Below are 72089 nucleotides of genomic sequence, written 5' to 3'. Positions count from 1 at the left end.
GAAATTCAGCATCATGCTTTATGGGCTATCAAACAGATTAACCTTTCACTTGATGGTGCCACAGGTTTAAGAAAATTGTAGGTATGCGAGCATAAAGAATCTCGAAGGGATGCTTACGATAATGCTCGTTTGGCTAAGGAGCGGATGAAGTTGCTACATGATAGGAACATCAAAGACAAACAACTTTTCCCTTCTCAACAAGTGCTACTCTATGACTCCTGACTGCATGTGTTTCCTTAGAAACTGAAATCCCGGTGGGGTGGTTCATACATCTCTAAAAAAAGTTCATTCTCACGGTGTGTTAGAGATTGTAGATCCAAAGAATGGCAACTGCTTCACAGTCAATGGACAGCGCCTAAAGCCTTTCATGAGCCTATTTGATGTCAACAAAGAGGTCTTGCTTTTGCAAGACCCTAGGGGAGTCCTCTGACCTTTCTATGCTACTGTGTTCTTTTTATTTTTCTTCTTTTCGTCTATTTGTTTTAGTTGCGTTTTTCCTTTTTCTTTCATGTTACATTAGTTAGTAGTACTTTTCCATTAGTTGTTTATCGTGCACAATTTTATTTCCCCTACGCTTTCACATTGAGGACAATGTTCGACTTTAGTTTGGGGGGGGGGGAGGGGTAAGCATTCGCATGTGACACTATGCACATACACATACCGGGTTTATATAAAAAAAATAAAAAATAAATAAAAAATAAAAAATAAAGAGAGAAAGAAAGAGGAGCATTAAGGTATTACACTGCATTATGCGCATTATGCTATATGCTTAACACTGACTCATACCGTTCACATACTTGCGTATAACTTAAGAATGACACACTTGAGTCAATCATAAGTAGTTTCTCTTTATATGATTTTCTGACTCCACGAAGAATTGATTGGTAGTATACTCGTGTTAATTTGGCTATATAATTTCTTGTATCTACATGTATCTCACGAGGCTAAATAAACACATTCACGTGATTCATTGCACTTAGGGTTTCCTGGGAGCACTGAAAAAAACACCCGTGGCGACTATGACACCTTATGAGATATCCTTGAGCTATGTATCGTTCTTTTGAGCGCTAATATCAAATTAAAGTTCATCGAACTCAATTCTCTTTTCTCTGGATGATTCCTTGTACACTAGGCTCTGTCTTTGATTTGCTAGGCTAGAGGTGACACCTAGTGGGGAGATAGAAACCTAGGTCTTGTAGCTTACTCAAAATGTGAAGGCTGAGCCACCCTTGGAGATAGACTTAATTTATGGACCCCTATTCGAGCTCAATTCCCATTGATGGTATGAAGATTACAAAAGAAGTGTTATAATTGTCCTAATTGATCAAGAAAATACAAAGAATGAAGAATGAGCAAAAAAACAGAACAAAAAAAAGGCATGCGCATGAAATGAATGTCAATGCCGGTCCAAATACATATCACAAAAATTCAAGGAAACGACACATATTTTTCACGTATGAAGATTCTTCAACCGATTAATGTCTCAGACGTATTCATGACAAGTTTGTGAATAAGTTGATTTAGGGTGGTCTCGGTTGGATATGGTGAGTAGGTGAGAAGATGCTAGGGTGAAGGACCCGACACCTCATAGATAGGTTAGATCCTTTCTAGACTAGTCCACTCCATATACTTAGCGTTTGTTCCTTTTAATATGTGGGATGTTTGATCATAACACTCCTCCTCACATATGATGAGTGAACCCATTTATTTGAGTGTTCTTAAGGGTATACCAGTTAGGCCAAGTTAAAGAGACCGTTCTGTAGGTGTCCACTGGTATCGTAGATGTACTGAGTCACACACATCACACGGATCTCGAGAGTTTACTTGTTTATACTCATACTTATATGACTGCTTAACTCTGAATTGTGCCGCCGGTTAACTTCATGGGAGTATATTGTTCTTAAACGACATATAAACTATGAAACTTACATGAGTGACGTGCTTCGGAGTATGTGCATTGAATATGAACAAGCTTGTGTGAAATTCGGTTATATTCTTGTATGTGAAACTGTATGGTAGTATCGCATGTGCACTAATTTCATGTTCACTAGAGTTTGTAGTTGTAGGCACCACCCTAAAATAAAATGTTAGTTGGGGGTGCGATTACGTGCCAAAACTGCGTAATTGGGCATCTTAACCCAGTTTTTACGGCTTATATTTTTAATTAAATGTCCAATTACATCCAATATTTTGATAAAGTGCCGAATTTATCATTCTGGAGTTTTATTGTGGAATTTATGAATTTTGGGTAATTTTTTATCGCAGGAAAATTCTCGAAAACCAAAACCGGCACCTGTTCGTATTTCATGGATAACTTTTCCGTATGAGCTCCGATCAAAACGATTCAAATTTTTAGAGAAAGAGGAAAGGATTATCTATAACTTTTATGTTTCGAGTTTCATGAGAAACGATTTTCAAGAAGGTCAAACTTAACCGTGATCGCGGAGAGCAAAAATGAAGAAAAAATAATAATAAAATTATATTGATGTGACCCGGCCATGCATGGCCGGGTCGGGTTGGACAATCTGGGTAGGGTAGCTACCAATTCCCTTTAAAATCCCATTAACCGAGCATAGAACAGAGCCCCCCTTTCTTTCCTTCTTCCCTTTTCTTTTCTCTTTTCTATTTTCTTTTCCTGTTTTCTCTTGGCTCTCTTCTTCTCCTCTCTTTGTTTTTTTTTCCTCTCTCTATTTATTTTCTCTCCTTCCGGAAACTCCCTCTCTTACTCTCTCAACTTCTTAGTTCTTCTCCTATTCTCCCTTTTCCTCTACACACAACCACCCTCCTCTGTCCCAAGAACACTCACAGCCTTCAACCTCCACCTTCTCTGCCTCTCGACCACAGTTTCAGCAGCCTAGCATTCAAGACCCGAGGACCATACCAGCACCAAACCGAGTACCAGCCTACAGCAACTTCTTGTTCCAGCCCTACTTTCTGCACCCTGCTCCAGTCTCCATAGCTCCATACCAGCCTCCCAAGCTACACACAGCAGCAGAGGCCATCCTCTTCCCAGGCTTTTCAAGAACAAATCGGGCCACCCTCTATTTTTCTCTCTCTCTAAATTTTTTTATGTAGTTGACTGTTATTTAATTTTTAAGTTATCAAGTTATTTAGTTCTGCTTCTCTATATTTTGTTTTTTTTATTAGTATTTGAATGAATAATAATATGATGTTATTGTGTTTTGCTTTAGTATTTAGTTTTTATTGTTTAAGTTGTTTTTTGAAGATGATTGAGTTTTTTTTTTTTTTTTTTTGCGTGTTTTTAATTCCCTATTCTAGGTTACCAATTTTGATTAACGTGTGTTTCAGTGTTTCCTTGAGTAGATTAGGGTTTCCATCTTTGTTCGTTAATTCAGTGCTTGTTAGGTTTAGGGTTTTTAATTGCATGTCATTTAATTTTCCAAAAGTGAAATCAAACAACCTTGAAATCCCGAATCTAAACCGAGTTCAATATCTTTTGTTTTCGATTGGAAGGGCGTAAAATTTGAGATTAAAACACATTCCCTGAGAAGATGATCTAGCCCTTGGGCTTAATATTACACGACGTAACTCCTATACTTGGGATAGCTTCCGAACTACTCATTTTTTGAGTAAGTGAGTGGCATGAAGAGAAAGATTGCTGAATTTGTACAACAATGCTTGACGTGCTACCAGGTTAAGGCTAAGCACCAGAGGCCAACAAGGTAGTTGCAGCCACTTTACATCCCTGAGTAGAAGTGGGACCACATATCCATTAATTTCGTCATTGGGCTACCGTCAACGCCACATGGTCAGAATGCCATCTAGGTAATTGCTGATAGGTTGACGAAAACAACTCACTTTTTACCTATAAAAGTTCGCTACCCTATGAACATATTGGCAAAGATCTACATTCAGAAGATTGTTCGACCCCATGGAGTGTCAGTATCTATAATCTCGGATCGTGACCCATGCTTTACATCACGGTTTTGGAAGAGCTTGTAGAAGGCTTTGGGGTCTCAGTTAGCATTCAACACTGCTTTTCATTCTTAGACAAATGGTCAGATAGATAGGACAATTCAGGCACTTAAGGATATGCTGCGAGCGTGCATATTGGATTTTGGGCTACAAAACCTCAAAGCTCCATCATCTGAAATATTAAATCGACTTCTTGTCTACTCTATACTTTATCCCTAATCTTTACCAATTCAGCATCTTTCATCTGCACAATCTTAATCTTTTCTAGTAAAGTGGGCTATAATACTAGTTTAGCAATAAATGTTTGGTGATTACCCTCTACCAGCTCCACACCAAGTCTTTCTAAATCCACTCTAATATGATGCTGTGCCACCACTACTGATACTAGGGCACTCCCTGACTTCCAGCTTAAGGTATCAGCTACCACATTAGCCTTCCCTCGGTGGTAACTGATGGTACAGTCATAGTTTTTAATCAATTCAACCCACCTCCTCGGCCTCATATTCAACTCCTTCTGTGTGAAGAAGTACTTCAAACTTTTATGTTCTGTAAAGATCTCACATTTTCCACCATTCAGATAATGTCTCCAGATCTTTAATGCGTACACCACTGTAACCAACTCTAAATCATGCTTAGGATAGTTCTTCTCATACTCTTTAAGCTGATGAGAAGCATATTCTACAACTCTTCCCTGCTGCATCAAAACACACCAGAACCCTTTCTGAGCCGCATCACTGTAAATCACAAATCCACCATCTCCTGATGGAGTAGTCAAAATCGGTGCAGTGGCGAGTCGCTGCTTCAATTCTTGGAAACTCTACTCACAATCGGCATTCCACTCAAACTTTACATTCTTCCTTGTTAACTGGGTCAGAGGTCCTGATAACCTAGAAAATCCCTCTACGAACCGGCGATAGTATCCTGCCAGACCCAAGAAACTTTTAATCTCTTGAACATTCCTCGGTCTCACCCAATTCACTACCGCTTCTATCTTGTTCGGATCTACAGAGATACCATCCTCAGATATCACATGCCCAAAGAAGGTAACTGTTGACTCTACGAGTCCAATCCGGTTTTGATAATGACAAATCACTTGGTATTTGATATGTGCATTGAGTTTGTGAACATGAACTATATTAAGCATGCACGGAAGGATAACGAGTCATGAAAGCCTGAAAGTAAAGCATACATATCTTGGCAAGATCCATGGAATTCAAAGAGTATGAAAATCAAGATGCAAGCGGTAAAGTTCAAGCACATATTGGGAATGGGTACTTAGACCTCATGTATTTACATTTTCATATGATTTAATTTGAGGCTCAACATATACATTAGAATGACTTTAGGACTCATGCCTTTCATGAACATCATTAGGGGACATTCATGGACTTAGAATGAATGTCAAAACCCTGAAAAATGCTTTAATAAAAGAGCCAAGAAAGAAAGCAAAACAAAATTTTGAACTGGAAGGTAAATATGGAAAAATTAGGAACTTCAGATGACTGAACCTTAAGTTCATTTGACTGAAGAATTTCCTCAGACGTCCGAAGAATAAGTTCAGTCATCTGAAGATTTTTGGATGAAAAATAGAAATTGGCAAAAGCACCTCAGATGACTAAACCTTGACCTCAGTCGTCTGAACTCGACACTTTGGTTGTCTGACCCTTGACCTCGGTCATCTGACCCTATATCCAAGCTATTTTTTTGAAGGATAAAAATGACTTCAGTCATCTGGGCCCTTGACCTCAGTGGTTTGAACTTGTGGGAAAGATTAAAAATGTAATTTTTATTGATCAAACACGTAAGCTATCTTATGATCCAACGATTAAGATCAATTCTAAGGGTAAGACACTATATATACTGAATATCTAAACCCTAGTTTGCATGCCAAGAAAAACAAGAAGAAAAGAGAACACCTTTTGAAAGAAAATTGAGAACGTTAAGCACTTTGCTATACAATTGCCTGCACTTCAACTTACTCTTATCAAGCTTGGGCAAATCTAATTTGGAAATCAAAAGGGTTTTATTCACACAACTTTATTTCCTCTTAGTATTGAGGTTTGGTTGATTCATTTAGCTTTTTCAAGGTATTCTTATATCAACGTCTATCATTGAATATCTTTATAGAAACTTGATATTGAGTTTTGTTTTCATATTCATATAAAGATCGTTTTTGACTAGTGAATACTTGAGAAAGTTTTTATTTGGCCATTGTTTAAAGAGTGATCGTTCAAGTGTGTTCAAAGTTAAATATGTGATTTTTGGGTTACTTCTAAACTAGTTGATTGGATATCCTAAGAAGTGCATAACTAGATCTATACATATTGAAGGATATTTTCTGAAAATCATATATTAAGTATTTGATACTTGGTATTCTCATCACATAGATACATACATACATATAATATATATATATATATATATATATGTATGTATGTATATATATTAGGGCAAATACTACCAAGATCACATTGAGATCGAACTCTTAAGAGAAATATTGTTTTGACAAAGTGTGTGCCAAATCTTTGCAATCTTCAAAGCTATTTTTGTTTTCAAAGATTTAACCTAAGTTTCTCCAAAATATTGATTCATACAAACATTTTGGGAGATTTGATAAAAAAAGAATTGTGTGTTGAAGCATATCATACATAAAAGATTATATCGTTTCATACATTCTGAGCTTCAAGTTATATCATATGTTAATGTATTAGGAATTTGAATTGTACTCATGAGCTTTTGTTTGGAAGCATTTTTGAGTGTTTTTACATATTCTATTGTATTCACGGTTCGGTGTGTGAACCGGTGTTTGAGGAGAGAGTTGTATCTCTTGTAAGCAGCGGAGTAGGAGAGAGTTGCACCTCTTGTAAGCAGTAGATTCTAAGGGAAGCTCCTTCCCAATTTAAGGAGCAGGGATTTTAGTGAAATTCTTGAGTGGTTGCTTAAGGCAAGGACGTAGGCTGAGTTGGCTGAACCTCGTAAAAACTGCGTTTGTCTTCTCTTTTCCCTTTACTCTTTATTTTCAGCACTACATTTAAATTGTTCATATTGCATGTGGAGGTTGAATAACATTGCACATAATTAATTGGGTAATAAGAACTCATTGGTAAATTGAATTTGTTGTTTTCTATAAATCCCTAAGATTGGTTTGCTTAATGTATAAGTAGGGATTAAGTGGTAAATAGATTCAAAGAATTTTTAAAATACCCAATTCACCCCTCCCCCCCCCCCTCCCCCCCCCCCCCCCCTCCCCTCTTAGGATTACACCTACTTCAATAGTTACTTTCTCTATCCAGAATTTGCACTTTCTAAGTTTAGCGTACAATTTCCTTTCTCTCAACTCCTGTAACACCATCCTCAAATGATGTTCGTGCTCATCAAAATTCTTCGAATAAACCAGAATATCATCAATGAAAACCATAAAAAACTGGTCCAGGTACTAATGGAAGACCCTATTCATCAGGTCCATAACTATAGCAGGAGCATTCATCAGTCCAAATGACATAACTAAAAACTCATAATGGTCATACAAAGTTCAAAACACTATCTTTGGAACAGCATCTACCTTGACCTTCAATTAATGGTACTCAAATCGAAGATCTAGGAGCTAATCGAACAAGTCATGAATACGGGGAAGAGGATATTTATTTTTAACTGTTACTTTATTTATCTCTCTATAGTTGATACACATCCTCATCGTCCCGTCTTTCTTCTTTACAAACAAAATTGGTGCTCCCCAAGGCGATACACTAGGTCTGATAAATCCTTTGTCTAATAATTCCTACAACTGATCTCTAAGTTCTTTCAACTCTACTAGAGCCATTCTATAGGGTGCTTTAGAAATCTGTGCCATTCCTAGAAGTAAATCAACGACAAATTCAATTTCACAATTAGGAGGTAATGCAGGTAACTCCTCTGGAAAAACATCTAAAAATTCCCTCACTACTGGAATATCAATAAGTGTCAATTTTCCCTCTAGCATTTCCTTTACACAATCTATCTACCCCTGGCACCCATCCAACAGTAGCCTCCTCGATTGAATAACCGACAATAACTGTGGTGAGGAGCACACACATGACCCCACAAATCTGTACTCCTGCTCCCCATAAGATCTAAATTTTACCTCCCTCTAATGACAATTGATGCTGGCATGATTAGTAGCTAGCTAGTCCATCCCCAGAATCATGTCAAACTCATGCATATCCAACACTACAAGGTCGCTTGGTAGCACTCTCCCCTACATATCTACTGGATAGCCTTTAAGCACTTTCCTACAAACCACTACTACTCTTGTTGGCGTGGCCACAGGTAATTTGACATCCAATACTTAAGGTTCTATCCAACATAGTCTAATATATTCTTGAGAAATAAACGAATGTGTGGCCCATGTATCAAATAAAACAGTAGCTTTAATTGAAAACATAGGAACCATACCTGTCACCATATCGTTGGCCGTCTCGGCGTCTCCTAGTATCAGTGCCTAAACCCGTGCCTGTGCAGTATTCCTCTGCTAGCCGCCTCAGGGTGCTTGGTTCTTCCCCCAGAATTGTCTAGAAGCGGGAGCATTACTCAGCTATGCACGACAGTCTCGTGCCATGTGACTTGGTCTACCACACTGATAGCAGACATTCATTCCCGCTCGACATCCTCCCACATGCCTCTTGCCACATCTAAGGCAAATAGGATAAGTCTACTCTCCCTGATACCCATGACTCCCCATCTCCCGTCTCTGAGCCCCGCTATATCTGACTCCTCTCCAAGGGCCCTGACTGGTTCCCACTCAAAAATCAGAAGGCGTGGGCCTCTTCCTCTAGCTCTGCACTTGAGCACTCCACTACTTGCTCACTTCCACTATAGCGGCCCTATCACCCAGTTCTGTAAAGTTTTGCACCTTCAAAACTGAAACTTATTCATAAATTTCCTGCCTCAAGTCTCTCTCAAATTTTCTTTCCTTCTTCGCCTCATTTGGAACCATGTCTAGGGCAAAGCGAGACAGCTCAACAAACCTTGTCGTGTACTGCTGAACCGTCAGGTGCCCCTAGGTCAAATTCAAGAAATCCTCCACCTTAACTTCTTTAGTGGTGGCAGGGAAGTATCATTCGAAGAATATTTCCTTAAACTAGCTCTAGATCATGGCTACTAGTACTAATCTCTGCTCCTCTAGTAATTTCACAACTATCCACCACCGCTCGGCCTCACCAGTCAATCTAAATGTAGCATAGAGAACTCTCTATTCATCAGTGTAGTGTAGCACTGTTAGTATTTTCTCAATTTACCGAATCCATTTCTCCTCTATAGTTGGGTAAACTCCACCTGAGAAAACTGGAGAACTCATACGAGTGAACTGTCTAATCGTACAACCTTGATCAGTAGGTGGGCGGTCCCATTCTAAAAAAATTCATGCTATTTCTACCATTACTTGCTGGGTGACACTACGCAGCATTGCATCAATTCATTGCCACCCACACTGGAGAATTCTTACATCATTACCACCACCAACGTTCGTATTGTCATTCCCAGGGTCCATCCTGAAATAAAACAAAAATAGTCTAAGGTTCCTAACTTCATAACACAACTAATACATTAATCTATCTAAGAATCGAAAAATATTCTCATACCACCAATCAACTAATTTAAGATTCAGTCATACCACTTAGAAACAAAAACTGACGATAGTTTACCATGGTTTTCCTGAAATCGTCATTCTAAGAAAATCACATAAAGCACCTCAAAGTCTCTGCCTCTAGGCTGTGAGACAAAACCCTAAATTCTCATCTTAATCTTCCTTATTGACTTACTAAAATCTCAATCTACCTGTTTCTTACCCTTATTAAGATCCATTCCTATATTCTGGTCTTGTTTTGCGTTGTACATTAAAGTCTACAAAACTTACCAACCTAGGCTCTAATACCAAACTGTAACGACTCGAAAATTCTGCTACATTTTTTTTTTCTTTTTTTTTCATACTGCTAAAAATATTAAATTACTCTCATACCAGTAATAATATCCATAATGTCATCCCAGACCTAAAATGGGTACCGGGTATACCTGTCCATAAATACATACTATCTATGCAGCGGAAAATATAATATACCTGAACCTTATATACAATACTAGAGTTCTACTATCTCCATAAGTATACATTTGCATCCCCAAAAACCATAATTGGCCTAGGGAATATACAAAACACATCTTTTAGCTCAACACTTACCTTGAATCTAAGAGTGTAACCACACCTCCTCTACCTTGGAGCTTGCTCCGCTTGTCTATCTGGATCTCCTGAAATGTTTGAATTATGGGATAAGACACCTCTCAATAAGTGGGATAGAGTATCATCAATGTGTGGCAGCATAAGTTCTAGTGTTATATATATATATATTGCAAGTAATTTAGCTATAATATATGTATCAACTATAATTGATAAATCATGGAAATTTGTACTTTTAAACACAAGCATACTATATCATATTAAATTTTTGTAACATGTAAATCATCTATTATAATCATATAATATTGAAATTTTCTCTTGGATGGATAACTAGCTAATATCATGTATTACCCCCACATGATTAGGTTGTGCAGCCCGTTAGCGAGACCTTGCAATTGTTGGCCTACTATGCTAACTCAAACTGACTTGTCTGCAAGTACGATTAGCCTGCCTTGCCTGATTCGTACTACTAGGGGGCATACTACTCTTCTTTGGGCTTAATCGACTATCTAATCGCCAACACTCTATTTGAGACGTGTGGTGGCACTAATATGAACTGATAGCTACGGTACTGTGCTCTGAAACAAAACTAAGTCATCAGGATTCTGTTATCATATAGTACATTTTATAAATGGCTATTGTAATGACCCGAAAAATAATGGTATTTAAATAATAAGAAAAAAGAGAAATGGAAACATGAACAAAAGGAGGTAGTCGACGACGTTGCATTTTGGATGGGATAATCCCAAGGAATTTTCCTAGCCTCGTCGACAAACATAGGGGCTTCGTCGACGAGGGTTCTTCAGGATCTCATCGATGAAGTTCCGTCTCATGGACGAGAAGATATCAAGAAAGGATTTTTGGAAGCCTAAAATTCATCGACGAGGGTTGAACTTCGTCGACGAACTTTCTACAAGACTTGTCGACAAGGTGACGTGGCTCGTTGATGAACCCCATAGTATAAATAGGGTTAAATATGATTTTTCAGTTCATTTTCCTATGCAGAACCTCTCTCTCTCTCTCATCCTTCAGTTTCTCCTCCTTCTCTCTAAGTTTTTGGGCCGAATTTCTTCTAGTTCAATGATCTGAAGCCACCACAACGCTCCTGAGAAAGTTCTCTGCAAATCTGCCGAAGCGGATCGTCGGTGGGGCTAAGTTAGAAACCATCCCAAATCCAAGGTAAGACTTTCTACTCAATACTTGTGTATTTGACAATTGTAAAAAGTGTAATATGCGTAGAAATACTAAACTTTAGTTCTAGGAAATGTTGTTTTCAGGGTGTTGAGCAGGGAACCCTGCGGGTGCAGGAGTATTTCTCTTAGGGTCTTTTCAGGACACAAGTAAGGGGATAAACTAAGCTAGTTCTTTTATGAAAATATATGTGTATTATTACAACAACTGATTTCAGGGAAATAAATATATTTATATATAATTTATATTTGGGAAATACTGCTGAAAATGATGGTATGTTAAAGATAAGAAAAACCTGTTCGTGTGGCATGAGTAGAAATTATAATGAAAAACTATTTTCTGGGAATGTGTTAATGATAAGGATTTTTATAATGGAAACCAGCGTACGGACTGAGATTTTGATATGATTTGCCGGCGTACGGGCCAAGTTATGTGTATGATTTGCTGACGTACGGGCCGAACTATGGATATGATTTGCCAGCGTACGGGCTGAGCTTTGTATATGATTTTCCAGCGTATGGGCCGAGCTATGAATGTGATTTGACAACGTATGGGCTGAGTTATGGAAATGATTTACCGGCGTACAGGCCGAGCTATGGTAAAATGTGAAATACTGGCTTACGGGCCGATGATTTTCATGATATATGTATATATGAAAAATGATATGATTGATTTGATAATTAATGATAAGAAATATCCATGTATCACAGTTTCAGTATATGTTATATGATATCAGAACCTGGTTGGCTTGGTCTAGGCTAGCACTTGCACGGTACCGTTGCTATGTGTCCATAGTCATCATGATCATGATATCTATGTTAACGCCATTGTACAAAGTGGTGTGAGATTGGATAATCAATGTGGTTTTAAGAAGTGTGTGATCACCCCTGGTGTACGGACCAGGTCTGGCGACCCATTAGACTTACAAACTGTACTTTTGACTTGGCAGTGGTTGGCCAACCATTGTCAAGTCCCACCTTCGGGCCACACAACCCAGTCATATGGGGGTAATACATGACAACAGCTAGCTAACCTACCATGATTGTTTTCTTATTATGTTATATGAGATGAATTAGATTTATGAAAATCATGTATGTTCTACAATGATTTGAAAATATATGTTTCCCAAATATGATACAGACTATTATACTGATATGTCTATGTATGATTTTATATATAACACGAAAATACTCATGTTGCCACACACTAGTGTTAGTTTATTTCCCTTACTGAGAGGTGTCTCACCCCGAATTTCATGAACTTTTCAGGAGCCCCGGATAGGAGAGCAAATAAAGCTCTACTAAAGTAGATATAGTTGACCTACCCTTTCTGAAGGGTAAGTCATTTGCTAGGGTTCAATGTTGGGTTTTTGGGTACTAGCCTTAGGGTTGATTTTTGGTTATTTTGGGATGTGTAATATGGATAGAGTAAACTCTGGTATTGTATTAAATGATATAAAGGTATGTACATGGATTTATGTTTTATGTTGCTTAGGCTTCCATTATATGGTTTTGTCATATTCCTAGTACCCACGGGTTTAGGTGGATTATGATCTGCTGGATATATGATATTGGTTTTATTATAAAAGGAAAAAAGAATATATGAAAATTAAACAGGTCATCACAGTTTGGACTCAGAGCCTAGGTTATTAGATTCTGCAAACTTTAGAATGTAGTGGAAACAATACTAGAGTATAGGAAATAATTTAAGGTTTTGTTGTAACACCCCAACCCTTTTTTCCGGGTCCAGTGCGTTATACATGATAAAATCCCTGATAATCCATAATCAACATATACGCAGCAGAAAATATAATCATAATCTCCATATAATATAATACCAGAGTTTACTAATTCTAACTACCAACCATAATAAATTAATCATCCATCTGTATTCAAATATATACATGTCTCCAAAACATTATCCACTAATACCAGTATGCTTCACAACTATCCATATCTTGTAAAACATAAAACATAAATCATAAAACATAAAATATACATATCAAAATTAACATAAAAATATACCATTTTCTCTTTCTATTTACCAAAAATGCTATAAAATCTCGAGCTCTCTAAGTTCAATCTCGAGGAAATCCTGAAAAAAATAAATAATCATATTCGAGTGAGACACATCTCAATAAGGGAAGAAATAATATATTAAACTCAGCATGTGGCCATCATGAGATTATACATATCATTTTATAATATTTGCAAATCATTAACATAATACTGAAAGTCATTTTCTGAACCTAACAATCACATACAAAGGTTTACCCACGAGATTACCCAAGGATAGGGGTGATTTCCCGCCCATACAAGTAGCACCCCTCTGCTCTGATACTTAGGTAACCCGAAAGTTACTACTAAAGCATACCAGAGCACTAACCTTACTCAGTAAGCCCTTAAGTGTTAACTTGATCTCGTACTCACGCATTCCATAACAGTTTACCGGCAAAGGCCCTAAGGATAGGGAATTCTACCCGCCCATACAAGTAGGTTCCCTCAGCCCTAGTGCGTTATGCAGCTACTGCCCCATCTGAAGCTACTAGTGCACTCGCCTTACTCAGCAAGCCCTCGGGCAAAGAGTATGCCTCACCCAATCGTAACATGTTTTACATTCATAGATACTTCTAATATCAGAATACATCATTTTTTTTCATCGTTATTCAGTCATTCACATTCTTTCATGTTCATAACTTAACATTTCCTTGTGTTTCACTCTAAGTGACTTTTTCTCATTTGTATCATTCACATTTTACATTTCATTTCATTGCATTGTCATTTCTTGTCATTTCATTTCATAACATTTTCATTTCATTCCTTTGTACAACAGCTGCTCTTTAGCCGTCATTTGTTAGTCCACATAGAAATGCGTTAGAATCTACTACAGTTAGTCCACATAGAAATGCACTAGAATCTGCTAACCCGGCTTTTAGCTGTTGTACCTTTACATGGTTGCATTTAACATACACAAGCAACATTGTCCATATCATATTTTATTCTCATTGCTTTACTTAGTCTGCATCTCATACATTTAACATATGATTTGCACATATTCTTATGCCACACAATTTAACAATAAAATTCATATATATTCCTGTAAAATAGGCCAACCCACATTTAGAATTTAATTACTGAAAATATAATTTCTATTTCTTACATAATTATCCAAAAAATTCCTTCCACTTTGTTCAGTTCATTTCCACAAATACATAACTAAATAAGTGATCCTACGCTCAGAAATCATAGTTTTACATGGTTGGCATTTTAATAATTCACACAAAAACATACATATAATATAACATAAATTATTACCTTTAATTTCATAAAATCTGATTTACTATATAATTTCCCCTTACTTGATTCTTGAACTACGCCAATAGGGATCCCGACAAGATGCCTGCGGCGCTCACTCGGATCCTGAATTAAATTCCTAGTTCCAATAAATTATTCCTAAATTAAATATTATTTAAATATTTCCTAGGGCTATAATTCCTAAATAATACATATACCCTTAAATTTAGCCAAATTGCCAAATTTCTCAAATCTCACTTTCTCTTTGGAGTAGGATCTAGAAAACCCCAATTGGAAAATTACCTACGCCAAAATGACGACATCGACGACTAGGACCCGGTGGTGGTGCTTGATTGTCAATTTAACAACAAATTTAAAGCAAAATTGAGAAAATGGGTAAAAATTATCTTTTCACGGGAGCAGTGCCTAAATTGTTCCTAAGAAAAATCTACTCCAGTAGAAATGTCGGTGGTGGAGTTAGGAATCAACGGCACCTTCCGTTTGCCAATCGGCCATAAACTCGTCGAGAAATTAAGAGAGAGAGAGAGAGAGAGGGACGGAGATAGAGTGGTTGACAAGAAAGAATTACAGAAAGAGATAGACACTGAAGAAGAAGAAGAAGAAGAAGAAGAAGGTAATGGACAACTTCTTTAATTTTTCTTTATCTTTTTTTTTTTTTACATACATAACTTAACTTATGTATATATATATATATATATATATATATATATATATATAACTTATAATTTATTCCATTTTTTTTTACTATTTATTTATTTATTTATTTAATAACATTTAATTAATTCATTAATTAATAAATAATTTTTTTTCATACTATTTATTTTCATTTGTTTATTTAATACATTAATTTAATAGTGTTTAACCAATTAATTAATTATTTATTTTTAAAAAAAATTTAATTTAAAATTTTTTTTTTTTTGTTATTACATTTGTTCTACAGACTAAAGGCAGGACTTCCGTAGTAGTTTCTATGTTTTTCATGGGGTGACGATTTCAGGATAACCATAGTAAGCTATTGTCAGGCTGTGTTCCTAGAATGTAGGACTAAGGATTAGAAATAAGTTGAGACTATTGAGATAAGAGGGTAGGTTAAGCAGGTAAATTATAAGGATAGGATTACTAAGTTGCAATTGTTATTCTTCAGGATGGATCTAAGAGGAAGTAGTGCCTATGCGAGTGGCAGTGATGGAACAGGGCCCTCAGGTGCGGGAGGGACTGACTCTGATGCGGTATTACGTAGTGTGGCTCAGCAGGTTATGGTTGAGATCGCCTGGAGCTCGAGGGAGCAGGGTGGTCCATCTGTAGGCCATGGATGCACTATCGAGAAATTTACGAAGATGAATCCTCTGACCTTTTCGGGAGGAGTTGATCCTGTAGCTACTGAGAACTGGATGTAGGAGATCGAGAAAGTCTTTGCTTTATTACAGTGTACTAAGAAACAGAGGGTCCTTTTTGCCACCCATAGACTAAAAGGAGAGGTCGAGAGGTGGTGGACTACGGTGAGACTACTGGAGCAGCAGAGGGTGACTCCGATAGCCATGACATTGGACCGGTTTAAAGAATTGTTCTTTGATAGATATTTTCCAGCTACTTTTAGGGAGGCTAAAGTAGAAAAGTTTCTAAGTCTGAAGTAGGGACAGTTATCCGTCCAGCAGTATGCGGCACATTTCATCAAGCTCTCTCGTTTCGCCCCGTATATTGTTCCTGGTGAAGTGAAGAAAGCGAACCAGTTTTAGAGAGGCTTGAGGCGGAGTATATTTAAGTAGGTGGTGGTGCTGCAGATCTAAGACTTTGCTGAGTTAGTCGATAGGGCAACCTTGGTAGAGATTGGTGAGCAGCTGGATGCAGAGGAGCAAGGACAGAGGAAGAGATCTGCATCCACAGGTTATCAGCAGGGTCATAGACTAGGTCAGTGGAGGAGAGGAAACCATGGTAGAGGGCGGAGACAGGAGAGTGGAGGACGCGAGGTTCAGGAAGTGCAGGGTCCTCCAATCTGTCAAACTTGTGGTAAGAGGCACTGGGAAGTGTGTTGAGCTAGTGGTGTGGTCTGCTATCACTGTGGTAGACCGGGGCACATGGTGCGAGACTTCCCTACCCCACCAGATGCAGTCCCAGCTCCCAAACCATACCAAGGAGGTTATCAGGAGCCATGTGGGGGCAAGTATAGGAATATGGCTCCAGCCAGGGTATTTACTCTGACGCTGGGTGAGGCTGGGATGGCAAGTGACGTGGTGACAGGTATGGTTATTATGCTTTCTTTTAAAGTCATTGCATTGTTTGATTCAAGAGGTACACACTCGTTCATGTCTTCGGGGTGTGTAAAATTATGTAGGGTTGAAACACAACCATTAGATGTTGAATTGTTAGTGTCTACACCAACTGGATCTGTAGTGAGATGTAGTAAGGTACTCTGGGATTTTTCAATTGATATTCAAGGGGAAATTCTGACTGTTGATCTGATAGTGCTAGACATGCACGAGTTTGATGTTATATTTGGCATGGATTGGCTAGTAGCTAATTTTGCCAGCATAGATTGCTGAGCACAAGAAGTGATATTCAGACCTCCAGGATGAGTGGAATATAAGTTCGTAGGATCGCAGGTGCAATCCCCACTTCAGCTAGTTTCAGCTATCCAGGCCAGGAGACTACTGCTAAGTGGTTGTCAGGGGTTTGTGGCAGTTGTGAAGGAGATGTCAGAGAATTGAAATGAGGAATAGCTTCCCAAGAGGGGGGGTGAATTGGATTCTTTTTTATAATTTTAATGATTTATAGACTTTTGATTTTAACAACCTAGAAAACAAGATATATATGAATGATAACCACACTCAAGAATATTGAAATTTAAATTTACAAGTCAATCAATAAAATCATGATAATTCAATCACTCAATCAAAATGTAAAAGCTTTTGTTGATTTCCCTGTAAACTCTCAACATACACTCTACTTGATTAAGATTTCCGCAGATTAATCAACGTTCTCCCTTCTTGGGTTTCCACAAACGATTAATCAAAACGTACTTTCTAAATATCAAGTACTTTTTGTTTCTTTCTCAATTTAGAACCTGCAACCTGCACATATAAATCATATAACAATAGCTAATAAGGAATGTAAAGTAAATCAAAGAGAAAGAGACAAGAGTTTTTACGAGGTTCGGCTTCAACACAGCCTACGTCCTCGCCTTTGGCAAAAACACCAAAGGATTCCACTAAATCAGTTCCGTTACCTGGTGGAACAATACCAATTTACAACACACTCCTTCGATTAGGCTAAAGCCTGCCTCTCCAAATAATAACCCCTTATTTGGCTCAACGATTCAACAACTCTGAATCGTTTAAGAAAGATAATAAAGGTATTTGTGTACAGAGGAAAACTCTCACAACAGAGTGAATTAGTACAACAATCAGCTCACTTTATACCTCAAAGTAATTCAAATATAATAAATTTCAAGCTCAATATTTAGTATGAATTACCAAATAGTTTTCCAAAGAAAATGAAAGATTTTGATTATTGGAAAACTTTGCTTCAAAAAACAATTTCAGATCAGAGATTTAACCTTGAAAGAATTTTAGATCCTTTGAAAACATAATTTTGAATACTTGAAGATCGGTCGATCTAAAACCTTTAAAAACTTACTTTGATCTATAAGTCTTTGAATATTTCTGAATCGGAAATTTTATTGAAAATTACTAGATCTGGAAACTTTAGAGGATTTGCTCAACTTCAAAACTTTTTTAATATCTCATCAATGTTCTCTCAATCCTTTCTTTTCTCATTGTTAATATAAAATTTTGAGATTAAGACTATTTATAAAGGCTTTAGAAATCATCCATTAATCCCAAAGATTTCTAAAATTTATTTCCAAATATTTTGAAATTCAAAAACATGGTTCAAAAAATATTTTCGTTAAAAAATTTATTGCCAACGTTCAAGTGGCAGTCGCCTGCCACGACTTGGCAGTCGCCTTCCACGACTTGGCAGTCGCCTATCACAAAACAACTCTCAACACAGAATGCAGGCAGTCACCTACCAGAACCAGGGCCGTCACCTGATTTGTTCACACAGGCGCCTATCAGTTTAGGCAGTCGCCTGTCTAGCTACTGACTTTGTGAGAGATCATTTTCTTAATATGGCAGTCGCCTGCCTTGTTTTAGCAGTCGCCTAGCCCTTCATTATTTCAAAAATTTTCCTTTTTCTTAAACCCTTTCTTTTTATTGATTTGAAAATTATTCTTTAGGATATATGTATAAAAACATATTTTTGACTTTGTATGAGCTTCAAATCACTTTATACTTGAAATTTACTTTGAAGTACTTACATTTTCAGAATATCCTAAAAGGTATAATTCGCTTAGTCTTCAAACTTGTTCTTCCATCATCTTTGTAGTTGCAATCTTTCCTTTGTGCTTTTCACAATATAGCTTTGTTCTTCATGCTCTTTGTAATCCATTGAACTTTCTTATGCACTTGAGCTCTGTTATTTTCCTGAAAAACTTTTACTTGAAACATATTAAACATATCATTTGATTTGTTATCATCAAAATAAGAATGGTAAGCCTTATTAGGCCAACAAGAATGAATTGAAACTTGCTAGCATGCTTGTAGTGAAAGAATTTACAGATGTTTTCCCAGATGAGTTACTAGGCTTGCCACCCGATCATGAGGTAGATTTCCCTACTGATCTACTTCCAGGTATAGCGCCGATTTCTAAAGTACCTTATCGAATGGCACCCGCAGAGTTCGCAGAATTGAATAATTAGTTGCAATATCTGCTTAATAAGGGCTTCATACGACCTAGTGTATCTCCATGGGGAGCTCTAGTTTTATTTGTGAAGAAGAAAGACGAGTCTATGAGGATGTGTATAGACTATAGGAAGATTAACAAAGTGACAATCAAGAACAAATATCCTCTACCCCGTATCCATGATTTGTTTGACCAGCTCCAGGGTACACGAGTGTATTCGAAGATTGACCTCAGATCCGATTATCATCAAGTGAAAGTGAAAGCAAAAGACGTCTCGAAGACGGCCTTCAGGACCAGATATGGGCTTTACGAGTTTCTTGCTATGTCATTTGGTTTGACGAATGCTCCTACTATATTTATGAATTTGATGAACAGAGTCTTCCACAAATACTTAGACCAGTTTGTTGTTTTTTTTATTGATGATGTACTGGTCTATTCGAGGAGTTATGAGGAGCATGAGACGCACTTGAGGCAAGTTCTACAGACGCTTCAGGAAAAGAAGTTGTATGCCAAGTTCAGTAAATGTGAATTCTGGCTTGAGAAGGTCGTGTTTTTGGGGCATGTTGTGTCTAGAGACGGTATTTTTGTGGATCCTAATTAGGTTGAGGCTGTAGTGAATTGGGCTAGATTGAGGAATGTCTAGGAGATTAGGAGTTTCTTGGGGTTAGCTAGGCATTATCGTCATTTTGTAAAGGGATTCTCGGCGTTGTTAGGGCCTTTGACATAACTGACAAGGAAGAATGTTAGATTTGAGTGGGACAACAGTTATGAGCAGAGTTTTCAAGAACCAAAGCAAAGATTAGTCACAGCACCAATATTAGTCATCCTGTTAGGGGGTGAGGGTTATGTCATTTACAGTGATTCGTCCTTGAGGGAACTTGGTTGTGTATTGATGCAGCATGGCAGGGTGATGGCGTATGCGTCCAGACAGTTGAAAGAATATGAAAAGAACTACCCTACACATGATCTTGAATTGGCTGCAGTAGTACACGCATTGAAAATTTGGAGGCATTATCTATATAGTTAGCAGTGTGAAATCTTTTCCGACCAAAAGAGTTTGAAGTACTTTTTCACACAGAAGGAATTGAATATGAGGCAGAGAAGATGGTTGGAACTTATTAAAAAATTTGATTGTACCATCAGTTGTCACCCAGGGAAAGCAAACATGGTAGCTGATGCGTTGAGCATAAAATCTAGGGAACCAGTGTTGGCAGTAGTGGAAATCCAGTATCTGATCATGATGGATCTGGAGAGACTCGGCATTGAATTAGTTGGAAGTGGTTTTCAGGTTCACATTTCCAGTTTAGTGGTGCAGCCTACCCTGCAGGAAAGAATTAAAGCTTCTCAGAAAGGAGACCAAGAATTAGCAGAGGTGATGGATAGAGTGCAGAATGGTCAGGGGGAGGAATTCAGTGTTGCAGATGATGGAGCTTTATGGTTCTATTCCAGATTATGTGTTCCTGCCAATATGGATATTAGGAGGACCATTCTCGAGGAGGCTCACAGATCTTTGTATACAGTTCATCCAAGTAGTACGAAGATGTACACAGATCAGCGAAAGTCATACTGGTGGAGTGGTATGAAGAGAGAGATTGTCGAGTATATAGCCCAGTGTCTGATGTGCCAACAGGTAAAGGTTGAGCACTAGAGGCCGGCAGGGCAGTTGCAGCCGTTATTTATCCCCAAGTGGAAGTTAGATCATATATCCATGGATTTCGTGTCAGGACTGTCGACGGCATTACATGGCAAGAATGCCATCTAGGTGATTATTGACCGTTTGACTAAGACTGTAATAACCCAAGAAAAAAAAATGAATAATAATAATAATAATAGTTAGCATTAAAAAAAGAAAGTGTTTCTCTGTTAGGATCCTTGATTCCATGTTTGATGCCTAAGAAAGACCTTGTCTAAGCGAGTGCTCAGAGACCATTGCGGCTCAGTCGCTCCTTGGAGGTCGGCCTGGTCAAAATAGAATTTCATAGGATGAAACAGGGTAGACACTGTTTATATACGTAAATAAGTACATAAAATAATGTTTTGACTGATATAATTTATAGAAATATATGATAAAATAATAATAATATAAGTATCCTATGCGAGGCCCACAAGACTGTGTGGGGCCCACATGAGTCCCGAAGCCGTATGGAGGTTTACACGAGTCTCAAAGCTATTTATGATGCATAAAATCGTATAAGAATTATTCGAGTTATGTAGGATCCATTCGGGTCTCGAAGTTGTGTGGGGCCCACAAGACCGTGTGGGGTCCACATGAGTTTTCAAAATTCAAATTTAATTCTTATTCAAAAATAAATAATAAAATAAATAAATACTAAAAATGGTTCAAAATTAATAACAATGATAATAATGATTAAGAAAAATAATTAATTAACTAATTGATTAATTAATTAGGTAAGTGATTAATTAAAAATTTATTTAATGGGAATGGTGGCAAGCACTCCCACATGGCCTCCATCCCCATCCCATACTCAACCCATACCTTGCCCATCCCTTGCCCATTCTTTAATTTTTAAAAATTATAATTTCACCCATCTCCCCACGCTTTTATAAATTTCATTTCTTCTCCAAAATTTTCCTATAAATAGGGAGCTCTCAACCTTCATTTTTCACAACAATTTTCCAAGAAAGAAAAGGATTAGTGAGTGAAAGAATTTGTGGTGGAGAGAGAATATTGAGTAAGTTCTCACTCACCCACTCTTTCCGATCTCATTGCTTAAAGATAATTTTTGTGTTCGTAGCACACGGTAAAGGAAGAAGGTAAGTAAATTTTGATTATGTTAGTTTCTTTTTATTTTAAATTCATACCCGAATTTATTTTATACGTAAATTTTAATTATGTTAATTAGTTTCACAAAATTTTCATGAGTTTATTTTTACGCATATTTAATTATACCAGTTCTATCTTTAATATACTTGCATCTATTTTTGGGTTAAGAAATGTTCCAATCCCCTCGAGTAAATTTTCAGCATTTCTTTCTATTCAAAAATAAAATTATATATATTTTTAACACAAAAATTGTGTGGCATGAGTTTATTTCTACGTTCCATTTTTTTATGAAAATATGAGTAAAGATAAGATTTTTACGATATTATTTTAAATTGCATAAATTATAATAAGATGATTTTAAAACCGCTTATGGCAACGAAAGTTCAAAGTTACAGATGCTCGGTACCGCAGCTTAAAGTTTATACGGATCAGAGTGCACCCACACTGTTTACAGAGTGGTTATTTATGTTAGTGGAATTCTCCTGAGTGCACACCTGGTTCCAGATGAGGACTTAATAAGGAAAATCTCACTTAAAGTTTACGTACGTTGATTTAGTTTGGTCGGCCAGCCAGCTAAGTCCAGTCTTCGGACCGCACAACCCAGTCATGGGGGTAAACATGACTTACGGCAAATAGGCCTAAGGGTGGGTTTCTATAATATATGTTTATACATATTTAATTACGTGTACAAAGTTACTGATGATTTGAAGGAAAAGTGTAAGTTAACGTGAAAAGGATCATTTTGGTGCTTAAATGACGATCTAAGGAAAACGTATAAGGAAAAGTATATGTATGTTTATCATTAAATATTTTTACAGTTTTAAAGTTAAAAGTTTAATTTAGCAGTTATAGTATATGATTGTAAAAATTTACTGTTGAAATTGATGACAAAAGTTTTTATGCAGAAATTTTTAAACATATGTTTATTCTAAAAGCAGTCTTGAAGTTATAGTATTAAATATTGTTTTACGAAATTCTTCAAAAGCTCATTTTGGCCACACACTAATAATAATCTTATTTACTTACTGAGCGTTGTCTCACCCCAATCATATTTTATTTCAGATAATTCTGAAGGACATGACGGAAATCAGGCTTAGCAAGCATGCGGGTGGGGATTAGAAAAATAAAGATTGATTAGAAATATTAGTATGGTTTCAGATATTTATGTTTGTGTAATTTTTCTTCTTTTGAAATAAATGATTGTAATATGGATGATTAGCGCTCTGGTTTAATAAAAGTTGAGTTTATTTTGCTTCCGCTGTAAATTAGTAGTAAAAAGTTAATATCCCAGACCCCTCGAGGTCGGGGTGTTACAAAGACCACCCACTTTTTACCTATCAAGATCAGCTACTCCCTTACCTGTTTTGGCGGAGATCTATATTCAGGAGATAGTTTGTTTTCATGGGGTGCCAGTATCAATTGTATCAGATCGAGACCTACGTTTTACATCATGTTTTTGGAGGAGATTGCAGGAAACACTGGGGTCTTAGTTATCATTTAGTACGGCATTCCATCCTTAGTTAGATGGGTAGACTGAGAGGACAATACAAACATTATAGGATATGCTCCGAGCGTGTGTATTGGATGTTGGGGGTAGTTGGACTCATATCATGCTATTGGTAGAATTTGTGTATAATAACAGTTATCAGACCAGTATTGGCATGACACTGTTTGAGGCTTTATACGGTAGGAGATGTCGTTCTCCTTTATTTTGGGGTGAAGTGAGTGAGCGGCGAGTAGTGGGGTCAGAGCTTGTTTAGCAAGCACGTGATAAGGTTCGGCTTATCAGAAACAGAATTAGTGCAGCTCAGAGCCGACAAAAGAGTTATGCTGATAATCGCTATAGGAATCAGGAATTTGATGTGGGTAATCATGTATTTTTGAAGATAGCTTCGTTGAAAGGGGTTATGAGGTTCGAAAAGAAGGGTAAACTTAGCCTTAGGTTAATCGGTCCGTTTGAGATTTTAGAGAAAGTGGGACCGGTTGCCTATAGGCTAGCTTTGCCACCTGTGTTTTCCAGGATCCACGACATATTCCATGTTGTTATGTTGAGGAAATACATTCTAGATCCTTCTCATATCACCAGTTATGGTGAATTAGAACTCAATGATTCACTGGTTTATGAGGAGATGTCAGTACAAATTCTGGATAGGAAAGTACAAGAGTTATGTAACAAGGAGATTCCTCAAGTAAAAGTTCTGTGGAGGAATCATACAGCTGAAGAGGCTTCTTGGGAGTCCAAGGAGTAGATGAAGCAGAGGTATCTGCATTTATTCCAAAAAGTTTGATCGGGTAAAATGTGAGTAGTTAAGTAGTATTTCTTTTGCAGGTACATGTAATGGTTTAATTAGTAAGTGGTATTTTAGTTTTGGGAGAATTTTCTTTTGTATATGTAATCTCCTAGGATTTGGAATATAACCACGGTATTCCTCCGCCATAAATGAGGGTAAGTAATAAAATAAGTAGACCCTTTCCTGTTAAGGGATGATGAGTTACGTGAACAATAAATTTCAAGGATGAAATTTTATAAGAAGGGGAGAATGTAACAACTCGAAGAATAATGGTATTTAAATAATAAGAAGAAAGGGATATGGAAACAGGAATAGAAGGAGGCAGTCGACGACGTTGCATTTGGATGGGATAATCCCAAGGAATTTTCCTGGCCTCATCAACAAACACAGTGGTTTCATCAATGAGGGTTCTTTAGGATCTCGTTGATGAAGTTCCGTCTCATCAACGATAAGATACCAAGAGAGGATTTTTGGAAGCTTGAAATTCATTGACAAGGGTTGAGGTTCATCGATGAACTTTCTATAGGACTCATTGACGAGGTGACGTGCCTCGTCGACGAATCTCGCAGTATAAATAGGGTTAAATGTGATTTTTCGGTTCATTTTCCTGGGCAGAACCTCTCTCTCTCTCATCCTTCGATTTTTCCTCCTTCTCTCTAAGTTTTTGGGCCAGATTTCCGCCGATTCAATGATCTGAAGCCACCACAACGCTCCTGGGAAAGTTCTCTGCAAATATGTCGAAGCGGATCATCGGCGGGGCTGAGTTGGAAACCATCCCAAATCCAGGGTAAGACTTTTTACTCAGTATTTGGGCATTTGACAATTGTAGAAAGTGTAATACGCATAGAAATACTGAACTTTAGTTCTAGGGAATGTTGTTTTCAGGGTGTTGAGCAGGGAACATTGCAAGTGCACGAGTATTTCTCTTAGGGGCTTTTTAGGACACAGGTAAGGGGATAAACTAAGCTAGTTCTTTAATGAAAATATATGTCTATTATTACAGCAACTGATTTCAGGGAAATAAATATATTTATATATAATTTATATTTGGGAAATACTGCTGAAAATGATGGTATGTTAAAGATAAGAAAAACTTGGTTGTGTGGCATGAGTAGAAATTATAATGAAAAACTATTTTTTGGGAATGTGTTAATGATGTGGATTTTTATAATGGAAACCGACGTACAGGCCGAGATTTTGATATGATTTGCTGGCGTATGGGCCGAGTTATGTATATGATTTCCCGACGTACGGACTAAGCTATGGATATGAATTGCTAGTGTATAGGTTGAGCTATGTGTATGATTTGTCGGCGTATGGGCCGAACTATGAATGTGATTTGACAGCGTACGGGCTGAGCTATGGATATGATTTGCTGGCGTACGGGCTGAGTTATGGTAAAATGTGAAATACCGGCGTACAGGATGATTTTCATGGTATACGTATATATGAAAAATGATATGATTGATTTGATAATTAATGATAAGAAATATCCATGTATCATAGTTTCAGTATATGTTATATGATATTAGAACTTAGTTGGTTTGGTCTAGACTAACACTTGCACAGTACGGTTGCTATGTGTCCATGGTCATCACGATCATAATATTTGTGTTAACACTGCTGTACGGAATGATGTGAGATTGGATGGTCAATGTGGTTTTAAGAAGTGTGTGATCGCCTCTGGTGTACGGACCAGGTCCAGACCCATCAGACTTACAGACTGTACTTTTGACTTGACAGTGGTCGGCCAACGATTATCAAGTCCCTCCTTCGGGCCACAAAACCCAGTCATGTGGTGTTAATACATGACAACAATTAACTAACCTACCAGGATTGTTTTCTTATTATGTTATACGAGATGAACTATATTTATTAAAATCATGTATGTTCTGCAATGATTTGAAAATATATGTTTCCCAAATATGGTACAGGTAGTTATACTGATATGTCTATGTATGATTTTATATAGAACATGGAAATACTCATGTTGCCGCACACTAGTGTTAGTTTATTTCTTTTATTGAGAGGTGTCTCACCCCGAATTTCATGAACTTTTCAAGAGCCCCGGATAAGAGAGCGGATAAAGCTCCGCTGAGGTAGATACAGTTGACCTGTCCTTTCTGAAGGGTATATCATTTTCTAGGGTTCAATGTTGGTTTTTTAAGTATCGGACCTAGGGTTGATTTTTGGTTATTTTGGGATGTGTAATATGGATAGAGTAAACTTTGGTATTGTATTAAATGATATAAAGGTATGTACATGGATTTATGTTTTCTACTACTTAGGTTTCCGTTATATGGTTTTGTCTTATCCCTGGTACCCACGGGTCCAGGTGGATTATGATCTGTTGGATATATGATATTGGTTTAATTATAAAAGGAAAAAAAAATATGGAAATTAAGCAAGTCATCACAGCTATAACATAACTTGTTTCATGTTTTTGTGTAAAATTTCTCATATTAAAATTTTTGAATAAATTGTTATAAATATCTGATCACGACACTGGTTCGGCTGAACTGTCACGACACTGGGCCGACTGAAATATCACGGCACTAGGCTGGCTGAAATATCATGACACTAGGCTGGCTGATCTATAATAGTATACTGTATAATATCATATTTTCTAGGATGTCTGTGTCATTCTGAAAATCATTATCAAACTAAATTTGTTATGTATATCATAAAATACTATGGTCTATTTATACATACTGTAAAATAATCACACTCACGCCACACAAGTGAGTGTTGCCCTATAATATACTAACTGTCTGGGAAAAACATATTTTTGCTGAAAAATGATATGAATTCTGTTTCTAGAGTTTACTTAGTCCACAAATCAGATTTTCCAAAATATACAATAATTCATAAATTCCATTCCCAGATACCTAAATATTCATAAAATCATATAAATATTTTCTATAATCAAATACTGTATTTTGAACTGGTAGATTTTCTAAAAATACCTAACGTAATCTATCCCCTTACTTGATTCCTGAAGAAAAGCCTACAGGGATCCTAAAATCGTGCATGCGGCGTACACACAAATCCCTATATACATAAACCCTAATTTAATCAACTCAACCCCAGAAGCCATTCAACACTCCCCAGACCCACACATTCAAATAACTAACTAAACTTGAAAAAAACAGCTTCCTTACCCTAGTTTTGGAATGGTGTCTGGAATTCTCAAAAGCCAATCCGCCCCAATTAAATTGCAGATAAACGTTGTCAAGTGCCCGAAATGACGATTATTAACTAATTCAGGTTTGTTTCGGGAGAGAAATTGAAGAGAGAGAGAGAGAGAGAGAGAGAGAGAGAGAGAGAGAGCTGGTCGCATCGCTAAGGGAGGTGAGAGAGAGAGAGAGAGAGAGAGAGAGAGTTTGATTTTTAAAAATTAAAATGAACTTAAACCCTTTATATAGGGTTGTTGGCGCATGGAAAACTGTCAACGGTTTGACCTTTTTAACCAAACCATTTCTATTGTTTTACCCTTACCTCCCCTTGGTATCTCAAAATCGTCGATGGTTTTCTGAGCTTCACCAAAACCATCAACAGTTTGGGCTTGCACCAAACTAATTTCTCCTTTTTCTGACTTATTATTGTTGGCCTTACAAGGCTTAACATCCTATTTTGATGCTAACAAACAAGTGAAACTTAACATATTTGGTTGAGTGATGATATTTCAGATCTCACATATGTGAAAGCAAGGTCAAGAATTCACAAGGATCAACTGAAGCTTATATTCCAAAGGAACATGATCATATGAAGCTTAAAGAATACTTAAAGTCATGGATGATATATTAAAGCTTGACAACTATGAGAGGATGAACTTGATATTAAAGCCTGAAAAAAGGGCCAAGACAAAACATGAAGACTTAAGTGTTTAAGAATGTCAAAAAATTTAAGAAGTCTTTATGTAAGTATTCATTCGATTTCAATATGGATACAAGAAACTCTTAGGATAATTACATGGACTTAGATACCTTTTAAAATACTTTGAAAATATTTTTATGAGGTCAAAAATTATTTCAAAGAGGTTAGAATCAATTTTGGAATGAAAAGCACCAAAAAGAGGATTTTCCAAATGCTGTTATTTTTTCTACATCCGCTTTGATATGCCTTTTTATCTATCAAAACCTCTTTATTTTAAAAAGTGTTAGACACTAAAGTTGTAGGATTTTCTCTTAGCTTTCTGTTGGTATGAAGATCAACTAATTTTTAGTTGTATATAAAAAGTTATGACCAAAATACTAAAGCGGGGTTGAAGTTATCATTAACTCAGCAAATTGTCTGGTAAGTAATGACCTGTGTTCAGTCAGCCAACTAACCAGTTAACAGAATTAATTTTTGGGAGACATAAAGGTCTCATTCACCTGTTCAGTCAACTGACCTTGTATAAACACCCACCCAGTTGCCTAATTAGCCAACTGACCCTACGAAAATTTAAATTTTGAACTTTAACGGGAAAATTCTAAAAATTAGTTTTTTAAATCTAAATGTTATAAAAACTTGAGGGACACTCCAAGAAACTTGGGAGACAAGGAAACTCACTCTATAAATACATGATTTTGCAAATCAAATTAAACCAAGCAATTGAAAATCAATTCTCAAAGCTAAAACTCTCATGCTCTTAAAATCTCTCATGCTCTCATCTTTGCACATCTGAATTGCTGAGATTTTTTGGAAGCAACTAATCAATCCTTCTCTATGTTTTTCAATTGTTGATTCTTATCTAGAAGGAAAACTTGGTGAAATCTCTTTTGAGCTTCAATTGTATTTCATATAAATATTTTGAATTGAAGTATATTAGTTTTCAATTGTACTGATCAGCTTTATCTAAGAGCACTCTTTGGACACATCTATTTGTTGTATCTCTTGTAGATTGTGATGATTCAAGGATTGTTCAATCGTTGGCTAAGCGAGGGAATATCGCTTAGAGAGGTGCTACTCTAGCCTAATTGAAGGAGTGACTGAACGAGAGTATATCGTTTGGAGAGGCGAACTCTAGCCTAATCAAAGGAATGTGTAAATAGTGTTGTTCCGCCTGAAAAAGGAACTGGTTTTAGTGAATTATTTTGTGGTTTGCCAAAGGCGAGGAGGACGTAGATTGGGTATAAGCCGAACCTCGTAAAAATAGTGGTCTCACTCTCTTTTTCTTTTGCTTTTTATTTTCAGCATATATATATATAAAATGCACGAATGTTTTAAATTCCTTAATCATAAACACTATGTGGATTTGATATTAAGTAAACTTAAGCTTAATTTTTTTTTGGTATTGTGGAAACCGAAAGTGAGTATGTTGGTTGATCCATTCTTTGTAGAAACCGTAAGGGAGTACGTTGATTAGTGCAACACACAAAGACTCTTTAAGCTAAAATTTTATTTAACGCCTAAGATTTTGGAAAGAGTATTGAATTGCACCTCATTTTAAGAAAGCAAATTCATTAACTACAAGGCTGAAAACAAACACAAGTTAAATCTTCTATCTTAGTTTGAATATTGCGGATGATTGGAAAATTGATTGGTTGATTGATTGGTTAAGTACTTTGTTGGTTGTGGATTGAATTTTGTTTTTAAGTATTTATTATTTGAATAAATTAACAAGAAGTAAAGAATTCAAAATAAGTTAAGGATTCTTGAAAGAATTAAAAGAAAATTTTTAAATCCAATTCACCCCCCTCTTGGGACGACACATTAGTTTTCAATTATTATTTTTCAAGTCTTTACAATGTCCTAGTCTTCTATGCCATAACCAGCTAGATTCATTCATGACCATAAAACACTTTACATCTTGAAACACTAAGTTTTCGAAGTTAATGCAATACACATTTTCACAACGATGTGCAATGAAAAGTGTTCCGTGTTTTTTTTTTTTTTTGCTTTTTCAACAATACACGTATCCTTTTAAAAAGTAATGTCAAAGCCTTTGTCACAAAGTTGACTAATACTTATCAAGTTATGTTTTAAACCTTCAACTAATAAAACATTCTCAATGATTAAGGAAGGTTCCTTACCGACTTTGCTGATGCTGATAATCTTACCTTTGGCGTTGTCTCCAAAAGTAAAAAGTCCACCTTGCTTTAGTGTTAAGGATGTGAACTTGGACTTGTCTCCCATCATATGCCTAGAGCATCCACTATCCAAGTACCACTTATCTTTTGAAGGGGTGGATCTAAAGCATACCTTCAAAAGGATTTAAGTAATTTTCTTAGGGTACCAAAATCTTCTTTAGTCTTTTTGGGTTAGCTTGAAGTTTTTTTTAACTTTCCACACCTTTTTAGTTTTGACATTCTTTCTTTTAAATGGGCAATCAAATTTGATATAACTTTTCCTTTTACATAAGAAGCATGTGGTGTGAATGTAAACATTGTTTGAGGAAGTGTTGGCATAATTTTTAGACTCTCTTACAAAATAACCCATGTAGAGATTCTTCTTCCTCTTAATTTCTTTTCCATTAAAGCCAATGCCTTCTTTATACAAAGTCAATTTTTGAGAACCAACTAGTTTGTCAAATTTATTTTTCCCATTTGTAAAGTTATAGATTATTTTAGAATAATCTTCTACTTTTCTTTCTAAACTGGTGATTATAAATCCTTCTCATTTTCTTGTGATTTCAAGTCTTCAAGTTCTTTTGATAGTTTTTCAGTTTTATTCTCTAGTGCAGCAATGTATGAGTCATTTTCTTTTCAACAATGTGATTTGACTCTAATTTCTTTACTAATGTTTCATTCTCACTTTTCAGTGTGGTGTTTTGTTTGGACACCCTAACAAAACTTTTATGTAATTTAAATAGTTCAATTTTCAGTTCAGTATATGAGGGCATGCTATCATAGGATTCATTACATGATTCATCACTAGATTCAATAAACGAGTTAGAGTGGGATTTTTGTACCTCATCGTTTAGTGCCATAAGGCAGTAGTTTGCCACCTCCTTATCGCACGAGTCACTTTATGAGTTGCTTGAGCTGGAGTCATCCCAAGTTGTGGCCTTCATTGCAGTTATAGCAGGTTGGAGGTTCTACTTTTGTTTCTTTTCTACTTGAATCTCCTTTGTCCATCCTAGATCCTCAGAATTTCCTATTGAAGTTCTTATTCTTTTTAAAGAACCTACCAAGTCTTTTGGTGATAAGGGCTATATCTTCTTCATCCATCTCTTCATCTTCCTTGTCACTTGAGCTTTCCTTGGAAGCTTTAAGTGCAATGGATCTCTTACCTTTGCTATTTTTAGTTACTCTTTCATTTATGGCCATCTCGTATATGAGAAGTTACCTGATAAGCTCATCTAAGGACATTGCTTTCAAATCCCAACCTTTAGTTATGACTATGGACTTAGGTTCCCATATGGATGGGAGTCCTCTAAGAATTTTCCTAATCATTTCGTATGTGGGATAGTTCTTTCCTAATACGTTAAGGGAACTTATGATGTGAGTGAACCCTGATGAATCTATCTCTAGTAATCCCAAAAGGAGGGTGAATTGGGTATTTTAAAATTTTATGCACAGAAACTTAATCAATTTTAAAACTGATTTTATACCTTGACTTTCAATTGGTATCAGAGCTCATTCTAAAAGCTTGATATTCACTAGTGAGCATGTCTATCCTATTATCCCTAATGTTTACGGTTCCTTCATAAGTTATTTCTAACTTCTCCCAAATTTCTTTGGCACTCTTACAGTTCATTTTCCTATGAAATTCATTTACATCTAATGCACAGCCCATCATCCCATGCTCACCCAAATGCCCTAACCGCATATGTTACAAGACAGTATTATCTAACCCGAACTCTGCAGTTGCAGCTCCACCTATAACTGTGGTACATAGATATTTTCTGCTTATTTCTACCCCTTCATCACTGTCAAGACACCTTTACTCACCTTAATTACTCCATTTGTGGACTTGTAATTAAACCCATTACAATCTAAAGTGCCCAATGAAATCAAATTCTTACTTAAATCTGGCATATGCCTAACATCACGCAACGTTCTAACAACACCATCAAACATTTTAATTCTGATATTTCTTATTCCAACAACTTTATACAATGCATCGTTACTCATCAGAACAGAACCGAAGTTAACTAACCTGTAGGTGGTGAACTAATCTTTATTGGGCCTCATGTGATAGGAGCATGCCAAATCCAAAATCCAAGAATTCTTGAGTTGATCTAAACCGATGAAACAGAAAGTAAATCCTCATTACTGCTCTCTAAGCCTTCTTCTTCCACTATACATTCGCAGCTTTTGATGGATCCTCTTTATTCTCTGCATTCCCCTTCTTCCTCTCTGAACAATCTGGTTTATGTGCCCTATTTTCCTGCACTTAAAACATTGTATATCCTTCCTTTTCTTGGAATTGGACCAAGATTTATTATTACTCAGTTCACTCTAGAACTTGCTTCTCCCACGTTCTTGGTTACCCTTCACCACAAGCCCTTCACCTTGAAGATTCTCATCACTAGCTTTCTTTCTCTAATGAAACCTAAAAGAGCACTTGTGATTTTCTCCAATTCGAGAGTTTCCTTTCCCTACATTAGAGTTCTAACCAAATTTTCATATGTAGGAGACGCAGGTAGGGAATTCAATAGCATCAATGCCTTAACTTCGTCTTCAAACTTCACATCAACTTGCTTTAAATCGCCGATGATCTGATTGAACATGTTGATGTGCTGGTTTAGATCCGAATCCTCTGACATCTTAAACCCATACAGTTTCTGCTTAAGATAAAGCTTTTTCATCAACGACTTGGACATATACCGACTTTCCAGTTTCAGCCAAACTACCGACGAAGATTCCTTATCAATGACGTGATACATCACGTCATCAGCCAAACAAAACCTGATAGTCACCACAGCCTTCACTTCCAATTCCTTCCAACTCATGTTGTCCATGCCTTCCGACTACCTTCCGTATAACACCTTCACTATACCCTGCTGCACTAACAAATCCTTAACCCTGCTCTGCCATAGTCCAAAATTTCCCAATCTATCAAACTTGACAATGTCAAACTTTACAAACGAAATCCTAGCCATTTTAACCAATATCTTTGATACTAATTTGTTGTGCGAATGAATGCAGAAATGATCATGCAATGCAGCAATCACAATGAACAATACGGAAACATACAGAAATAATGAAAACAATAAAAGACACAAGATTTAACGTGGTTCGGTAGAATGCCTACGTCCATGGGAGCAAGCGGCAGCTGAATGTCACTATCTATCAAAATCAGGATTACAACATTGTATTTATGCTAACCCTACACATACAGAGGAATTAGAAAATTTCCTAAATACCCCTGTATTAATCCCCAGAGGATTTGCCTCTCAATACCCAACCTATTGATCTTCCCAATTCAAATTTCAAAAACAGTGTCAAACAAAACCGTTGATGATTTTCTCTTCTACCTGAATCCGTTGATGTAACTGTCGATGGACTATACATTTCATCAATGGTTTTCTTCCTAACTTGACTTCTACCTGAAACCGTCGATGGTATTTCTGCAAACCATCTTCCTTATTTTTCCTTAGCATGCTTTTTCTGTTCATGTGTTCCACTCGATATGAATCACACACTATAATAAGGTAGGAATTCTAACCCCTATGATGGGAGCACGACCATGCCCACAATGCGACAAATGCACGTTGACAATGTATTTAAATTTTCTTCCCCTTGACATCTCATTTGGTTTCCCATTATTGCTTATCATGCTAACATATTGTTCGTGTGCATTGTCACCAGTCAAAATTCTTGCAAATAGATTCATAGAATTGGGAGTGATGAAGAAAACTCTTGGCAGTCCTTCCTTTTTTATTGCAATGACTAGCATGTTCATAATGTTTGGTGTCGACTCTTGCCTGGATTGGTGGCTTTAATTTCATTCTCTAAGAAATTTGATGTGATCCATTTCTAAGCAATGGTTATTGATATTTTTCCTTTTGGATTGAGTTCTACTCAGAGCTATGACTGGTATATATATATATGCTTGCTAATTGATTTCATTTTTCGGTTTTTGACTTGGGAAGAAAAGAGTTGTCAACTCATCAAGACTCGTGCAATGGAATAACTAAATAAAAGAGATTCACAGCCAGTGTATGTGCATGTATGTATCTATGTATAATAGATGTGTGTAAATGCATGTATGGCAAGAAGGATAAGTTTGCTTTTCTTTTATATTTCTGTTTTTATTTTAGTATGCAAAAATTAAAAATTCAAAAAAAAAAAGGGTTGCATGGGTATGGGAGTCTCATTAAATTTAACAGAAATGCAAAGTATACAATTCATCCAGAAGCACGGGTGATGTGAACGAGCCAACATCCAGTTAAGGGAGGGGTCTCGTTTAAATTCACTAAAGGCAAAAATGCAAGGCATCCAATCTGCTTCATACAGTTGGAAAGGTGAGATATCATTTGGAAGAGGGGCTTTTCTGGCAGTGGCGCTTCATCAATTTGATGCCAGTGGAAGTCCCATTCTTTATATTTTGTGTGTGCTAGCAACTGCAGCCGCTTTGGCTTTGCCAAATCCAGCAGCCTATGCATTTTTCTTATCACTGTTGCCATTCTTTTTGGCTCTGGTGTCTTCTTTTTTCATGGCACCAATGCCGCCTACACCCTTTGCATTTCTCTTTACATTTTGAATTTAGTCTTACGTAAAAAGTATGAATTGCTTAGTTACAAAAGCTATTCATGTTGCCAACGGGTCCCTTGAACTAATGACTGAAGGCTCTTCACCACTCCACCTCTCTCTCCCCCCGGTCCATCTAATGCCCCTCTATAATAATAAACTTCTACACTGCTCCTGTTCCAATCTCTTTCCATATTCTCTTTGTTTTTCCCTCTTTGATGGTCACTTTGTGGATGAGGTCTGATTTTATTTTAATTTACTTCTAACCCTTCTTATTGTTGCCTGAAATCTTAGATTATTATTGTAAATTTCATCATAAATTTTCAGCGTATTTTTTTTTTTAAATTTTGGATTACTAATCGACCTTCTGTAATTTTCATCTAAGGATTCTAATGGTGTGTACCAAGGAAATTATCGTTACAAGTTTGCCGTAGATTTTCTTTCTAAGAAGAATTACGCTCATACATTAAAACATTTGTCTAGGCAAAACACCTTACAAGACACATCAAATTAGCAAAATTTTACAAAAGAAAACATGAAACCAAACTAAAGAAAATCAAATCCTTTATAGCCTTTGCAAGCCATCTTTCACATCCTCCACAACTCTGGGAACTAACAAAATACGAAAAATTTCAAAACTTTCAAGAGTTTAAAAAAAAAAAATCCCTGACTTGCCAGGAGTAATATATTGCAGTCAACCAATCCATCTTGCAAACAGTAGCTTTCTTAGAAGAATCAATAGCATTTAGCCTAACCAACTTTTCTTCCTAGTTCATAAAAAATCCTTGTAATTTCTATTTGGCAAATCCACTTCAGCACGTTACACTCAAAAAATAGATGATTTCTTATCTAAACTAAGATGCCATAGATTTTACAACTTGGATTTGTACTTCGTTTTTTCCCCCAAGTTACAACTTTATCCTTAGTATTTAATTTATTCAGCATTGCCAACCAAACTTAAAAAATTGCCCTGTCAGCTGTGAATATATATATATATATATATATATATATATATATATATTCACATATTTATATAATTTCTAACACAAGGATTTTGTGATATTCCTTTACAAAACTTTTAACAAGAACTCATCAAATTGCTATATAAGGGTATATTCTTGATAAAGTATTTATCATTCTAGGTGTGTACACTTTTTTTTTTCTTTTTTTTTTTTAGTAATTGTTGGAAGAACAATTAAACTTAAGTAGGATAAAGGCATGTTTTTCGTAAATGACTAGAATTTTTATAAGAAGAGAATTACCTATAGCGTCAAAGTTCAGCTCAACAACTAGCGTAAAATTATAGTTTGAGCATTTCATCAATATCCCAACTTTGAATAGCCCTTAAAAAACATAGATGTATTAGCATATATGAATTTCATTAAAAAAAAATACATAAATAAGCCTTTGTCATTAATGCTTGATCAATTTTTGGTCGGGCATAATGCAAAGAATGTAACTAAATGATTTATGAAGTTAAAACTTCACTTTTGAATCCAATGGCAAGAATGTCCTACAATAACTTCCAAATCCTAAAATATGTCCTGCCATTAGAATGCTTTCCTTTTTTTCTAAAGACCCTTTTTCTTTTTGACCCTTAGCCTCCCAAGGAACTCAAACCAAAGTATTCCTTGGTTTGAGGGGCCGACGAGGTGCCACTTGACCCACTTCTTTTCCTATCTCATTGGTTGGCATGAAGATTGTTTGTGATGCAAACATTGTCTTGAGTGAAAGAATCACTTCTCTACTCAACGGTGTTGGGAAAAATAGTAGAATAAATGAACCAGTAAAAAATACTTGCTCAACCTTTCTCACTTTGCACAAATATAATAGAACAATGGGTTATATACATAGCCACTAAATTCTAATTTCAGAATTTAATCCAACAACGCAATAATTAAATCACCAAATAATTAAACAAATAATCGATAAGAATAGTAAAATAATAAAACACTGAAAAAATGGAACACCAAGAATTTACAAAAAACCCCAAATCGGGGAAAAACCGCAGAACCTTTGGTCCAAGAAAAATTCACTAGATAAGAGTAAAATACAACGGTCCACAAGCTCTACAAAAGCTCGCAATAATAATGACAATTGCAACAAATCATAACACAATCTTATTTGGAATATCATCTCACCAACAAGAACCTGAGATCAATAAAAGATTGTCTCACAAGAATACAAAATCTGAAAAAGAATACCACGATCAAAGCAATCAAGTCGAAGCCCTTATCGTCACGATTGCACACCTAAAATTTCAAGTCAATCTGAGTACATTTTTCTATCCGATCAAATACCCAAGCAGATTTCTTGTTCCCATGTCTTTGTTTTTTATAACATTTCTAGCATACCCACTCACACACATAACCCTAGTTCCCTTATATATATATATATATAATTTACAAAACTACCCCCTCTTAATTTCTGTAAGGAAAGACGTGCAGCAATCTCCCTTTAGACTCACTGGGAATGTCTTGAAGACCTGCAACCGCCCTACAAAACTCAAGTTTCATTTGAGGTAACGCTTTTTTTATCATGTTAGCACCATCTTATCTGTGTGAATTTTCTCAAGTTGTAGCAATTTCATCTCTAGTGCATCCTAAATGCAGTGTTACCTCATCTCAATATGCTTTGATCTCAAATGAAATGTCGAGTCCTTGCTAAGATAAATTGCACTGTATCTATCATAATGCAACACATATTTTTCTTGCTTGATTCCGAGCTTCGTTAAAAATTTTTCATCCATAGAAGCTCCTTTGAAGCTTCAGTGATAGTGATATATTTAGCCTTTGTACTTGACAGAAGAACATATTTTTGTAGTTTTGACTACCAAGATACTGCACCACCAACAAAGGTCATTAAATGCCCAGATGTTGATTTTCTAAAGTCAGCATGCTCTGTCATGTCAAAGTCAGTGTAGCCATTTAACTCAAGTTTGCCATGACTCAAACATAAACAAACTATAGATGTACTTATGAGATATTAAAGTATCCATTTCATTGCATCTGAATGTCGTTTACCTGGATTAGAAAGAAATCGACTTATGATACCAACCGCATGAGATATATCCGGTTTTGTACATACCTTGACGTACAATAGACTATCAATAGAAAAAGTATGAGGAACCTTTTCCATGTACTTCTTCTCTCTATCACTTGTAGGACATTGTTTAGAACTTAAATTGAAGTGACTTAAGTGGAGAACTCACTAGCTTTATATGGCTTATGTTGAATCTTTCCAACATCTTTTCAATATACTTTTCCAAAGAAAGCCAAAGCTTTTTATGCTTCTTTTCACGAGATACTCTTATGCCAAGAATTTGTTCTGTCTGCCCCAAGTCTTTCATTGTAAATGACTTACTTAATTCTCGCTTTAGATTAGCTATTTTCTTAACATAATAACCAACAATAAACATGTCATCCACATAAAGAAAAAGAATAATAAAATCATCACTAGATAATTTATTAACAAAAACATAATAATCAAAAGAAGTCTTTCCATACCCATGTTGTGACATACTTCTCGTACCATTGTCGTGGAACTTGAATCCATACAAGCTATTTTCTAGCTTGCACACAAGATGCTCTTTACTTTTTTCTTAAATCTTTTAAGTTGTTCTATGTAGATTTCCTCACACAAGTCAACATGTAAGAAGGAAGTCTTTATATCAAGCTTTTCAACCTTCAAGTTCAAACTTGCAGCCATACTAAGAATCACTCTAATAGAAGACATCTTGACCACAGAAGAAAATACTACTCAAAGTCAATTCCTTTCCTTTGACCAAAATCCTTAGCCACCAATCTTGCCTTGTACCTAATTTGTGAATTATTTCCATCATTATATAACCTAAACACCCATTTTTTCTTGAGTGCTCTCTTGCCATTAGGTAAGTTTACTAGCTTATAGGGTTTTTTGTCATCCAAACATTTCATCTTTTCCTACATAGCATTCAACCACTCTTTCTTGTGATCAAAAGCCATAACTTCTTAATTTAAAGCACTCAAGTTCTCCCCCACTAGTGAAGTTCACATACTCCCTAGAGTAATACTTTGGGTTTTGGTGATGCTCTTTAGTGGATCTTCTAAGCGGAGGTATTGTTAGTGGTTCTAGAATAGGCTAATCAATTTGGTTTTCTATGACTTCCTCATTTAGTAATGGTTCAACTTCGTTTTCTATGACTTCATTATTTAATAATGATTCATAAACATCAATTTCACCAACTTCCTGCCTATCTCCACTATGATCATCATTCACCATGGTAGGAGTCTCTTGAATAGAAAATAATAGGCTTTATAAAAGTGTATTTTGACTTTTGTGCTTTCTTGTCAAAGTCTTCAAGGGTATTTTTTTTGTCAAGGAACACAACATCCCTAATTCTAATTAGATTTTTATTAATAGGGTCCATAACCTGTAACCAAACTCTTCATGAACATAACCCAGGAAGATACACTATCTTGAATTGTCGTCTAACTTGGATCTCTTATCTTTGGGAATGTGAACCAAATCCCTATAGCCAAAAACTCTAAGATGACCATAAGAGACATCCTTCCTTATCCGTAGCCTTTCCATCACATCCCCCTATAGATAAACTGATGAAAAAAATATTAATCAAATCCACTACAGTATGTATAATTTCACCCCAAAATGGCTTAGCCATTTTTGCATAAGAAAGCATACATCTAATTTTATCAATAATGGTCCTATTAATTCTCTCTACAACTCCATTATGTTAAGGTGTCTAAGGAACACTCTTCTAAAGTGTGATTCCATGTTAGATATGTCTCAAAGGGTCCCCTATATTCTCTCCCATTGTCAACTCTAACATATATCAATTTCCTTCCTGTTTATCTTTCAACATTGATATGAAAATTCTTGAATATTTGAAACACTTGATCTTTTGTCTTCAAAGTATAGGCCTACACTTTCCTGAAACAATCATTAATAAATGTGACAAAGTACAAGACACCACCTAATGTCATGTCACTTATTGAGCAAACATTAGTATACACAAATCAAGAATATTGGATTTTCTATATGAAGGAGATCTATGAAAAGAAACACAATTTTGATTATTAACCAAGCAATGAGTGCATGCCTTGAATCTCATACCTTTCACTAGAAGATGCTTTCTCCTAGCAAGTGTCTGTAGAACTTTCTCACTCAAGCATCCAAGTCTCTTATGCCAAAGCTCCATAGAGGAATATTCAATTGCATTCACTTCCCTTGTGCACACTTTAACATGAGTAAGATATATAAAACCGTGTTTTTCACCTCTTGCCACAATAAGAGATCCTTTGGTGAGCTTCCATTTACTACCACCAAAATGATTAAAGTACCCTTCATAATTTAGGACACCTATGGAGATCAATTGAAGTTTTAAATCTGGAACATGACAGGCATTCTTTAGTATAGCTTGCAGCCAACTTATGTCCCAAAGTAAACATCCCCAATACCAATTATTTTGGACACAACCTGACTAGCCATCCTCACATAACCATAGTCACAACTAGTGTAGGTTGCAAAGACATTCAGATCATGAAGAAATATGAAAAGAAGTTCTTGAATCAACAACTGGAGTATTGTATGTCCTAACATGCCAAGTTTACATTAGCATCATTGGAGATTATCATGAAATTTCCATCAACTGCGGCTATAATAGGTGTGACGCCCCAATTTTCATACCATTTTTTTCATTAATTAATAATATTCAAATCATACATCGGCCATGCCAAAATTCCTGATACCATTTAAACATAACCCTACCTGACTCAAAGTGGGATAGCGGGTAATCAGTCAAATTTGTATAACAACCCTAATAACAGAAGTCAATATATACAAATCATCCAGAATACAAATAACCAGAGTACTAAACATCCATAAATATACACATATCAAACACATTTCCAAAACAAACAAAACTCTAGGGGAATCCTCCATCCCTAGCTCAAAACACTCACCCTGTCTAATCAGGGTGTCAGCACCCCTCTATCTCGGAGCTCTATCTCCAGGTCTGTCACGGTTCCCTGAAATATTTAGATATTTGTGTGAAACACATCTCAGTAAGACGAAATAAATTATTAACAGCGTGTGACAATATGAGTTTCATTATATTATAACACACATATACATTTCAATTATAATACCATCTAAGAAAATACACCAATCTTTCTCATAATCATATAGATATAAAATACAAACTTTTATAAACTTTATTCCCATCTTTCATCTCATTCACATGTAACTCATATTTATCAGCGAAGGTCCTTGAGGATAGGGGAGATTACACGCTCATACATGTAGCTACCCTCTGCTCTGATATCATTTGTAACCCCACCCGATTAACTCGGGTACGACTACAACTTATACTTGTTAGGGAACTCACCTTACTCAGTAAGCCCTTAGGTGAAGAGTTTTACTTTGCATTATTTATCTATGTTATTAAACCCTCACACTTTCTTTTCACTTTTAATTTCATTTTATCATCTAGCACATTGCCCTAAGAATATTCTTTCTACGTCATGCTTCACCCCATGGTCGAGGTTATGCCACTTTGAATATATTTATCATGCCATGCTTCACCCCCATGGTTTAGATTATACTGCCCTGAAAATATTCTTATGCCATGCTTCTCCCCATGGTCGAGGTTATATTACCCTGAAAATATTTTCCCACACGATGCTTCACCCCATGGTCGAGGTTATACTGCCCTGAATATATTTTCTACGTCATGCTTCTCCCCATGGTCGAGATTATAATCCCCTAAAAATAATCTATACGCCATGCTTCACCCCATGGTAGAGGTTATGATCCCCCTGAAAATATTCTCTATGCCATGCTTCACCCCATGGTCGAGATTATTTCTCTCCACATTTCATCATTTCACCTTCCAATATTCACAATTGCAGTATTTACATATCAATTTCCATATTTTCATATTCACATTTCTCATTCACATTCCAATATGCACATTGCAATTTTCACATTTCTAGTATTCTCATTACAAAATTCACATTACAGCATTCACATTACAATTTTCACATTTCCAGGATTCTCATTTCAAAATTCACATTACATTATTCACATTGCAATTTTCATATTTCCAAGATTCTCATTTCAAAATCACATTGCAGTATTCACATTACAATTATCACATTCTCGTACTCTTATTCCAGTATTCACATTTCAACATTTTCATTACAGTATTAACATTGCAATATTCCCATTTTCATATTCATATCTCATCTCGTAATGGTATATATCACTTTTCAATATTCTCATCATTTTCTGTTTCTTTCCCATCTTTTCAATACACATTCAATTTTCATAATATATATATATATATATATATATATATATATATATATATATATATATATCCCATTTTGTGAATTTCCACATTTTTCAATAATACAAATCATATTCTCATATTTCCCCATTTATTATAAAAAATATTTCTATAATCATATTTTCATATTCTAAAATATCACAATTCATTATTACTCAGATGCCACACAATTTATCTGATATTCATATCATAATAATTTCAAGCAAAATACAATATACTCATTTTCACATATCAATTCAAATAGTAGTTCTAAAAATACTGTTATAATTTATTCCCCTTACCTGCTTACCGAGAGGCCTATTAAAAATCTCTAAACCCTCCCCCCCCCCCCCCGGCCTACAATTTACGGAGTTTAAAATCTTGAAATTACACTTTCCCCAATTCAATCAATTCAATTCCAAAATACTAATTATTTTAATATTTTTAGGCTCACACGCTCCCATTAACCCATTAAATTCTAAAAATACGGGTTTGATCCACTTCCCATATTTAAATTTAATTTCTAACATACTTAAAAATACCAATATGATCAAATCCCTGCAGTTTAATCTAATTTGAAAATATTCTCATAAATCTAATTTAATAAAATCTCTGGAATTTAACTTAATTCCAAAATACTCCCCAAAAATTTTATTTAATCAATTCCTGCAATTTAACTTAATCCCAAGAATATTTCAAAAAATCTAATATAATCCAATCCTGCAGTTTAATTTAATCCCAAGAATATCTCCAAAAATCTAATATGATCAAATCCTGCAATTTAATTTAATCCTCGAAATATTTTCAAAAATCTAATATATTAAAATCCTGCAGTTTAATTTAATCCCAAGAATATCTTCAAGAAGCTAATATAATCAAATCCTGCAATTTAATTTAGTCCTCGGAATATTTCCAAAAATCTAATATAATTAAGTACTCCAATTTCATAATCACACATTATAATTTAATTGGTTGAATTTTTAAAATAACTGACATATTTTGTTCTTCTCACCTTAACCTTGGAATGGTGCCTAAGATCTTCAGATAAAAAATTCACTCTGATTAACTTACTCAGAATCGAAGTCGAGACCCTGTGGCGGTGTCTGATCGTTAATTTGGCTAAAGATTTGAGAAAAACTGAAGTGAGAGTGTGGGTTTACCTTATTCCAAGTGTGGTGCCTATGACATCCTAATCACAAATCCACTCCAGCGAAAATGTTGGTGGCCGAGAATGGAACTCAGTGGTATCTTCTGTTCTTCAATCGGCCGAATATTTGTCGAGAAATTAAGGAAAGAGAGAAAGGTGGGACGGAGGAGAGAGAGAGAGAGAAGAAGAAGCACCAGCCAGGGAGACTTGCACAGGGTGATTTCAATTTGAAATCACTTTCATGAATCTTCAGGAAAGGTGTAATACTTAGGTTGTAATAATTATGTTTATATATGTTATGTTAACATTATATATATATATATATATATATATATATATTTACCATTCTACTCATTTAATTAATTAAATTTAATTAAGAATTAATTAATTATAATAATAATTTTTTTTAACACTTCCATTCATATTAATTTGTTGGGACATTACATTTTCCTTTTCTTATAAAAAATTTCATCCTCGAAATTTGTTGAATATAACTTCAAATAAAATTCATCGTCAATCTTACAAGTTTGAGTTAAAATTCGTTAACAATCCTATCAAAATTGATAACTAACACTGAAAGATGGATTAAATTGATATCATGTTCTAACGCCCCTTGCTACAAGACCAACACTTAACAACCTTAATTCGCATTTCTAGTCCTCCAAAATCTAACACTGACATAACCTTTTGTTCCTTGTATTAGCCTTCTTTGATTCACATCATCCCAAATTGCTATTTGATAACCATATATAGAAATATAATCAAATTCTAAATTGAATCAAAACCCCTTTCTCTCATCCTCAATATTTTTGAATTAATCAAATCTTCTTTCGTTATTTTTTAATACTTATTTGTTAGTAACAATCATCACATCATCGTCATCAGTTTCATTATTATATATATATATATATATATATATATATATATATATATATAACCTTAATATCACCAACCCGACCACCAGTTTGATTCAATGATCCAACTGGTTCGATAAGTCAGTGGCTCTACAGGGTTGGTCACTAGTTCGGAATATAAAACAATCTCAGAACAACCCCCTTTGCTTCATATCAGCCTCAACTGGTTCATGTCCAAATTTCAACTGGATCACCTTTGATTTTATTTTTTTTTTCCATTCATTCTGAAAATTATTTGTTCTCGCTCATAGCCCCATCTCCACTTACTTTTGATCAAGATCAAATAACATTTCTGGAATGACTTTCTTCACTATGTTTAAATCATTCAAGAACTTCCATCTTTCAAATTTGTTACTCTCCTTTAGCTTATTCGCAAGTGTATAACTAGGATTACCCTACCATTGAGATGATCCCAAAATTCTCTCACGAGATCTTGGAAGCTGCTTTTTGAGCCATTATATTATCAAAGCAAAAAGGGGCCTCACATTGACTACTACCTTCTCCACCCATTAATATAGAACAATGATATGATAAAATTCTCAATTGGCTACTTGTTAGATCCTAGATAACGATCTCCAATTAAATGACACCAATAACATGCATTACCATTTGTCCCGTAGACTTCCAAAACAGAAAATATGTTCACAATTATCAGGTTAATCAATTTTTTTTTTTATAAATGAAATTGGATATTAGTCATTATTCATTAATCATCAACCTAATCAACGACATATTTACTCATCATTAGAAATTAATACTCCCCCATGGTGATTTTTTCTTGACAAAAGAATCCACTCCACACCAAAAGAATCTTAAATACCCCCTTTGGACACCACGTGTCTAAGGAAGGTAACCTGCTTCAGCCAGAACTCGCACTTCTTAAATTTCGCATACAATTTTATTTCTTTCAGCACCTGAAGCACTATCCTTAGATGTTCCTCATGCTCCTCAGGGCTCTTTGAATACACCAGTATGTCGTTGATAAACACCACTACGAACTAGTCCAAATACTGGTGGAAGATGCTATTCATCAGATCCATAAACACTATAGGAGCATTTTTTTAATCCAAACGACATAACCAGAAATTCATAATGGTCATACCGAGTCTTGAATGCTATCTTTAGAACATCCTCTACTCTAACTTTCACCTGAAGATACCCAGACCGTAGACCTATCTTCGAGAAAATTTGTGTCCCCTGTAGCTGGTCAAATAAATCATCATGCATGGAAGCGAGTACTTATTCTTAATAGTTACTTTATTAATTTATTTGTAGTCGGTGCACATTCTCATCAACCGATCCTTCTTTCTCACAAACAATACCAGTGCTTCCCAGGGTGACACACTGGGCCTAATAAACTCCTTATCTAATAGTTCCTGCAACTGTTCCTTTAAATCTTTTAGTTCTATCGATGCTATTCTGTACAGTGCTTTCAAAATCGACATTATCCCCGAAACTAAGTCAATAGCAAACTCTACCTCTCGATCAGGAGGTAGTCCCAACAACTCCTTGGGAAAAACATAAGCAAAATCCCTCACTACTAGGATATCTTCTAACCTCAACTCCCCTTTTGATATCTCCTTCACATATGCCACATATTCCTGACAAACCTCTAACAATAATTGTCTCGCCTAAATGACGGATAACAATTGTGGTGGGATGTGAACACATGACCCCATAAATCTATACTCCTGTTCGCCTAGAGGTCTGAACACTACTTCTCTTTGATTGCAGTCAATATTGGCATAGTGGGCAGCTAACCAGTCCATCCCCAGAATTATCTCGAACCCATGCATCTCTAAAACCACTAGGTTAGTTGGTAAAAACCTCCCTTGAATACAAACTAGACATTTCCTGATTACCCTCTCACATATCCCTACAGCCCCTGTCGGCATAGCCACTAACAAATTGATATCCAACTGTTGTGTTTCCAACCCACAAAATTTAACAAACTTTTGGGCGATAAAAGAATAAGTCGCCCCTAAATCAAAAAAAGTCATAACTGTATATGACAGTATTGAAACAGTACCTATCACCACATCTCCTGTTGCCTCAGCATCCCTGGGTGTCAATGCATATACTCGTGCTGGGGCGGTATTTCTCTGCTATCCACCTCGAGGTGCCTGGTGACCTCCTTGGTATAGTTTAGGAACACACACAATAGCTGGAGGTGCTCGACAATCTCTCACCATATGCCCAGGTTGATGGCATCAGTAACAAACAATCTCCCTAACACGATACTCTCCTAAATGTCTTTTGTAGCATATAGGACAAGAAAGGGGCATTTATTTGCCCTGTACTACGCCATCTCCTACTCTCGATCTCCATCCTCCTCTATTATCCTGCCTTCTCCAAGGCCCTCAGCTAGACCCTGCCTAAAAATCTAAAAGCACAGACCTCTTTCCCCAGTTCTAGGTTGTAGTGTCTCTCTATAAGCTACTCTCAATCACTGCAACTCTATTCACTACATCTGAAAAAGTCTGGACCCGAAAGCCTATGATCTGTTGAACAAGCTCTCTCTCAAGCCCTCCTCGAACTTCTTCACCTTCCTCTCCTCATTCGACACCAAATATGGGGCAAACTGAGATAGCTCGATAAATCTGATTGCATACTACTATATCATCATCAACCCCTGCGTTAAGTGCAAGAACTCTATTGCCTTCGAACTCCTAATAGTAGTGGGGAAGTTTCTCTCAAAAAAGATTTCCCTGAAGCGGCTCCACGTCATCACTATGAGCTTAGGTTTCTACTTCTCTAATAGTCTCATTGATCTCCACTAGCGTTTAGCTTCCACCGTCAATTTAAATGTCACAAATAGTACCTTCTACTCATCTATACATAGGAGAACTGCTAGCATGTCCTCTATATCTTGAACCAAGTTCTCAGCTACCAGTGGGTCAGCCCCTGCAAAGAACGATGGGGGTCTCATCCACGTGAACCGCTTAATCGTGTAGCTCTGCTCCCCTATACTCCTATCCATCTCTGCCTTCACCTGCTGGGTGACGCTACGTAGTACTACATCAGGGTCTTCGCCACCTGTACTAGAAGACCCTGCATCGTCACCTCCAACTTGTGCACTACTACTCCTTGGGTCCATCCTAAAAATGGTATAAAATAGTCTTAAAATTTTATCATCTCAACATCACTAACACATTCAACAAACTAAACTCATAGAATATTTCTCTACAATCATCCTTTCCCAATATTCTCAATCCCAATTTAAGATTTAGTCCTATCACTCAGAAACAAGAACCAGCAATAGTATCCATGGTTTTCCTGAAGTCGTCACTCCAGGAAAATCACAGAAACAATCACGAAACTCCTACCTCTAGGTCGCAAGATAGAATCCTAAATTTCCAATATCATCCTCTAATAATAACTAACTCATATCTCAATCTATCCATTCATTATTCTCATCAAAATCCATTCCTATACTCTCGTATTGTATTTCACAGTTTACTAAAGTCTGCAGAACCTAGCAATAAAGGCTCTTCTACCAAAATGTGACACCCCGATTTTCATACTATTTTTTTCATTAAATAATAATATTCAAATCACACATCGGCCATGTCAGAATCCCTGATACCATTTAAACATAGACCTACTCGACCCTAAGTGGGATACCGGGTAATCAGTCAAACTTGTATAACAACCCTAACAGGGGAAGTCAATATAAACAAATCATCCAGAATACAAATAACCAGAGTACTAAACATCCATAAATACACACATATCAAACACCCCAAAACAAACAAAACTTTAGGGGAATCCTCCATCCCTAGCTCAAAACACTCACCCTGTCTAATCAGGGTGTCAGCTCCCCTCTATCTCAGAGCTCTATCTCTAGGTCTGTTACAGTTCCCTAAAAATATTTAGATATTTGGGCGAGACACATTTTCAGTAAAATAGAATAAATTATTTACAATGTATGACAGTATGAGTTTCATTATAGCATAACATACATATACATTTCAGTGATAATAACATCTAAGAAAATACACAATTTTTTCTCATAATCATATAGATATAAAACACAAGCTTTTATAAGCTTTATTCCCATCTTTCATCTCATTCACATGTAACCTATATTTATCAGCGAAGGTCCCTGAGGATATGGGAGATTACACACACTTATACATGTAGCTCTCCTCTGCTCTAATATCGTTTGTAACCCCGCCCGATTAACTCGGATACGACTACAACTGATACTTATCAGGGTACTCACCTTACTCAGTAAGCCCTCATGCGAAGAGTTTTACTTCACCATATTTATCTATGTTATTAAACTCATGCACTTTCTTTTCACTTTCAATTTCATTTTATCATCTAGCACACTGTCCTAAGAATATTCTTTCTACGCCATATTTCACCCCATGGTCGAGGTTATGCTACTCTAAAGATATTTATCACGCCATGCTTCACCCCATGGTCGAGATTATACTACCCTGAAAATATTCTATACGTTATGCCTCTCCCCATGGTCAAGGTCATGCTCACCTGAATATATTCTCTATGCCATGCTTCTCCCCATGGTCGAGGTTATATTGCCTTGAATATATTTTCTATGTCATGCTTCTCCCCATGGTCGGGGTTATAATCTCCTGAAAATAATCTTTACGCCATGCTTCATCCCATGGTCGAGGTTATTTCTCTCCATACTTCATCATTTTGCATTTCTCATTCACATTCCAATATTAACAATTGCAGTATTTACATAGCAATTTCCAAATTTTCATATTCACATTTCTCATTCATACTGGAAAGGATTCTTATTTTAAAATTTACATTACAGTATCCACATTGCAATTTTCACATTTCTAGGATTCTCATTTCAAAATTCACATTGCAGTATTCGCATTGCAATTATCACATTCTCATACTCTTATTCCAGTATTCACATTTCAACATTTTCATTATAGTATTAACATTGCAATATTTCAATTTTCATATTCATATCTCATCTCGTAATGGTATATATCACTTTTCAATATTCTCATCATTTTCTGTTTCTTTCCCATCTTTTCAATACACATTCTATTCTCATTATATATATATATATCCCATTTTGTGAATTTCCACATTTTTCAATAATACAAATCATATTCTCATATTTGCTCATTTATTATATAAATATTTCTGTAATCATATTTCATATTCCAAAATATCACAATTTAGTATTACTCAGATGCCACATAATTTATCTAATATTCATATCATAATAATTTCAAACAAAATATCATATGTTCATTTTCACATATCAATTCAAACAGTAGTTTTAAAAATATTGTTATAATTTATTCCCCTTACTTGCTTACTGATGTCTGCTAAAAATCTCTAAACCCCCACTCACAGCGTACGAAGTTCAAAATCCTAAAGTCACATTTTCCCCAATTCAATCAATTCAATTCCCAAAATAATAATTATTTTAATATTTCTAACCTCACACGCTCCCATTAACCCATTAAATTCTAAAAATGCGGGTTTGATCCACTTCCCATATTTAAATTTAATTTCTAACATACTTAAAAATACCAATATGATCAAATCCTCACAATTTAATCTAATTCGAAAATATTCTCAGAAATCTAATTTAATCAAATCCCTAGAATTTAACTTAATTCCAAAATATTCCCCAAAAATTTTATTTAATCAATTCCTGCAGTTTAACTTAATCCCAAGAATATTTCAAAAAATCTAATATAATCAAATCCTTCAGTTTAGTTTAATCCCACAAATATCTCCAAAAATCTAATATAATCAAATCCTACAATTTAATTTAATCCCCGGAATATTTTCAAAAATCTAATATAATAAAATCCTGCAGTTTTATTTAATCCTAGGAATATCTCCAAAAATCTAATATAATCAAATCCTACAATTTAATTTAATCCCTGGAATATTTCCAAAAATCTAATATAATTAAGTACTCCAATTTAATAATCACACATTATAATTTAACAGGTTGAATTTCAAAAATAATTGACATATTTTGTACTCCTCGCCTTAGCCTTGGAGTGGTGCCTAAAATTCTCAAATCAAAAATTCGCTCCGATTAATTTGCTCAGAATCGAAGCCAGGATCCTGTGGTGGTGTTTGATCGTTAATTTGATTAAAGATTTAAGAGAAATTGAAGAGAGATAGTTACCTTATCGCATAAGTGGTGTTTATGACACCCTAATCATAAATTCACTCTAGTGAAAATGTTGGTGGCTGAGAATGGAACTCAATGGTATCTTTCGTTCTTCAATCGGCCGAGTATTTTTAGAGAAATTGTGGAGAAAGAGAAAGGTGAGACGAAGGGGAGAGAGAGAGAGAGAGAGAGAGAGAGAGAGAGAGAGAGAGAGAGAGAGAGAGAGAGAAGAAGAAGAAGAAGAAGAAGCTCATGGCCAGGGAGACTTGCGCAAGGAGATTTCAATTTGAAACATTTCTTGAATCTTCAGGAAAGGTGTAATACTTAGGTTGTAATAATTAGGTTTATATATATTATGTTAACATTATATGCATATATATATATATATATATGTATATATATATATATTTCATTCTACTCATTTAATTAATTCAATTGAATTAAAAATTAATTAATTAATAATAATAATATTTTTTTTTACACTTTCATACATATTAATTTTCTAAGGCATTACAATGGGAGTCTCCTTTTTCATATTTCTACTCATTCTTGTCTCCATCTCTTTCTTTTGATTTTTCTCTTTTAAATTTCTTGTATTTTTTCTTGATGTACCCGAAACCTCCATAATAAAAACACTTGACATCCTTCCTTGACCTAGACTTGGCCTCCCTTTTGAGTTGCTTTGGTAATTTGAACTATGAAAGTTTCTATTAATCTTGATTCTCCCTTGTCTCTTTATGAGAAGTGCATTTGACTGTGAACTGAAGTTAAGCACTTTTCTTCTAGTCTCTTCATTAAATAAGCTCTTCTAGAATGTATTCATGTTAAGATTTGGAGTTTAGGTACTCAATAGCAGACAAGCTAGCAACTCATCTTCCAAATTAATTTTTATATTAGCCAACTAATTCACAATGCCTTGAAAAACATTTAGATTCTCTGACATACTATTCCCATTTTAGTCCATTTGGCTGTCCGATCAAGTACCCAAGTGGAGTTCTTCGTCTTACATCTTCTTTTTTGTCAAGCTTCCGCTAGCCCTCTTCTTCTTATTCTTCATTTTTTCAAAAAAAGAATTCTAGCACACCTGCCCACACACACAATCCTAGTTTCCTTTTGTTTATATATGTATTTTTAATTTACAAAATTGTCTCGCCTTTTAATTTCTGACAAGGTGCCACCTGACTTCGTCCTCAATTTGTGAGACAAACCACCTCTTTCCCTCTCTCATTGGTTGACATGAAGATTATTGTGTGATGAAAATATTGTCCTCGGTGAAAAAGTCACTTCTCCACCCTACGGTTGGTGCCAAATTCTAATTCCTATAAAGAAAAACAAGACAATGCTTTGAGAACTAATATATAATTCAAAGAGCACTCTAATACCTAAATCAAAGGACAGAAGAAACTTGAGGTTGACAATAGTAAAATGAGTGTAAGAATGTCTTTTTTATTTGGCTTAAGTACCTATTCTCTCCCTTTATGGGCAAGGTCTCGCTAAGATGAAATGCCTTTCAATCAAGGACTATCATTAATTTGTTAGTTACATTCTTTATAATTGTTTGAAATATGTTATCTGTTGAAAAAACAATTTACAACAATGTAATATTTCAAAACAAAGAAAAAGAAGGTCACACCTCATTCATAAATTGTAAATATGAAAATGTTTAATCAGCATTTAATTTGAAAAATCGTAAATTTAAAAATTCAAAATTCGCATTAAAAAGAATCCACCATAATTTTGAAGCTTTGTCCCCGTGTTCATGTATAATGCAACAATTATTGTCTCTTTTTTATTTATTTTTTATTTTTTTATTTTAGTATTTCCATTGACGAGCATTTTTCATTCTTTTCCAAAGACTATTATGTTGCTAAAGAATTTCTTTAACTAATGACTGAAGGCTCTTCACCACTCCACCTCGTCCATCTAATTCCTTACTAATGTTATGTTTGATTAAAAATCACCATCTTTTAGAAGATAGATGGGTTGTCAAAGAGCTCATATGTCAACTCCCATTAAAAGTATAAGGATTGGGATAGTAAGAATTGTAAAAATCATAAAAATCGTATAAGGAAGAAAAAAAGAGGAAGGTGAAAAGACTTAGGTTAGAAGAGATAAGAAGAGATTGAGAGGAATAGAGGAAGGAGAGATAAAAAGTATTGAGACCATTTTAGCACTAGACTATTTAATTATGTTTGTTGAATTAAGTTGGAGATCATTACAATATAAGTTGTACATTTATTTATACCCTTTTAATTAAGGTTAAACTTACATCAATTCTAAGATTACAAATCATAAATTTAAGTTATAAGTCCTAATAATAAATTTGATCAGTTCCCCAAACGGTCTAATAATAAATTTGGACCATTTCTAAATATTAACTATCTAATTTTTATAGTTGACAAAAACTTTATTATAGTTCACGTGCATGATTACCCAATATTTATTCGCTTTGTTGCTTGATGACTAAGTTATCTCCCATACGACCGAATGAATATCGTTACCTGATGATTCCGCGGTTTCTGTTTCTTAGATGACTACTTGTGATTCCTTGGTCGCCCAGATGACATTTGTCTTACACCTTATCTAAACGATTCTACACTTAGTCACTAGGGTGATTAGGTGACACGTGATTCACCTCACCTAAGCGAATGTCATATGCCTTTCCTAAGTTATAAGCAACTTCCATTTATAATTTTTGAGGTGATTACGTGTTTTGGGTGATTTGTGTGGCTATTTTTTAAATATAAAGCATGCAACAAATGAATCTCGCTCCTTATATTTTCGACTTAAACAAATATGGAACTCATTGTCACATTTCACATGTAAAAAAATAGATACATGGACACATCATTGTATAATTTCACATTCAATAGGCTTTTATTTGTGTTACAACTATTTAAACTAAAAGAATATTTTTACATAATTATTATGAGATTTTAATATAAAGAATGCCCATAAAAATAATAGTCTTATAACTAAGCTGTCAAATTAACTCAATGTTTTAAATTAAAAACTGTTTGATTTTTATGTTACACAAAATAAATTAATTTTCATTTATTATTTAATTATGTCTTCAATTTTTATTCAATTTTAAGATTTATTTTTATGAGAGTATGATCAAGACTCTTAAATAGTAATACTCTTATTACTATAAGTTCTTAAATAAATGACCATGAACCTCTCTCTCTCTCTCTCTCTCTCTCTCTCTCTCTCTCGTCTCTTGCTTTTCTGCTTTGGGAAGTTAGGCTCAGTGATCCCTCGTTCTCCATCCCTCTATGTGGCTGCGCGTGTATTTGTGCAATGTAATCTCTGTAATCACAGCCTGCCCAGAATAAATTCTCGGCTGGCTTCGAATCTGGGACTCTGTATTCGCTCTATTTCTCTCTCTGTGAACAACATGGTTTTTACAGCTCAGAAGAAAACCGTTCATTCAATCCTGGCTACCAAGCTCACCAAGCTCACAATCCCCCAATCTTCCTCGTATTCTCCTCCCCAAGACTTCGACTTCTCTGATGTCTTCGGCCCTGGAACGCCCCATCTCGATGCATCATCCCCATCTTCTTCTTCTTCGCCTTCGCCGTTCCTCAAGGACCCAGAAATCATTCACCATCGCTCGCACTCCTTCGTCGGCCCTTCCCCTCGATTCTCCCTCTCCGCCTCTCTCCCGTTCAACGCCTTCCACGACGAAATCGACTCCCAAGGCTCCGATGCCGACGATAGCGATCCTGGGTGTGGCGAGGGGAAGAAGGAGAAGGTGGAGAAAGAAGATGGGGTGTCAAAGATAGGGCCTTGGGATTTCGAGATATTGAGGGTTGTGGGTCAGGGTGCCTTCGGGAAAGTTTTTCAGGTGAGGAAGAAAGGGCAGAGTGGGGCTGATGGGGATGGGATTTTTGCAATGAAAGTGATGAGGAAGGATACTATTATAAAGAAGAATCATGTGGATTATATGAAGGCTGAAAGGGATATACTCACCAAAGTGGTGCATCCATTCATTGTTCAGCTTCGCTACTCTTTCCAGGTATTGGGAATGAACTACGTTTAAACTCAGTTTAGATCTTAAAATTCCCCTGGTTTTGTTTCTTTCAAGAATATATATATATATATATGTATGTATGTATGTATGTATGTATATTTTCAGTTAGTGAACTTTTTGTGGCAATAATCTTACATGGAGCAGTTTGATTTGGTTGGGATAGTATATTTGTTTAGTCAAATTGACAGTCATGTATGTATGTATATTTTCAGTTAGTGAACTTTTTGTGGCAATAATCTTACATGGAGCAGTTTGATTTGGTTGGGATAGTATATTTGTTTAGTCAAATTGACAGTCGAGTGACAATTATGAAACTACTTGAGTTCAAGACGACCCAATATCATAGCTATTTGATCTTTATTACCATAATTGTGGGGTGACGGGAAATTTTATCAGTTGGTTGTTTTATTGGTAATAGTGAAATGTTGAATTGTTGCATCATTGTCTTTAATGATTAATTAAATATTTAATTTTACAAATTTAATGCAGAGGCTTCAGGATAATTCTTTTTACATTAAGATGCCATTTTGATATTTTCCATTATTTTCACTGGGAATAATGCGGTAGGCATAACGTCCTAGATGGATGCAGACTGTTGATTATTTTCACTTTCCACTAATAGGCACTTTCCATTTTTTTTTCTTCTCAACTGGTGTGTATAGTGTGAATTTTTGGGATTGCCTTAGTATTTGCTTTGTTGGAACAGGATGTGGTTTTCAAGTATGAAAAATGCAGGATGTACAGCAAAAGGAGGTTATTGCTGTTTGTTTATCAAATGAGATCTTGAAGTAGAATTATAACTCATGCAGAATTGCAATAAGGTCAAATGTGCCACTCATAACAGCATAATTGTAATTTGGAAGTTAAGAATCAAATTCAATGTTTTTTAATCTAATATTTTGAACACTTTTACTTGTGAGTGCTCAACAATCTATTTTTGCTATATGCACAGGGAAAGCTCTCTCTCTCTCCCTCTCTCAAACTAACATTCTGCATGCTGTAGTTGTTTCACTCTTCTTTTTTGTATTTATCAGACCAAGTCTAAGCTCTACTTGATCCTGGATTTTTTTAATGGAGGACATCTCTTCTATCATCTATACAGACAGGGAATATTCAGGTAACATATGTTCAAATCTATGAAGTTTCAACCATGAAGTATGTTCATCCGTTTTGATTCCAGTTCTTGAATATGTCTTGGGTAGTGAGGATCAAGCAAGGGTTTATACCGCTGAGATTGTTTCTGCTGTTTCACATCTTCACGAGAATGGGATCGTGCATCGGGATCTTAAACCTGAAAATATTCTCATGGATGCTGATGGGCATGTAATGGCCATGTCGATACTCTGAATATGCTTGTGGGAATATGCATACGAAGTCATTATTTTGCTTCTCATTTCATGTCATTGTGCCACATTCTAACTTTGGTCATTGTAATACAGGTTATGCTAACTGATTTTGGACTGGCAAAAGAAATTGATCGATCAAGCAGATCAAACTCAATGTGTGGGACCACAGAATACATGGCTCCAGAAATCTTACTGACTAAAGGCCACAATAAAAATGCAGATTGGTGGAGTGTTGGGATACTATTGTATGAAATGCTAAGTGGACAGGTAGTGCTTTATGTAAGTCATTTATTGCATGAAAGTTTGATAACCGAAATTACTTCTTTGGGAGCTGATGAAATGTGACTGCTGAAACACACAAACCTTCCCTTTCTATAGCTGGTCACACAGCCTGGCTTTAAAAATGCTGAAATAACAAAAATATTTTGGCAAGTGGATACTCAATACTCTCAGGTTGCATTTGGTTTGTAGAATGTCTATTCTTAGGAATAGAAGCGCCATAATATAAGGATTGGATAGCTTACAAAAGAATATGTATTGTCATCACAAGGCAATTGATAATGCAGAAATTTCATTAATCCATAACATGGATAGACAAGGAATGATTATTCCCAAATTTTACGATGGGAATGTCTATACCTATCCCATTTCATGTTTAATTGAATAACAAACTTTTGCATGAGTAATTTTTTTTCAAAATTATTATATTCCTATGGAATTTTTATTATATTTCATGTTTGATGGAATGCCCTGTGTAACTTTGTTTACATTCCCATGTATTCTATTTTTTTCCTAGGAATAAGACATTCCCCACACCAAACATAACAGACCGGTGCGTAATGTTTTTTGTGTAGTCAATTAAGAACTAAAGCATCCTTTGCAATGATGGGGCATCTTCTTTTGCTTCTGGGTTTAGAGGGCTCTGGCAGCAATTGAACTTGTTTGTAGAAATCCCTTAAGCTGTTTCTCGCTTCCAGAAACCTTGGGGAAGGTAAGCGTGGCTTGCAGTGTTACAAATATAAAGATCTTGAAAAATTAGAAAATTATTTTTCTTTCCTTTGGCATAGGATTTTTTGTAAACAAGAGATTGGTTTTGCTGAATACAAGCACCAGTCCGCAAACCCTCCCCCAACTCCTTTTTCCTTTCTTTTTCCTCAATTCAAGTTCAATGATTATTGGTGGGGAGGAGAGGGAACCTGTTGTCCTTATTACTGCTAACTAGTTGCTCAAAGAATTGAGGACTATTATAGAAAAAAAAAATGGTCATAATTAAAGCAAGAATAAATTTTCCATGAAATCAAGAAAAGAAAGTGTAGGTAACAGCTCTTTTAATTCATTAATAAAAAAGTGGTAAAAAGGAGATGATAGAACTCCATCTTCATCCTCCCATCCATTCTGATCTTAGCTTTCCTTCTTCCTTTTATTTTTTTAAAAGGAATTTCAGCATTTTGTAGTCTACATCTTATTGTTTCTTATCTTCTTCCAAATGATGATGTATAATAACAACAACAATAACGTGTGCATTCTATTTCTTCTCTTGTTAGTGGTTCTTGCCATGTCCTTGGAGACCCATGTACTTAAATTTTATTAATGTATTTCTAATGAAGAGAACATATTTGGTCTTGCTGTCTTATACACTTAAGAAAGCAGGTAATTTTTTTTTTTCCAGAAATTATCTCTTTTTTTTAATTTTTTTTAGTTTCATTTTGCAGTTAAAATCCAGGCTTTGATTTGTATTGACTTTCAACACACACATATACACATGCATTTATATTTTTGATAGTCATTGTTAATTTTTTTACCTTTGTATGTTGCATGCTGTCCTTCTATATCAGTTTCTTTTCTTTTTTTTAAAAATAGTGTCATTGACTCCACTTGTTCACTTTGCCAAGTGCCTAGATTTGATTACTGGGCAAAAGGAAGGAGGGGCGGGGGGTTTCAAAAACTAAAATCTTCTCAATAACACCTATGCAAAATGTAATTTACTAATCATTAAGACTTTGTGGGCTCTTGCCTCTTGATATCTGTAGTTTGTAGTCTACATATGGTCCTGAATCCTGAACACGTTTTAGCTTTAAGTTATGGATCCTGAAGTACCTACAAACTGTGGGTTGCTGCTTATAAAATTAGAAGGCTATTTTTATTTGTATACTTATCAAAGGGCCAGTTAGTTATCTTAAATTACCAAATTTGACTTGTTCATTTGCCATACCTTCTTTCATTAACAATTAGTGCATTTCCTTCAGCCACCATATACACATGCAAACAGGCAGAAGCTTCAGCAGAAAATAATCAATGAGAAAGTGAGACTTCCGCCATTCTTGAGTACTGAAGCTCATTCTTTGCTCAAAGGAGTAAGTATGTTGTTTTTTGTGTCCAAATTTTATTTCCCATTCATCTTTCTCTTTTTTATATTTGAAAATAGCTGCTACAATGAAAGCTATTTTTGTTTTTCTTCAGTTGCTGCAGAAGGAACCATCAAGAAGGTTAGGAAGTGGACCTAGTGGAGGAGATGAGATTAAGAGGCATAAATGGTTTCGCTTAATCAATTGGAAGAAATTAGAGGCAAGAGAATTGCAGCCAAAGTTCAAGCCAGACGTGAGCGGGAAAGACTGCACAGCCAACTTTGATCGTTGTTGGACGGCAATGCCTCCAGATGACTCTCCTGCCCCCACACCAACTGCTGAAGAACATTTTCAGGGATACACTTACGTAGCACCTAACCCTTGGCTTTCTTCTGGTTCTGGATAAGTTACAGTGTAAATTGAACTTCAATAGGTGATCTGTACTTAATTTATTCTGTTTTTCTGATTTCAAACAAGAAAATAAGAAATAGACAGGGCGTTCTTTTGTTATGAAAAATAAAATATGACCACATTCATCTACTGTGTATATTATGTATTATTATTTTCTGGATGAATACATCTTTGACTGCCTGCTGTGTCTTTTGGTCATAACATGTCAGAGTAACAGTTAATTTGGTTATAGTTCTATTTTTCTTCATCCGCTTCCCTTTTCTTCTCCAACTCAGATTTGAATTGCTGAGGGGCAATGGACCTTATTACTATGGTGGTGTTGCACGTGTGGGTCAAACCTTGAATGTCGTTTCAGACAGTGGAATAAGAGAATGATGATGTAAAATGTGAAGCAGCTGTTTGAAATACTCGTGTAGATGAAAATACGGATAAGATTGAAATTCAATATTTGTATGCAGAAATACTTTTCACATGCAGGAGGTTTAGCTGATGAAAATGGCTTTCCATGGCATGCAAATGTTTTGTAGCGTAGTGATTCTGCTTCCAAAAAGCTACAGTAGAAACAAAGTCTAGATCCTTCTTGCAGTATGACATGGATTTCAATTCTTGGATTTAAAGTTACATGAAATGTAATATAATTTTGTGCGCTTATTTGAACTTATACCAATCAAAGAGAATTGAATGTTATATGTTATATACGCAGAAACTCGGTTAGTTTGTGTTACATGTTTCAAGAACATTAACGAGTCAAATTTAGGTTCAGGAGTCCAAAAATTGTTTAAGACGCATAGTGTTATGATCTCACATTTAATGCGTCCTGAACTTATAAGATTGTTTCAGATTTTAAGCATGTGAGAAACTGTTGTAGGACAAAATCGTAAAAGTAGTTAATCAAAACAAGTCATATCTCATCGAAATTGGATCAAGATTATTACATTTGGCATCAGAATCATTCTTGGAGTATTATCATATGAGTGGATTCTATACAGAGGTGTGGGCCACATTGATGAAGACATCAAGGATTAGATCAAAGAGTATGTCTTTTTTTTTTTTCACATTGGATATGTATTAGGGATATTATATAAAAAAAAGGTGAAGTGAGTTAAAAAGAATGATATCTCATTGGAGTTGAAATACCTTTATAAGGAAATGTAGTTTTAAGATATGTATACATTATTTTGCTATGCTTAAAAGTTTTATACAACCTTTCAACAAGTATAGCCTTATAAACCATTTTATGCCTAGAAGTAGATTTTTGGATTTCAAAATTGAAAAAAAAAAAATGCTCAAAATGAGGTGAAAATGAGGGTTAAAAATTAGTTTTGACAAGAAATGTCAACTCTTGTTTCAAAAAGCACAACATTATAAGCACAACTTTATATAATCACGGTTGCACATAAAATATGTAATAGGGAAATCTTGGACTTATAAGGTTGATTTGGGCTCTAACTACATGAGGTGCTTTTTGTAGGATAAATATGTGAGGTCGTGGGCTAAAGCAGACAACACCTCACTAAAGTTGGGGCTTAAGACCACTACATTTGGTATCAGAGTCATCCTAAGGGTGCTATCATGCGAGACTTTGCTTGGAGGCAATCTTATGAGGACCTTAGAGGTTAGGTGGGGGAGAATATTATGATACCATATCAGATGTGTACTAGGGAAATCTTGAATTTATAAGGTTGGTTTGGACTCCAACTATGTGAGACGTCTTTTATAGGTCAAATCCATGAGGCTAGTGGGACAAAACGGACACTACCTTACCGAAGTTGGACCTAAGACAGTTACATATAACTTTATAAACAATTATTAGATTTTTGCATTTCAAAAATTGAAAAGAAAATTTAAGAATGAATTGAAAATGGAGCATAATTTTTAAAAAAATAAAAAATAAAAGAAGGCGGCACCTCCTTTCTTTATTAGAATACCTCTCATTTATGGCGGAGGAATACTCTGGTTCCAGCAAATCAAGCTACAAATAGAAAAAAAATAATATTTTTCATAAGAAAATATGTTAAAGAATACCAACTTCCAGAAGAGATGGTAAGATAGTCATTCTGAAGAATTAATATATTTAAATCTCTCGAAAATATAGTCCTCTTAAAGATGCAATATATTTAAATTTCTCGTCTACATAGATAATCTCGCGAAGAAATAGACCTCCTGAAAAGGGTATATTTTTAATCTTCCGAAGAGATTTTAAAGCCGACCTCTTGAAGAGGTGAAACGTTTATCCTCCAGATGAGGTAGTATATTTAACCTTCGGAAGAACGGAAGATGTGGTATATTATTAATCAATTTATTATTGTAAATTGGAATCATACTCTTAAAGAGTATAAATTAAGAAAAATAATATAATGTTCCTAAAGAAACATATTTAATTAAGTACCACAGAAGGGTGAGAATAATATTATATTATTATCTCAGTTTTATTTTAGTTTTTACATTTCATTTTCTAAATTGTCTTATTATTGTTAATTTAGTCAAATGTCCAACCTAAACAAAGTTGAATTTGTTCCCCTGGATATCAAAGACAACAATTATTTATCATGGATTCTTGATGTTGATATCCATCTAAATGCAATAAATTTGGAAAATACTATTTTAGATGGAAATACCGCATCCCTACAAGATTGCGTAAAAGTTATGATTTTCCTCCATCATCATTTAGATGATGTTAGACCACGTAGTTAAGGGTCTTTCATTCCTACTGTGTTTTAATGACAACAACCCATTAGTAGTTCTTTAAGGTTACTAACCTTTTTCTCTAAGTCATGATTAGCTACACAGAATAGCACCAGAACCAACAAGTTTCAAATCAATCAAAATCAATTCGTGACATGACCAAAAGTATAGCCACTCAAAGCATTCCTGGACTCCACACAATATACAAGTGGTCTAAAGGATGAGTGTGAAAGTGAGAGAGACTATTTTGTACATAGAGTGACTCAAAATTAAGACTAAGAAATGGGCATATCACACACACACAACATAAACAAGTAAAGCTATTAAAAGTGTCTAAAGAAACCCTTAAATGGACAAAGACCTTCTTAGAACTTAAAAGAAAATTTTCTAAAGTAAGAAGGGACTCGTCAACGAACACAGGGCTTCATCGACGAATTTAACACAGACCTTCGTCGACGAACACAGGGTTCTCGTGGACAAAAATAAACCGAGAGGCACCTGAATTCAGAACCAGAAACTCGTCGACTAACACAGGGTGTCATCGATGAATGTGTTAAAGAACTCATCGACGAACACAGGGTTTTCGTCGACGAATAGAAACTGAGACCTGTCTGAATTCAGAACTAGTAACTCATCGACGAACACAGGGCTTTGTCGACGAATTTACTGAAGAGCTCGTCGACGAGATGCAGATTTTGTCGATGAATGTCGGGTTGTAACATTCATTAAATGCAGTAAAACAGCTAGTTTGACCCTTGTCTTACATCAATAAATGCCCAATGACTCTCCAGCACCCTGCTCACCCATTTGGTGTTTAAATAAGAGTTATTGCATTTACTTCTCACCAAGAAAGTTCATTTTGTATCAAGATCATTTATTTGTGCTTTCATTCTAGGGTTTGATCACACACTCACTTGCCCTCTTCGCTCTCCAACACCCTACTCGCCAATTTGGTGTTTAAATAAGAGTTATTGCATTTACTTCTCACCAAGAAAGTTCATTTTGTATCAAGATCATTTATTTGTGCTTTCATTCTAGGGTTTGCTTATACACTCACTTGCCCTCTTCTTGCTGCTCTTGCTTTTGTTTCACTCCATTGAAAAGAGGACATAGTTTGAGGTTATTGTGGTGATACTTAGCTCTAAGGGAGCAATTTATATTGTATTCACCTCCCATCAACTACTTATGTAAAAATGCCCTTTATGAGCCATTGTAGGTTATCTCTAAGTGAGTACCTTGTTGAAAGCTCTCTGTGAGCAGTTGTGTGTATTGGCTTCTCCGCCTAAAGGAGGATTACATAGTGGATTTTGGGAATCCTTGAGTTGGTCTCAAGGCGTGGATGTAGGCGAGGTGCCGAACCACATTAATTTCTCCATGTTAAGTTTCTCTTCTCTCATATCTCTTTTATACTGTTATTGCAATTTGCTGCATCTTTACACTATGATTTTATGCACTTGTTCTTAACAAGATTTTTGTGTTTGTAGAAAACTTGCATATTCGCGAGAAACGTTTATTCACCCCGCCTCTAGATGCTCAACCGGGCCAACAAGTGGTATCAGAGCGCCAGTCACTGAAATTCGGAGTAACTCCCAGGCGAAAAAATCAACATGGTGGATATGTTTGCCCAAGGTCAATCCGTGGACCATCCCCCCAAATTTTGCAGAGCTGACTACCCAGCATGGAAAGATCGAATGTCTATCTTCATCCAGGCCTATGACTACCGAATGTGGAACATTATCACCAAAGGAGACTACACCTTCAAAAATGAAGATGGCGATGACATACCTATTGGGAAACTTCTCGAGGCAGATGTAAGGCTAGCACAACTGAACTTCAAGACCAAGAACTTCCTCTATTGCGTTGTAAGTGATGAAGAGTACAACCGAATATGCGGATGCAACACGGCAAATGTAATGTGGGAAAAGCTTCAAGTAACATACGAAGGTACAACCCAGGTAAAAAGATAAAAAATTTATATGCTGGTAAAAGAATATGAGATGTTCAAATGGAAGAAGGTGAGACAATTACTGCCATGTTTACTTGATTCACACACATCACGAATGGACTAAAAGCTCTTGGTAGAGAGTACTCTATGGAAGACAATGTGCAGAAAGTCCTCGTTCACTACCAACATCTTGGCACGCCAAGTCGACAGCAATTGAAGAAGCAAAGGACCTCTCAAAGGTCACCCTTGATGAACTATTTGGGTCTCTTATGACTTATGAGATCAAGAAGAAAAATGCTGCCGCAGAAGCAGAAGTACCCGAGAAGGCTACTGGAATTGCTCTAAAAGCCGGAAAGCAAAAAGAACTCATAGAAGAGGAAGAAAATGATGATGTTGATGAAGTCGCCCTCTTTACAAGAAGGTTCAGAAATTTTCTGATGAACAAACGAAATGGCAAACAAAAATAGAAAGGAGAATCGAGCATTAGATGCTACAATTGCAAAAAGATCGGGCACCGCATGGCCAATTGTCCTCTTTTCAAAAATAAAGGCAACAATCAACAGGGAGACAAAAAGAAGTTCAAAGCAATGAACGCAACCGAATGGGATGAATTGGATGGAACCTCAACCGACGAAGAAATCGAGGAAGAAGCCGCTCATTTCTACCTTATGGCGGACGAACAAAGTGAGGTAAACTCTGATGATGAATATCTCCCTTCTTATGAAGAACTAAAAGAAAATTGTAGAAAACTCTATATTGAATTAAAAGCATCTAGAAAAAAATTCAAACTCCTAAAAGAAAATCATTCAAAATGCAAACAAAAACAAGTCTGCTCATGTAACACTTTGAAAGAAGAAAGTACATCTCTTAGTCTTGAAAATGAAAAGCTCTCTAAGGAATACATAAATTACAAAGAATCTTCTCAAAAGGAAGTTGGAAGCTTAAAAAGTCAAATAATCGAAATTCTTCAAGAAAACTCTGCATTGAAAAAGAAGTGGAAGATCAAAACAATACTATTTATAAATTTACAAATGGCAAAGAAAATTTTGATAAGTTACTTGGAGCTCAAAGGTTTGGAATTTTCAAAGAAGGGTTAGGATACAACCTATTGTCTTTAGAATCAATAGGATTTGCAAATCTTTATGCTAAAAGGAGCTCTACATCAAAGAAAACCCTTGCACCTAAATAAAACCCCTCACATGCTAATAAAGTTTGTCTATATTGTGAAAGAAAAGGTCATGTACGATTTACTTGTCTCTTTAGGGGAAATAGAGGAAAGAACATGAACTACAAATGGGTGATTAAGATCACTAACCCCATAGGATCCAAGAAAATGTGGGTACCAAAACAAGTCACTTAATGTTGTGTGCAGGTATGTTTGAAGAACAACTCCATAAGAAACAGATGGTTTCTCGATAATGGATGTTCAAGACATATGACGGGAGACGCAAGCAAATTTTTCTCTCTCACCTACAAAAAGGAATGACTAGTCACGTTTGGAGACAATGCCAAAGGAAGAATCATCAGTAAAGGTAAAATAGGTAATTCATCCTTGGCTATTGAAAATGTATGAGTCTAATACAGGGCAGGGATGGATTTCCGTAAAAAATTCGGTGAGGAAATCTCAGAGGGTTCTCATCCAACCGCATAAATTAAATTTATGACGAATACAATTCTTTTCTGGAATATTGGGGGTTGGGCAGGTCTAGAGGCAGGTTAAAGATGCTAATTAAAAAGTTTAATGTTGGGTTGTTTGCTATTTCAGAACCGTTCGCGGCTGAGGAGCAGATGGTAATGTTAGGTAATTTTTTGAATTTCTACCATTTTATATCTAATGAAAATCAGGGCGGTAAATTGTGGCTATTTTGGAAGGATATAGATGCCTTTAAGGTGACTTCAATCACAACTCAGATGATTTCTAGGTGGTTTTTTAAGGATGGACAAAGAATTTTGGTAAGTTTTGTCTATGCCAAATGTTCTTATGTTGAAAGAAGAATGTTATGGTGGCAACTGGAGGAATGCCAATCAGATTTTCCTTGGTTGGTCATGGGTGATTTTAATGTGATTCGAACGGATACTAAAAGAATTGGTGGAAATCCAAGACCACTGTTGCCTATGATGGAGTTTAATGACTGCTTACATCATTGTGGTCTCTTTGATTTATCAAACACAGGTTCACGAATGTCGTGGTGCAATGGCCATGAAGGGGTGGCTCGTAGTTGGGTTAAGCTTGATCGTATTCTTATTAATAGTGGTTTTTCCAACCTATATGGTTCGGCTCAATTCAAATATCTGAGTCGAAAATCATCAGATCATAGCCCTATGGTGGTGTATACAAATATGTCTTTCTCCCGGTATAGCCCTACCCTATTTCGGTTCTTAAACATGTGGAGCTCGCATGATATGTTTTTGTCGTACGTTAAAGATGTTTGGATCAGGAATGACTCGGTCTCGGGTCTTCTGAAACTTGCTATTTGCCTTAAGAGAACTAAAGTTGCATTAAGTGCATGGAATAAAAATGTCTTTGGGAGAGTGGAAGAAAATTTAAAAGCTCTTGAGGAAAGGATGGAATATCTAGAAAATCAACTACAAGCAGGGTTTTCTAAGGACGTCGAAGTTGATTACTTGACTACTAAGGTGGAGATTCAGGTGTGGGAAAAGAGGGAAGCATCTCGCTTAGGACAAATTGCAACAAAAAAAAATGGTTGACTGAGGGGGATCAAAACTCTAAATTCTTTAATTCTGTTATCAATCAAAAGCGGAATAAGAGTCGTATAGATCGTATAGTTCTGAACGATGGGAGGATATTGGAGGGTGCAGAAGCAATTCATAATGATGTAATTGTTTTTTTTCTAGAATTTTCTTTCAGAGTCTTCAACAGTTGAACCATGCGATCTCTCTAAGTCAATTCAACGGCAAATTTCAAATGTTGAAAATAATTTACTTTGCGCTGATCCGACAGAAGAAGAAGTAAAAAGAGCGGTATTTTCTATTCCCAAAAAAAGCAGTCCAGGACCGGATGGATTTGGATCTGAATTTTATAAATCTTGCTGGGACATTGTTAAAAAAGATCGCTTGGATGCGGCAATGGATTTCTTTCAGGGCACTACTCTTTCTAGGTTTTTTTCCTCTTCTTTTATTGTTTTAATTTCAAAGATGGATAATCCTTCTAACTTTGATAAATTCCGCCCTATTAGTTTATGCTCTGTGGCTTATAAAATTTTTTCCAAGATTCTTGTTTTTAAACTAACTGAGGTTGTTGATAAGTTGGTCTCGCATGAACAAGGCGCTTTTATTCCTGAGTGAAGTATTTTTTAAAATATTACACTGGCTCAAGAAATGGTTCAGTCTTTGCACAAAAAAACAGCTAGCGGCAATGTGATGATAAAACTAGATATGGCTAAGGCTTACGATAGAGTGAACTGGAATTTTCTTCTGGAGGTTCTTAAGGCTTTTAGTTTCTTTGAGAGGTTTTGCAAGCTCATAAAAAATTGTGTGGAGTCTCCTTGGTTTTCTATTTTGATGAACAGAACCTTTAAGGGGTTTTTCAATCTACGAGAGGCTTGCGGCAAGGGGATCCATTATCCCCGTATTTATTCATCATAATGGAGGAGGTTTTGACAAGGTTGCTTAGGAAAAACTATGAGACTGGTCGGATTGGTAAATTTAATCATCCGATTGGGACCCCATTGGTTTCACATTTGTTATATGTGGATGATATTCTTAATTTTGCAAATGGTGGGAAGAGGTCTATGAGAAATTTAGTTTACGCTTTGGAAATGTTTGAGAAGTGGTCGGGTCAAAAAATCAATAATACTAAGTCAGCGGTATTCCTATCAAAATACATCACTCCCGCAAGGAAGCGTGGTTTATTGAGAATCACGGGTTTCACAGAAGGTAAATTCCCTATTTCATATTTGGGTGCGCCTTTGGTGTCTAAAAAATTGTCTTCCAGGACATTGGAGCCTCTTGTGGAGAAGATTAGAAAAAAAATTGCAAGGTGGAAATATAAGTTGCTCTCGCAAGGTGGAAGATTGATTTTATTAAGACATGTATTATTTAGCATGCCTATTCATTTGATGTTTGTTATTAAGATTTCGCAGGTCACATATTCTCGCATTAATTCTCTTCTTTCAAATTTTTTATGGGGAGAGGCGAAAGATAAAAAGAAGATTCATTGGCGCTCTTGGGGGAAAATTTGTAAACCTACCTCGAAAGGGGGTCTAGGCTTGAGAGATCTTAAGAAAGTTCAGAAATCTCTTCTCATGAATTTGCCTTCAGATTGCTCACTTCTAACAATCTATAGGCAGATTTTTTTAGAGCTAAATATTGCAGAAATGATCATTTACTAATAAGGAAGGGGAGACCAAATGACTCTCGGTTTTGGAAATCAATTATGACCACCATTCCAGAAGTTATGAATAATGTTAAAATTTTGTTAAGAGGTGAGAACTCTTCTTTTTGGTTCGACAGGTGGTTGTCATCGGGCCCGTTATCTGTGAGCACTGAGGATATTTTGAACAAGAAACTGTGTATTAAGGATTGCTGACTAAATAATAATTGGAACTCTGATTTAGTACGAGAATTGGTTGGTGCTAATAAAACAAGGGAAATTTTGCAACAGGTGCCGGCGGGGAAAAGTGGGCAGGATATTTTTGTCTAGAAGCCTGCCTCAGATGGTAATTTTTCTACGAAAACGGCTTGGGAGGCAGTGAGGAGCAGAAGTGAAAATTTTTTGTGGAATGACTGGTTTTGGCATTCTTTATTGCCCATAAAAATATCAATGTGTTTATGGAGAGCCTGGTTTAGATGTTTGGCTGTAGATGATAGAATTCAGACCAAAGGAATATCAATGGCTTCGGCTTATGATTGCTGCGTTCAGAGAAGTCAGGAAAGCATTGATCATATTCTTTCTTTAGGAAAGGTGGCTTCAGAGGTTTGGCGTCGGGCTAGTGTGGCATTGGGGATTCCTTTCCAACGATCTCTTCCTTGGAAAAATAAAATGGCAAATTGGTTCCACTATGCAAAAAAAAAAATCATCTATTAAAGGTATTTTAATCGAACTGTTTCCATGTTTGATTACGTGGTGCCTTTGAAATCGAAGGTGTAAAGCGAGAATGGAAGGAGTTTATCAAAGTGCAGATCAGATGTGGAGAAGTGTTCGATTCTGGGTTAGTTTTATTGCTGAGAGCACCATTTCTTTTAAAAAATTGAAGAAGTTGGACATTAAGATTTTGAATGAGTTTCAACTTAAGCATCAGGGAGTTTGCGATAGGCCTGGAAAAATTATTTCATGGGTTAAACCCCCAGTAGGGTGGATAAAACTTAATTGTGATGGGAGTTGTAGGGGCAATCCGAGTACTTCAGGAGGTGGAGGAATTATTCGGAATTGCCATGGCATGGTAAAAGCAGTTTTTTTAAGTTATGGCAATGGTACGAATAATAGTGCGGAATTAAAAGCAATTAGGGAAGGAATTCGTTTGTGTAAATGTTTGCATTATGTTAATATGATTATTGAAAGTGACTTGCGAATTGTAGTTGATTGGCTTCGGAAAGGTAGATGTACTTTGTGGTGTCTTTGGGAATTTTGGGAGGAGCTCGTGGCAGAGTTAGAAGGAGTGAATGTCATGGTGATGCATCAATATAGAGAAGGCAATAGTGCAGCTGATTTTCTTGCTAAAGAAGAAGAAATGGGAAACAATGTAATCTACGAAGAATAGCACCTTCTACCACGTTATCTAAAAGGTATCCTTCGGATGGATAGGCGGGGTCTTGTTTCCATTCGTTGTTAGTTCATCTCTAGAGTTTTGTTTGGTGTATTTCGTTTTGTTTTTGGTTGTTTTTATGTTTTTTATCTCCTTTGTTAGTTATGTTTAATTTTGTTTGTCCTAGTTTGATTGGTAGGTTTTAACTTGTAACCACGGTATTCCTCCGCCAAAAGTGAGGGTTTATTAACAAATAAATGGAGGTGCAGCTCTCTTTTACCAAAAATAAAAAATAAAAAATAAAAAATAAAAAATAAAAATTTGTGTGATAAAGGATTAAACATTACTTTTCAATCCACCAAATGCTTAGTAAATGATTTAAATGGAAAAACCATCCTCATAGGAAAACGCGAATCCAACATATACACAATTGAGTTTGATGATATCAAAACTTGTAACATTAAATGTTTGTTACAAATGAAAATTGTTGGTTATGACATAGGAGACTAGGTTATGCAAGCATGGATCTACTTCATAAACTTTCATCCAAAGAACTAGTAAATGGCCTACCAAAAGACAATTATGTGAATGACAAAATATGTGATGCATGTCAATATGGAAAACAAGTTAAGACCTTTTTCAAAACTAAGAAAGTGATTTCTACCTCAAGACCCTTAGAGTTAATTCATCTTGATTTATTTGGCCCTAATGACATAGCTAGTATTAGTGGAAAGTTGTATGCATTTGTTATAGTTGATGACTTCTCAAGATTTTAATGGGTAATTTTTCTTGCTAAAAAAAGTGACACCTGTAGTGCATTCATCCATTTTTGTGGAAAAATCCAAAATGAAAAGGGAATGTCAATTGTACACATTAGGAGTGATAGAGGAAGAGAATTTAGAAACAAAGAACTAGAAGACTTTTGCAATGAGAATGACTATTCACACAACTTCTCCACACCAAAAACTCCACAACAAAATGAAGTCGTTGAAAGAAAAAATCGAACACTCCAAGAAATGGCTAGGACAATGTTCAATGAACATAACTTGCCAAAATACTTCTGGGCAGAAGCAGTCAGCACATCTTGCTATGTTAGTAACCGAGTTATCATTAAATTCAAGTTAGGAAAAACCCCATATGAGATATGGAAGGATAGAAAACCTAACATTTCACACTTTAAGGTTTTTGGATGTAAGTGTTTCATATTAAATGATAGGGATCATTTGGCGAAATTTGATTCAAAATCCGATGAGGGAATTTTTATAGGATATGCCATAAATAGCAAAGCATATAGGGTATTCAACAAAAGAATGCAAATATAATTGTTCAAGAATCAACCCATGTTGTGTTTGATGAAACAAACCCTCACGCACCCAAAACTCATGTTGAGATAGATGAAGACAATCAAGTCACCACATTTAGAATTGAAGGAGAATTGGAACAACTTAAGTTAAATAACGATCAGGATAAAAACTGTCAAGATGTAAACATTGATCATCTATGATCATCTCCTCAAAAGCCTAATCAACCAGAAGACAAAGAGAGTCATGAACTACCTAAAGCTTGGAAGTTTGTTAAAAATCACCCAACTGATCTTATCATAGGTAGTCCGTCCCAAGGAGTTAGCACCAGATCTCATCTAAAGAGTGGATGTAATCAGATCACCTTCGTATCTCATCTAGAACCAAAAAAATTTGAAGAGGCTCAAAATGATGAAAATTGGTTAAATGCCATGCAAGAAGAACTAGATCAATTTGAAAGAAACAAAGTATGACACTTAGTTCCTAAACCCAAAAATACTACGATAATTGGCACCAAATGGGTGTTTAGGAATAAGAAAGATGAAGATGGGAACATTGTTAGAAACAAAGCTAGATTGGTAGCGCAAGGGTATAACCAACAAGAAGGTATTGACTATGATGAAACTTATGTCCCTGTGGCAAGACTAGAAGCCATTAGGATGCTCCTTGCCTTTGCTTGCTACAAAAACTTTGAGTTATTTCAAATGGATGTTGAAAGCACATTTTTAAATGGATACATAAATGAAGAAGTATATTTCAAGCAACCTCTAGGATTTGAGAGCCACACTCATCCCAATTACATATACAAACTCTCAAAAGCCCTTTACGGACTCAAGCAAGCACCAAGAGCATGGTATGAGTGATTAAGAAAATTTCTCCTAGAAAATGGGTTCACAAGAGGAAAATTCGATACTACTCTTTTCTTAAAATATAAGGAAAATGATATGCTTGTCATACAAATTTATGTGGATGATATCATTTTCGGTGCCACAAATGAAACCTTGTGTCAAGATTTTGCTCAAACTATGCAGGAAACATTTGAGATGAGTATGATGGGTGAGCTAACCTTCTTCCTAGGATTACAAATTAAACAAATGAAACATGGAATCTTCATAAATCAAGCCAAATACGTTAAGACATGTTGAAGAAATTCAACCTTGAAATGGGTAAATCTAAAGTAACCCCTATGAGCATCACAACAAAGCTTGACGCTGATGAAAAAGGGAAAAATGTTGACCAACAACTCTACCATGGAATGATCGGTAGTTTATTGTATCTCACTTCTAGCAGGCCTGATATAATGTTCAGTGTTTGTCTATGCGCTAGATTTCAAGCTTGTCCCAAAGAATCTCATCTTCATGCAGTCAAAAGAATCTTTAGATACTTAGCAGGCACCCATGACTTAGGACTCTTCTATCCTAAAAATGCTCCCTTTGACCTCACATGCTACTCTGATGCTGACTACGGTGGTTGTAAAACCGATAGAAAAAGTACTAGTGGAACATGTCATTTCCTTGGACACTCTCTTGTGTCCTGGTTTTGCAAAAAAACAAACCTCTGTAGCTCTCTCCACCATCGAGGGTGAGTATATTGCAGCCGGTAGCTGTTGTGCACAAGCCTTATATATGAAACAACATCTTGAGGACTTTCGAATCTTAGTTAAGGGTACTCCAATCCATTGTGACAATACTAGTACCATCAACATCTCAAAGAATC

General features: G+C 35.7%; 1 protein-coding gene across 2 annotated transcripts; it reads left to right on the top strand.

Annotated features, from left to right (window-relative positions):
* The first annotated feature begins 53759 nt into the window (after window positions 1-53759).
* LOC131146316 (serine/threonine-protein kinase AtPK2/AtPK19-like) lies at window positions 53760-58866 on the top strand. 2 transcript variants are annotated; one of them, XM_058095851.1, is made up of 6 exons: window positions 53760-54620; window positions 55670-55752; window positions 55838-55958; window positions 56075-56248; window positions 58228-58335; window positions 58442-58866. In XM_058095851.1, exons 1-6 carry the CDS (start codon window positions 53769-53771, stop codon window positions 58730-58732), a joined length of 1629 nt encoding a protein of 542 aa, XP_057951834.1. In that variant the 5' UTR covers window positions 53760-53768; the 3' UTR covers window positions 58733-58866. The 2 variants fall into 2 exon arrangements, with proteins under 2 accessions (XP_057951834.1, XP_057951832.1); XM_058095849.1 differs by having other exon boundaries at window positions 53769-54620; window positions 56075-56260.
* The last annotated feature ends 13223 nt before the right edge of the window (window positions 58867-72089 follow it).

Source organism: Malania oleifera, chromosome 13 (genome assembly GCF_029873635.1).
Source record: "Malania oleifera isolate guangnan ecotype guangnan chromosome 13, ASM2987363v1, whole genome shotgun sequence".
NCBI lineage: Eukaryota > Viridiplantae > Streptophyta > Magnoliopsida > Santalales > Ximeniaceae > Malania > Malania oleifera.
Note: the sequence above shows the minus strand (reverse complement) of the source record. Positions and strands in the feature narration are given on the sequence as shown.

What these genes read in the sequence shown, in the direction of transcription:
- LOC131146316 (XM_058095849.1), top strand. Translation starts at nt 53,769, where the DNA reads ATGACCATGAACCTCTCTCTCTCTCTCTCTCTCTCTCTCTCTCTCTCT. An exon ending in AGCTTCGCTACTCTTTCCAG is followed by an intron (nt 54,621 to 55,669) that starts GTATTGGGAATG and finishes TGTATTTATCAG; the next exon opens with ACCAAGTCTAAGCTCTACTT. An exon ending in TCATGGATGCTGATGGGCAT is followed by an intron (nt 55,959 to 56,074) that starts GTAATGGCCATG and finishes ATTGTAATACAG; the next exon opens with GTTATGCTAACTGATTTTGG.